Here is a 72,089-nt window from a genome sequence, read left to right as displayed (position 1 = left end):
TAAACACATAAAAACGTAATGCATATAATACATGTAGTGGCAGCAAAATACATGCAGGTGCAAGATAATATAGAAATGCATAACACTCATTTTGCCCATTTTATTCCAAAACACTAACGGTATACCTAACACAGAGCTCAGCATAAAAACAAGAACACATATCAAAACACATAAATGCATGTTAAATACTGACAAAACTGCCAGGTACGTACAAATACATCCATATAAAAGTGCTGAGCGCAATATGTGCCCTAGAAAACTCAATGCAGAACCATATTACTTCACCAAGGCAAATCGTAAATATTGGAAATGCCTGACTAAAGTGGTAAGAGTATAGCAGATTCAAAAAGTGCCAGGTGCGCTTCAGAAAAGTTTCAAGTGCCATATGTTTGACAAGGGGCCAAGTGCCATTCCAAAAAGTGTTCAGTGCCAACTAGCTAAAACCATATTAAATCTTGTTGTAGTGTTCACTCTCACTACATTTCCTTTCTATTCATCTTATAGCCATGGGACTGGCTAGTTTTGATGAAGAGCACAGAGCCTCGTCTTCCTCAGGGCAGAACATTCAATATAAAAGATGGGTTTTGGGAAAATATTAAATTACTGCCAATTACTAACACTCTCTATTAAGTGGTGTATGACTCTGATGAACATGGCAACAGGCTCTGGTCCCATTCAGTGGAACATACCAAGATCATGGAGGAAAGGGTACTTTGGACTAAGAGTAAAGGTGCCATTATGGTGAAAACCTTATGCCTCACCATTCGGGTTAAATCTGATGGGAGTTGTATGCCTAAACATCTGAAGTGGTCAAAGGGTTAGGCTTTGTTTCTGAGTTCCTTGTACTCTGATCACATTTTTAATTTTAGGCAGTGAGTTGCTTTTCATTTTTTTTTTAACTCTGTCATATAAATACATATTTTTAGTGCAATTTTGAACCTGTAAATGTTCTTTCTGAGATCTATAGTTGTCTATAGTTTATTCATTATTCAAAGCAAATAATGTATAGATCGATATTTGCGTTACTAACTTCAGGCACTGTGTATCAGCGTGCCCCTGCTGAAGGTATGAAATCAGGATATCCGTTGATCCCTTAAAGGAAATATTGTGACAAAAGATTGTGAACATTTGCAATTATAAAGTTTACTTTTTCCATTATCAAATTCTTGCAGCTTTTCATGTGCAGTTACGAGAACAGTTCTTCTGCAAATGTTTCACTCTTGAGCTTGTTTTTCCTCCAATCCCATCTAGGTAAAGCAGGTGCCCTCCCAATGGCTCCACCAATTTGAGCTTTGGTTTTAAAAAGGCAATTGCTAAATGTACTGTGTAAAGTATGTATCTAGTCTACACATGTATATATACTATTTGTTGCTTTACAGTGTAAGCACTTGTCATAATAAAAACACTTACATTAACCAATTGTCTATTTATTTCTTTATTACTGTTGTTCTTTTTTAAAGTTGCGTAGATTTCTATTAAGAATATTAGTGAACCTAATACCAGTTACCAGTATAATTAAGGGTTTATGTATTTTGGTTGACACACAACTGGTCGAAACCCCCACCCCTCAATGTATTTAATTTTTTTACCACCAAAAGGTAGATGGCGGGTTGTGGTCAGGCAATATTGGTTTGGGTAAGGGGGTGGAGCTGCAACCTACCCCACATTCTGACATTAAAGGAATGGTTCGGTCAAAAAATTTTATTGTCTCTACGGGTCGGCCATGTGTTTTTAAGCCTAAATCGCTCGATTTTAGAAAAATTTCCTATGGACCTTACCTGAGTTTTTGTCCATTAAACGCACACAAAAACAGGCACCAGGGTGCTGCCATTTTGTGATAATCCTATCACTTGCCCCATCGCCCTAGCTGACCTGCTTTTGCGGCACTAAATCATATCCCCCGCCTCTGAGCCTGTCATCAGCAGACGCGTACCGCCCATTTCACAACGCCAAAGCACGTCTCGTGTCAACAATCGCTGCGCTTCAGCTAATGACGTGTCGCCATGGAAATGGCAAGACGCCTCTTTCCTCAACAAGTATAAACAGACCGTTTCACAACACACAGCAGCAGATTTTCGATTCCATTCCTCTCTCTGTGTTACTTTGAGTATTCTGTGACTCGTTTCTGTGCTCTGGTCAGCTACCTTTGCCGCTTGTAGCCCGTGTGAACACCTGTACCATCGCTATAAATTATTTTAGTTTGTTTACCACACAATGGCTACAATAATGCAATACATGTACGAGCCCGAGTATACCGAGGAGGAACTACTGGAAAGGGAAACACGCGAAAACGACGGGGCTTCGGTCAGCAGTTGGCAGGACGAATCAACGGATGAAGACACTGGACCTAGTCACATGGACGGTGTTTCCACCTGGTGCACATGCAATCGGTGTGAGCTAATGCCAACCGAGGAGGAGAACTGCTGCTGCTGTGAAAACTCAGGATGCGTGGCCTACATTTTGGAAGGCGAGCCACGACCGCAATGCATCACCGAGCTGCCAGACTTCAGGGCAGCCTGCCTTACACGGTCCGTGTTGAGGATAATGATGGTGCTTATGCACGAACTTCGTGCAACTGTTGGTCCTCGTAATCCGAGTAACGAGTAAGTATAATCTGCTTGTGATGCCACTACTATTTCATGGTCGTCTCCTATATCCAAAATTACATCTACATATCATTGTAACGCATGAAAGTCGTTCAATAGTGTGCAGTGTCTAGATAGCATTTGTCCGAGCAGAATGCCATTAGTTACAAGAATTGTCATTGACAACAAACGTTTAATCAACTAATCTTGGTCATTTAAAAACAGTTTGTATCATTATTTTTCAAAGGTGGTACCTGCTGGTAGCCTATCGTTCCTTTACATGGTGGCTTCACGGGAGGCTTGGACACCACGTTCGAAGAATAATACCCGCCTGTGCCGTTCATGCCATAAGAGAAACTTTCCCGAGTGACAGCGGTCAGTACGGGGGATTTTCCCTCGCTGTGCTGCAAGCTGACCTGTACAATGTGTAAAGTTTTGTATTTTTGTGCCATCAGAAAAAGAAACAAAATAAAACATCACATATATTTTAACAACGGTTGTTTTTGATTTTTTAAATGAATCAAGTGTGTCTCCATTCAGCAGTCTTCCTGTGCCTTGTCTGCACGCCCACCGGCCCATCCATCCATCCACCCCCTCCCTTATCAAAGGCGAAGTATAACTATATAAAGTATACAAAAGTGGTTAGTTTAACAAAAACAAAAGTCCATAACAACAAGTCCAGTGGATGCGCGCTGCCATGGGGGGCTGTCAGGGGCGCAAACGGCCAAGGTGCCAAACAGCATGTACACTTCAAAAGGTATCCCACACCAAGGGCCCATCGCTCATATGGCCTCCTCAGACTCCGTGTCTCCAGGCAGGGCTCCCCCTTGAAGCAGGCGCCCCCCTGCAATCCACATAAGTGTGTCTCCATTCAGCAGTCTTCCTGTGCCTTATCTGCATGCCCCAGACCCATCCATCCCACCCCCCCTGTCAAAGGCGGTTCGCGCCAGTGGATGCGTGCTGCCATGGGGGGCTGTCAGGGGCGCGAACGGCCAAGGTGCCAAACAGCATGTACACTTCAAAAGGTATCCCACGCCAAGGGCCCATCGCTCACATGGCCTCCTCAGACCCCGTGTGTCCGGCCAGGACCCCCATCACGCTGGCCGGCCCCAGCAAACCATATAATACCACGACATACACACGTCATTTATTCACAAACATACTCCTGTTTGTAATACTTTATAAAGCACTTGATATGTCTCATGAGAACATATTTGTGCTTTGCAAGTCAACTCCTGAACGTGCTACCTGAGAACCACTGAGATCTATGCTAATCTGCTTGTCGTCGTGCTATCCGTGAACTTCTGTGACCTCTTCGAGCAAACTCGTCAGTGTGCTACCTGTGGCCATCTACCTGTTCTCCTGCAACATAGGCTCCGCTTGCTGAATCCAACTGTTGGTTGGTCAAGGTAAGGCCATGTATCCTGGTCATATTTCGTTGATTTTTAAATTTCTATCTATCTGCGAGTGGAGTACTCAATAGTGCTATGTTCATTGGTCTCATTGATATTGACTTGAGTTTCCATTGTTATGCTATCAATAGATCTATTTATTTTCATCTGTGTCAATTGTCATCGAATTGCATCCTTCGGGGGTCCAGTCTATAATGTAAGCATGTTTCCTTCTCGTGCAAGACACAACATCCAAGGGACAAGTCACATGTTCAGAGTTTAGTCACATCATTTATACATTTCTGCAAATACTAAGCCGCACATGATGAACTGGTATAGTTCCTGCGACCAAAACAAACCTTGCATTGAACATTGTATGGTTCATTTACTTTTGTATCACATTTTTATTCATCAAGATTGTATAATAATGTCGATATTTACTTTTCAGAATTTTCAACAATGCCTGCCTGTCAGATTAGCGGTTGCCCTTCGAAGACCCATGCTAAATCTGAAGGCACTACAATGCATGTATTCCCGAAAACTGTTGATCGAATAAGAGAATGGGTCAGACATTGCGGATATCCACTGGATGAGCTGGAAAGTAGAGTCCAACAAGTCTTAGAGGACAAGAGGGGTGATCGATACCACATCTGCAGCCGGCACTTTTCCTCAAACATGTACACAACATTTTGGGTAACAAAGAAGAATAAACGGCGAATGACACGAAAATTGCTTGCGAACGCTATTCCCACTCTATTCGTCCACATTCCGCCACTGGTGAGTCAAGTGTCTGGATTTAGCTTTAGGCCTTGCGGTAGTGTATAGGTAGCCGAATGGATTAATTGATATTTTAGGTGTTGTGTCCCTTGTAATACTTTCGACATTGATATGAGTGTATAGCTTTTTCAATAATGACATTTATCAATATATTCTTTTTCGATTTCATAACCCACAAACAAAATCTATATATGGGCACAGGGAACTGTGCTATATTGCGCATTTTCAATAGCATTGCTCTCAAGTATTCTGTCTCCTTACATGGCAATTTTTAATATTGGCATTTCATTATGAATCAATAATTTACCTTTACAACTGCTTGACTATCCCTTGAATCTGAAGCAATAACATTCTACATCCGTGACGTGCTCGCAGTTATCAACCACTTCTAGCACGTATCAGGTAATCTTACTTGGCTATTCCGCTACAGACTTGTTTTATGCATGTCAAGTAATATTTTTATTGTATCGTGTAATTATTTTACTGAATGTTTGCTTAGTGCTTTCCAATTGATATACACCTTAGTTATCGTCCACTGGTGTTTGTTTTCAGTTATGATTAGTGTTATCCATAGTAATGCGAGTACTGTCTTTCGGGGAGATGTTGAAGCGTCCACCACATTGACAACATCCCTAGATGTTCTTCAGCAGCACGAGGTATGGATACTGACAGCTCCATCGAACTAGATCATCAGAGCTGGAATACTTGTCGTTTGATTGTTCTACACAATGTTTCATTCGTGGTTAGCCATTGATATGTACCGGTGCGGTCGACCCCAAGTGTGTGTTATGTTTTCAATATTGTAATCCTTACTAATGCAAGTACCATCTTTCAGGCAGTTGATGGAGGGTCAACCCCTGCACTTGATGCGGAGCCTGACATTCAAGTAATTCTAGGGGAAGTGGAAGCGGGACCTTGCGTATACGAATCGGCACAACAGCTTTCGAAAGTGCACACTACATTTACAACATCTCTACATATTCTTCGGCAGCACGAGGTATGGATACTGACAGCTCCATCGAGCGTCATAATATAACGTGATTCCATTTGCTATACTTTCTTCCCTATTAACGCAAGTACTGTGTTTCAGGGAGATGACGGAGCTTCCACTACAATAACAACATCCCATTTAGATGATGCAGATGTAAATAAATCGGAGAAATAAGTCGATGAAATCTGATCATATTTAGATATTCCTTGATTCTTTTAGACAATGCATCATTTGTGGTTATCTCTTTATATGTACCTGTGCCGTCGACCCCAAGTGTGTGTTATGTTTACTATATTGAAAACCATACTAATGCAAGTACTGTGTTTCAGGGAGTTGCTGATGCCTCCTCTCCAATACAACCATTCATGGCAGTCCATGCGGAGCCAGAGGTGTGGATACTGACAGTTCCATCAAACTAGATCATCAGAGCTCGAATACTTGTCGTTTGATTGTTCTACAGAATGTTTAATTTGTGTTTAGCTATTGAGATGTACCTGTGTGTTCGTCCTCACGTGTGTTTTATGTTTTCAATATTGTGATACATAGTAATGAAAGTACTATGTTTCAGGGAGTCGATAGAGCGTCATTCCGTGCTGTCTATGCGGATCCAGAAAATATGGTTGTTGCAGCACAAGAGGAAGGGAAGACATGCAGAAACGAATCGGAGCAACAGCGTACAGATGTTGAAGTTCGAGTCAAGAAAGTTGCAAGGAAAAGAAACAAAAATAAGGTTAGTTACAAACAGTTCATAATTATGTTATGTTAGTTATGTTTTTTTCCTGTCAATTGTACTATACTTTATATTGTGTTTAAAATGAACATCCCTTTTCCAATCTGTCCTCTAGTTACCCGTGGGTGTACGAACTATACATATACAGACAGTGAAGCAAATGAGAGATGTTGCTTGCCAGACCATTTACACTATGGAGGAACTATTAATTCAGATGCGGCGTGTTGAGACTCGAGATGCTCATGTCCAATGGCCAGAACATGAATTGAATGTGTCCGGAGAATCCAGTAAAGTTTTATTGGACCATTGCTACAGTTCGACCACACCACCAAAAGAAGATGATACTGAATGTATTGAAGATAGCTCTGAAGTAGTCGCAGATCAATTCACACAATCTACACCCGCCAAAAAAATGCCACCCAAAAAGCTGTCGACATTGTTGTGTTCTCCCATCAATGCTGAAGTAACAGATGTTGAAATGACAGAGAATGAACCAGCAGCAGCACCCGACGACGCATAAGAACTTGATATCAGCGATATTTCTTTCAAATTTGTTGATATGTCCTCAACGGCACAGTCCGAAACAACTTTCACGCCGGATGACAGTCTAATGAAAGAGGGCAAATACATAGTATTCGACAGTTGTTTGATGGATATTATAAGTAGGCTTAAATGTGGGCATTCAGTTGGAGGGGAAGTATTTGGGGAGCCATTGATTCATGTGACTCGTCAAAAACAAGGCAGTAACGTCAAAATACATGCCAACTGTAGATTGAATCATGCGTTCTCATGGTCTGCACAACCGATGCTGGGGAAGCTGCCAGCAGGCAATCTACTGTGTGCAGCTGCCTCACTTTTTAGTGGGTCCCGTTTTAGAAAGTTAGAGTCTTTCTTTCAGTTTGTGGGACTCCATTTCATTTCTAAAACACAGTACTACAAATACCAACATGATTATCTGTTTCCGGCCATTAGTGATGCTTGGAAAATTGAACAATTGTCTCTAGCAAGTACATTCGAAGGGAAACGATTCAGGCTAGCCGGCGATGGATAGTGCGACAGCCCTGGATTTTCTGCCAAGTACTGCACCTACCACTTTCAGGACATGGATAGTAAGAAAATTGTGAGTTCGGTGGTCGTGCAGGTGTCCCAATGTAAATCCTCAGTGGCCATGGAGAAACTAGGATTTATAAAATCATTGCAATATCTACAATCAAGGGGAATGCACATCGACCTTATAGCCACGGACAGACACGTTTCAATTGCCAAGACAATGAGAGAGCAGTTCCCACATGTTAAACAGCAATTTGACGTATGGCATCTTGCTAAATCAATCAATAAGAAAATCTCGACTGCAGGGAAAAAAAAGGTTTTGAAAGTATTTCAAAGTGGTCCCAGTCTATCAGCAACCATCTTTGGTGGAGCTCCAAAACTTGTGAAGGGTCATTGGAAATCCTACTTGAGAAATGGCAGTCACTGATGCACCACTGTACCAACGTTCACCGCTGGACAGAAAACCAACATTTCCACCAATGTGAACATGGCCCTTTGTCCACAGAGGAGGCACGGAAGAAGAAGTGGTTGATTGCATCTTCACCTATACACAAAGCCATTGAGAAGATTGTTTTTGATTAAACTCTATCAAGAGATTTGAGGGGACTGACAGAATTCTGTCACACAGGAGAATTGGAGGTGTTCCACAATATGTGCCTAAAGTACAGGCCAAAGCGATTGCATTTCGGCATACAGGGCATGAAACATAGGAATCTATTAGCAATCTTGGACCCATAACGAGAATGTGGGCCGTGAACAGTCTAGGAGTACGGGAAATGTAGGGATGCCTCGCTACACTACGACCTTTGGAAAAAGAACTAAGAAATGGGGGGTAAACCAGTATATGAGGAAATGGGGTTCGACTTTGTTAAAGGCCTTATTGTTAGTGTACTAGAGAAGCACAGATATGGAATTTTGAGCGTTTCTGTGCAGAGCACTGATGCATTGCCACCAAACATTGCCACTGTGCCATGTCCACCCAAAGCAGAGCTTGTTGAGAAGTTCAAATCCCGGTTTATATAAATCATTATAATCTGATTGTCTTTTTGAAAATAATGTTATTGTACAGTGTGCATACAAAGTATGCTAACCCTAAACCCTCCATTCACCATCCTGGGTGGCGAACAACATGGGTGTCATCTTTGACTTCTCTCTCTATTCACCTCATATCGCTGACCTTGTGAATATGTGTATGTATATATTTTTGTTGCTGTAACTAAGTTTCGCAATCTCATATAAATGCTGCGCACTGTTAACCGAGGGGAGGCTTGCGTATTGCAAATAATAAAACAAATAAACAATAAATCTCACTTTCAACTGAACTCCTCGGGTACTTTATACTTTCCCTGACCTTCCCCCAAAAAGTCAATGTCTCCATAGTTATGGTTCTCTAGGGCTGCAAAGCTCGTGGACAACCAGGACAAAATTGGGGCCTTAGAACGCGCCAAGCGAGGCGTTGCAGATGGGAGAGAAGCCAGTTCGCATTTGCACATTGAGGCCTAGTACAAAGATGGAGTCGAAAATTCAAGTTCTCACAGATGGCTTTAGACAGGATGTTGCAAAGTAAGAATGTACGCTCATGCAGAGTGAAGGTCAGCGGCTTTGATTTTTTGCTCGTGGGCTGAAGAGGCCCGCGAATCGCGCTGGCAGTATAAGGTTCTATTGTTTTTTGACCTTGAGAGACAGGGACCATGCCAAAAGGACTTCATTTGAAGGAGGGGGGCAATAACGTAAGAGACGATAAGGCTGAAAATTCTGAAACTAGACCGAGTTTCATGTTAGTTCAGTATATGAAAAATCGTTGGCACGAACACAGTGGGATTTACGGACTGCATTACGCAGAGATACAATGGAAATGGCAAATATAATGTAAGTAACTCTTTAGACGCTTTTATACCGGAATGAATGAATGAATGAATGAAGAGCAAGTACAACATTTGTGGGATCGTCTTTCTACCGGGCACATAGGCATGCATGTGCCCATTCGACACGCATGTAGGCAGTCGTTTCTCAGTGGTTCAAGGGTAAAAATAATCATTAGTTTGTGTGTTTCCCTCGATTTATTTTGTTAGTTTTCGCATTGCTTTTAGAGCCGAACATATTCCATTGCACTATCCTCGCAAGCAAATAGTTTCAGCTTGCCCGTAATAAATAAAATGAATAATAGTAATAAAGATCGGCTGGTGAGACTAATTTCAATTGTTATGTTTTCTAAACAGGTACATCCTACCGTACTGCCACTGCCACCTATTCCAGACCCCGGCAGACAGATTTTTCAACCGCCAGCTGCAGCTTCTTGTAAACAACTGCACAATGTTGACCATTTTATGGAACGATCGCCAAGGGGCCATATGCCCTTACGCGGTATTAGCGGCAAGAAGCAACATATCGACCTTTACGGTGGCCTAGTGCCTAGTTGATGGAACAGCCTTGCGGTTCACCGTGCATCCAAAGTGCTTCTTTTAACGAAAACCAACACCCTGTGTACCATAAAGGAACAGCGCGTGACTCACGATAAACTTTTCCGGATTTGCGGATCGAGAGAAAAGAAAAAAAATTCCATTCCGATTTAATATGCCAATTGCTGAATATTCTCTAAACATTTCATGTCAAATAAATGTACTTTACCAAATGTACCGTATTGCTATTTGATTTTAAAGTACAGTTTCATATTCCGAATTGTGGCGTGCTGTGTTGTGAGTTGATCTGTGTTGGTTTCCGGGTTCTGTGTGAAGTCGCGTAGAAGACGACTGGGTGTGTTTGCCTACGCAGCACAGTAACGTCACGGAGAGAGGTGGGGAATATGAATGTTTTGATAATGTCAGGCTCAGGGACGGGGGATATGATTTAGTGCCGCAAAAGCAGTTCAGCCAGCGCGATGGGGCAAGTGATAGGATTATCACAAAATAGCAGCGCCCTGGTGCCTGTTTTCGCGTGCGTTTAATGGATGAAAACTCAGTATGGTCCATAGGAAATTTTTCTAAAATCGAGTGACTTAGGCTTAAAAACACATGGCCGACCCGTAGGGACAATAACATTTTTTGACCAAACCATTCCTTTAAATGAGGTACAAAACATTTGGGAAACAATGCAATTAGTTTAGGTACAATTAGAACACATAGATCCATAATTATGCCAATAGACAAAATATCTATCTTACACTTCGGTCCAATTAAATGGTTATAATAAATCTCGAATATAATAATATCTAAGAACCATGAACTGATAACGCAAGTAATATAATAAAAGAAAGTAAGTTCTACTTTAACAACATAAATTCTACAATGGAATATAACTAACTGAAAATATGAAACTGACAATGTGACGTTTAGCCCCTGTTCCAAGGGCTGTAATGGGGGTAATGGGTGGAAACTCAAGTTAATGACCAGAGCAAAGCGGAAAAGTTAGTGGTGGAAAAGACCATAGCTGCGGTCAAACAACCCAAAGTGAATGCCTCCCCAAACATACCCCACAAACAACCCCCTTACTTACCCTTTGCTTCTGGCGGCACACCTCGCTGTGTGTCGCCGACTGCCTGCACCACCAGTTCCCTTCACTTACGTGCTTGGGAACCGGCGCCGCAGGGTCCTTTGCTTTTTTCTTTTTTTTTAAACTTTATTCCCCTACGCGGGGGACACACTGAAACCCCAATCCGAAAATGGTGAACATGGGGAGCCAGGAACACCCCTGCCATCCCCCCACTCCTCATGTTCAGTATTTTCGGATTCTCACTGGAAATGCCAAAAAAAGACTGTATCCATTCGTACGAATGCTACAGGCCTTTTTCAGTCTTTTGTACCATTCGTACAAATGGATACAGTCTTTTTGGACATTTCCGGGTGTGGAATGCGAATAGAGAACACTAGAAGAGAAGGCAAGGCAAGTAGTATGGTGCTTGGTGCGAGGGTGAGGACAGAGAGTTGTTACTGCATAAAGATAAACTAAAAGGAAAAAAAGAAGTCACACATACTGGCTGTGTCCTGGTTAACTTCCTTAAGAACTGGTGTTGAGTTGTGGCAATGATAAAGAGCCTGCACTTGTACGCACCAAAGATTGTGGCCACCCGATGAAGGAGACGTTGCCCTGGCTGAACAGGTAGAGGGTCAGTTGTGGAGTTTAAGGGTGGCTCATTGGGACTCTCCAGGCCTGTATTGGCAGTGTGTAGGCTGTGCGTGAGCCTATGTGTTAGATCTCTCTGCCCTTCCAGTCTGTTAGTTGGGAAAGAAAGCACGGCGTCGCCAGTTGCTCACCGGCGCATCAACGATCAAAGACTTCAGCGCAAAACTAAAGTGTATCCTAGCAGTCGAGTGCTTCACTTACCCCGGATGCAGCGCGGTGCCTGGAAGGTAGCCTGGCAACGCTGGCGTCCTCTACGCTACAGGAGCACTCGCCCTGCTGTGACGGTATCACGCAAACCAAGTCACGTGATACAGTCTTCATAAGCCCCTCCCTGTACAATCACCGGCGCTTCTGAACTTTCTTCGGTGGCGTTTTGGATTCGATTCCTGTTTCCTGATCATAATTTTTTCTGGTCCTCCCGGTTTTGACTTCGGACTGCTTTGGTTGCTCTTTGGGATTGCCTTTTGATCTTTTGCCTTCCTCCTTTTGAACTCGGACTGTCCCTGATTTTGCCTTGGATTCTGAATTGGTCTGCACTGCCCACTCCCTGCTCGACATTGGCCTGACATTGGATATTGCCTTGGATACTGATTTGGTCTGCTTTGCTCGCTTCCTGCATGACATTGGATTGTTATTGGACTTTGCCATGGATTGCTTCCACGCTGCTACCTCACCTTGAATGATTTTGGCTTCGTTTTGGTTTTTGAACTTCCTTGCTTTCGTCCCTCACAAGTACACGGACTAGAGACTTCCGTGGTGTACGTTGTGGGTTGTTTGCTCCTTAAGCCTTGCGACTGAGGTTTCTACGAACTTCCTCTGCCTAACCGGACCCTTGTTACCACTGGACAGGAGTCCAACACGGTAAGACTATAACAGTAATTAGGGACTCCTAGTTATTCTGTTGATGCTTATTGATAAGTTACTCATTGCCGTATTCTTTGCTTAGACTGCAGGTGTCAGCATTACCAGCCGGTTAACTTCTTACCTGAGTTAGCAGGTTAGTGGTATTCCGTGTATGCTGTTTGTATTGGCCTTATTGTTTATGCAAAGTCTGATACTTGCCTTGTCTTCAGCTGGTGGTGTGTCCTCCTGAATTCCGAGTCTACACTTCTACGGCGCCTGGGTCATCGGTCTCCTGTCTTTCCAGTAATAGACCATTCTGGTTGTTATTTCTAATAGCCAGACAGGTACATTATTTGGAAGACTTCGTCATCTACACGACGAGGCAAGTCGCTCCATATCAAGTGCTCCCTTGGTCTGACACTATGAGACAGAGGAAGCCCCCTAGCAGCATAGCCGTGCATGCACGTGCCAGAGGCTGTGAGCCAAGGACACGCTGTCCTGTGTTGCCACTTTTAACCTGGCAATGTGAGACACAATAAGGAGTTGACATGTCTGTTGCTTAGCTACGTAACATGCTGAAGGACTTCACTGCGGGAACTGCGCTCCATGGTGGGCCCCTCCCACACGCAGTGTAGTGACCAAAAGGGACACTTGCACACATAAAGAAGGGAGCATGCCGTAGCACAATTGGCTGATACTTTGAGAGGATTTTGTTCATTGGCCCTTAAAAGGAAGATGACAGATATTTGTCCCTGTGAACAAGGTGATAACCACCAAGGGCACAAAAATATGGAAGGAACAGAAACGTATTCAATGATTATGGCAAACACATCAGGTGTCATGCATCGCTCCTCCTGGAAGTTGTGGTTCTCTTGGTGTTCCTGCCATTGATTTACCCTTCACGTTTCGCTAGAACGGCCCTCGCCGGTCTAGTCTTTTCCAACATGGTGCCCGCTCAGCTGTTTACCTTCAGTCCGGATCTCCGGTTCACTGAGTTTCAACCCTCCAGGTTTGCTACAGGGTTAGATGCTAGTGTTTTTCTCCTCTCTCTGCTGCCTACTTACTGCCTTCTTGGTTTATTCAGCTGCCATTCTGATTTATCGCCACCTCTGCTGGACACTTTTCTCTCCTGCTTCTTTCACCGCTTGGGAGTGCTTCTTTCAAGCCATTTGCCTCTGACTCTTCTCTTGCTGGGATATTCCGTGCCTCTCCTGTTGGCTCCTTCTTTCGCCTGTGATTCTTCATGCTACTTTCAGAAGACCTGCACTGCATTTACCATCCAAGTTTTTTTTGCCCCTTCTGCCCTTTTTCGCCTTGCTAGGCTAGGCTATGCCTGAAGGGCTCTCGATGGTTTCAACAGATGAGTATAGTGGCTTTCTCCCGGGGTAGAACCTATCTTCACGAGGGTCGGCGATCTACGCGAAAAAGACCACACTTGCTAAACAAAGGAGACAGTCCACCACGACCGCTGCAAGCACCTCAGGTGAGGAGGAGGGATCTGATTGTAAGTTGGGTTATTCCTAGGTTATTAAATGGAAAGAAGGATATGTTGGCAGTATATGGTGCTAATTATTCGAGTAAAAAGAAAGAGGCAATGTTGTTTCATTGTCGAGGTCCAGCTGGACAAGAATTTCTTAAGACTACCTGAATCCATCGAGATGGGCAACACGTCTGTTTGAAATATGCATAACCAAGATGGACTAGCATTACGAGGTAAAGGGGAATAACATTTTTACTTGTTATGACTCTGCCATCAGATAACACAAACATTGTGAGACCGTTGATGAGTTTGTTACAGCACTGATAGGGTTGGCTATAAAGTTCTGTTTTGAACATTGTCAGAAAGAGTACATTTGCGACAAGTTGATGATAAACAGGAGGGCAAGAGGTCCTTTTGTCCAATGTGAACTAGCTTGTTCACAATGAAGCAGCTATTTCCCATTCAAGTAACGGACCCCTAACCCAAGGAGACCTTGAGGTCCACTTGTCAAATGGAAACTAGCCTAGAAGCAGCTATTTCCATTTGGAGAAAGTGACCTCCAACCTGGGGGAAGCAGAAAGGTCCTCGCGTCTAATGGAAACCAGCCTATTCACAATGAAGCAGCTACTGCCCATTCAAGAAACAGGCCTCCAACCTGGGGAAGCAGAAATGTCCTCTTGTCTAATGGGAACTAGCCTATTCAAAATGAAGCAGCTATTTCCCATTAGAGAAACGGTCCTCCAACCTGGTAAAGCAGAATAGTCCTCTCGTCTAATGGGAACTAGCCTGTTCAAAATGAAACAACTATTTCCCATTAGAGAAACTGACCCCTAACCCAAGGAGACCCCTGAGATCCTCTGGTATAATAGGAACTGGCCTATTCACAATGAAACAGCTATTTCCCATTAGAGAAACGGACAACCAACCCGGGGAAGCAGAAAGGCCTTCTCGTCTAATGGGAACTAGCATACTTCCAATTAAGCAGCTCCATTAGAGAAACAGACCTCCAACCTGGGGAAGCAGAATGGTCATCTTGCCTAATGGGAATTAGCCTATTCACCATGAAGCAGCTATTGTTACGCTCACCTGGACCCCACAGGGGTGTAGATTGGACCCGGACAGCTGCGGTGTCCTTCAACGTGATGCGTAGTGCAGAGATGACTGTCTGGACTGGCCCGACTAGTCTTGTCTGCTGGACCCGAAGAAGTATTTTCCTGCAAGCGGAGACAGGGATTAATCACCTGTGGGTTTTAGTGATGGCCTCCCAACTGTTCTCGCTCTCCCCCACTAATCACCTCCGATATCCCCTTAGTAACCTCACCTTATGTTCGTAAAAGATGAGCTCTCCATCCTGCGTGTCTTGCAGGGGCACGTATATACCAGTTACTTCACTGGTTTGAAGGCGTTGGGAGAGTTCCGGTAAATACTGACTCTGAAGTCCCTGGCGGGATTGGTAAGTATCAAGTTCAAAGAGTTCAATGTGCCCGATGTTCACTCTTGTCCCCTTCCTTCCTTAAGTTGCAACTGAGTTTGTGAGAAGAAGGTCTCGTAGCTGCTGAAGGCGTTCAGGTAAGAGTCTGTGTTACCCAACGCTGTCCGGTAACTATTGCATGCGTTAACGTGTTGTTTTTTCTGCCTCTTTACAGATGCGGCATATGAAAATGTGGAGAGTTATGGAATAATACCGCCGGTGGTAAATCAGGTAAGTCTATGGTGGTAAGAGGTTGTATTTGTTGATTCCCTTGGCTCACCTTGTTTTTTCTTGTGCCGGATTACGGCGAAGAAATGATGGAGACAGTGCCGGATCGAAAAATGCTGTGAGAACTGGTGAGTATGGCGCCGTGCTGGAGCTGGCGAAGCGACGCGTGCAGGACTGATGTACTTTCCAGGTCCGGAGATGAAATGGTTCCGGAATTAGGTGAGGAATTTGAAATAAGTTTGTTTTCTAACCTTGTCCTTTTCTTCTTCTTTATTCTAGGAGCTCCGGATTCGAGGCGGGCGTGGCATAAAACTGGATGCTGGCTGCAGGCACACAGGCGTGGCAGAAGACTGGATGCTGGCTTCAGGCACGGTGAGCGTCACGCTGCTGGATGCAGAATAACGCGAAGCATGTGCTGCTGTTTGGGTGTGGTTTAAATAGCCTCCAAAGTAGTTCCAGGTAAGAAGTTCTCTAGAGCCACGCCCGAGTAAAAAATAGTCCCTGTAACAAAATAGTCCCATCCAGGCCTCATGTAGGCTAGGACTCTTTTGCAGCATGGTCTGCATCAGGTAAGTAAAGTCTATGAGCCTGGCGCCTATGACGCCAGGACTGAATTCTATGATGAGCCTGGCGCCTAAGGCGCCAGGACTTAACCCAGACAGCCCCTAGCCGGGGCTGCTGAGGTTTAAAAAATGTCTGGATGCCTGCTCCCGGAGCTGAGGGCCTTGGTCCTGATGTTCGGGGGTAGGCATCATGACAGCTATTTCCATTAAAGAGAAAGACCGCCAACCTGGGGAAGCAGAAATGTTCCCTCCCCTAATGGGAACTAGCCTGGTCACAATGAACCAGCTATTTGCCCATTAGAGAAACAGACTTCCAACTTGCGGGAAGCAGAAAGGTCCTGTTGTCTAATGGGAACTAACCTGTTGACAATGAAACAGCTATTTCCCATTAGAGAAATGGACCTCCAACCTGGGGAAGCAGAAAGGTCCTCTCGTCTAATGGAAACTAACCTATTCACAATGAAACAGCTATTTCCCATTAGAGAAACAAACCTCGAACCTGGGGAAGCAGAAAGGTCCTCTTGTCTAATGGGAGCTAGACTTTTCACAGTGAAGCAGCTATTTCCCATTAGAGAAAGAGACATCCAACCTGGGACAACCACATGGTCTTGTTGTTTAATTGGAACTAGCCTGTTCTGAAAAAAAAGAAATTGGCCACATTTTTGAAAGCACAGAAGCATCCTTTTGTGCAACAAGGAGTTGTCTATATCTGTAAAAGCATATATTATCATTCATAAAATGACCGTATGATCCAATATTTCCCATCAGAGAGACTTAATAAGCTGTGGAAGGGGCAAAAGGACAAAAGTGTGCCTTTCCCTTATGAAAGTTAGTTCTTTAAGGGAAAATAGCTATTTCCCATTCGAAGAAATTTAACTTGGTGCTTTACTCAAATTTAACTTGGTGCTTTACTCTGATCGGATTTGACATTCTCAGTGAGAATAATCGAAAACCCAATATTATGGTGGACCTGATCATGAGGGAAGCAAAATGGGCACTAGCATTCTCAGTGAGAATAATCTAGAACCCATTATTGTGCAGGACCTTACCACTAGGGAGCAAAATGGGCCCTTTCTCTAATGAGCGCTAGCATTCTCAGTGGGAATAATCTAAAACCCATTATTATGCAGGACTTGACCACTGTAAGGAAGGCATGGTATCAAACAGTGAGGACAGACACAAGTGATCTAATTTCAAGGGTGTTTATTGAACTTCAATGGGTTGGTTGAATGCCTGCTTAACATAAATATAAGGATGGGAGCAAGCTACGACCATCAAATGATAATAATGCAGTCCTAGTCGAGTCTCTGTCAAAATAAAAGGGCCTATACTAATAAACCTATCGCCAATCCTTACTTCTAAATACAAACGGGTGTGGAACAATAAAATATGCAACAAAGAAAAGTGTTAAAGAAATAATATGTCAGGACGGTTGAGCAGTTGGCATCCCTTCCTGACGTTTTCAGCACGGGGCAAGGTGGCACACTCGAGCTTCGAACACACTCGGGCTTCTCTGCCACAAGGATACAGTTCAAAGCATAGATATCAAGACCTTCTGCCAAAGTCTCTTTTCCAATAACAGTCTCTTACTGCAGAGGGCCTGTCGTAACAAACAAATATCAAAGTTCCATTCCTATCAGGATCTTCACATGCACAAGTTCTTGCTTCCAGTGTTTATCATAGTTCTCCCTCCTTCAGGCTTGGACCCCTTTTACCACAATGTTTACACTTGGTCTCCCTCGTTCGGGCTCAGACCATGAATCTCCCTTGTTCGGGTTCGGATCCTCTTGTTATCAAAACCAAAGCCTTTCAAATGTGCGATGTGTTTTGGTAAAACTGTTGCAGGACCACTTCGATTCACTTCGCAAAATGTTTGTATCAATCTTTTGGCTTTTGTTTCTCTTGGCGGAATACCTTACAGAGACCTACGATTGAGCATACTCACAGTGCCAGACCACTCTGATAACAGTATCATAGATTTCTTTTTCAAGTTCAAACATTCATCAGCAGTTTAGCTTTACTTGTGTCTTTCATCGCATGCATTTAACAATGTTAATTCCAGGACTCGCTATACATTGTTGCTGCTTGCAACCTTGACTTCAACACAGACCGGTCTTGCATCAGTCTCCTCAACTCATCGGCTGTGCTCATCTTTCTGGTGCTTCTTTGTTCTTGGCGCCAAGGACGAGACCCTAGAGGCTGCTACTCCTCCCCAGCTTGGCCAGAAACGTGGGAGGGCCTTCGGTATCTCCAACCCACAATGCAGGATTCTTCAGTCTGGTTTCCTGACCTTATGCTTTCTGCCTCCAAGGTTTCTTGAAAGTAACAGTTTCATACCAAAAAGGTCAAGGGTATTTCCCTCCTTGCAAACCCTTCTTGGTTTCCTGTTTTTCTCCCCTTGTTTAGCTGCCGACTCGAAACTGCTGTTCCTTCGTGTGCTTTGCCTCACTCTGAGTGTGCTCTCATGCTCTGCCTTTTATCCGTGTGGGGAAGTTTATTGGAAGTCAGGTGTGGGTGATTGTCAGTAATTGCCTGACTTCGCCTGACCATAGTAGCAGGACATGCCAGGTACACTGCTCGGGTGTGAGTCTGTTTTCTCCCAGAGTGGGCTCTCTGTGTGAAAGTGTTGAAGAAGAGAAAGGGGGGGTAAATTTCCCATGTATCCTACCTGGTAGGATGGGGTAAAGGTGTTACAGGGGCAGAGATACCACATCTCACCATCGGGTGTTCCACTCCCCGAAGACCCCTCACCCAGGTGATCCTCCCGCACTGGTCCATCCCCAGGGTCTTGATCCAAAGGTGATGGCCATGCCCTGGCCACCTGAGAGCAAGATCCCTGGGGACTAGCGGGTGAAACACCTGTTTTCTCACATACCCTTCCCCTATGACTTGTAGCTACATCTGTTTCACAGGGAGACCAGGAAAGGAAATCGATGTTCCACTGATCTTAGCCTTTTCAGTGTTCCACAGCGAAACAGTAGGGTTGCAAGACTAAGAACCACTGCATGACTCGAGGGTTAGAATCCTTTTGTTGGCTTATCCATACTAAAGGTGAGTGGTCTGTGACAAGAGTGAACTTCCTTCCTAAAAGATAGTATCTTAAATGGGGGATTGCCCATTTAATGGCAGGGGCTCTAACTCTAATACAGAGTAGTTATTTACATGTGGGAACAGTTTTCGAATAGTAAATGGGATAGGGTGTTCTAATCCATCACAAATTTGTGATAAGACTGATCCGAACACTGTGAGAGAGGCATCCGTTTGTAACACAAACTCCTTTAAAAAATCGACCACCGTTAGGATTGTGTTCTGACGCAAGGTTTGTTTTAAGTTGTTGTAACATATCATCCTCATCAGTCCAATTAATCTTTTGGGATTCAGCGTTAATTAATTTGTCGGTTAAGCTAGCTGTTTTATCTGAGAAATTAGGGATAGACCTACAGTAATAACCAATCAATCCTAGGAACGCCCTGAGATCTCTTTTGGTCTTAGGTGTGGGGGTTTCTAGGACAGCTTTCACTTTTTCTCATTGGGGCTGGACACTGCCATTCCCTACAAAGAAGCCGAGGTATTTCACGGCTGACTGGTCCACCTTTCATTTGGATGGATTGGCAGTTAAGCCGGCTTCTCTGAGGGTTCTCATAAAAGTAAATAGATGGAAAAGATGGTCTTCCCAAGTCTTACTGTAAGTGACTATGTCGTCAATATAAGCCCCATAGAAATTGGAGTAGGGCTGTAATATCCTGTCCATAAACCGCTGGAAAGTGACTGGGGCCCCATGCAGGCCAAAAGGGAGGACTTTAAACTGGAATAGTCACAGGGGTGTCGAAAAAGCAGACTTTTCCTTATCAGGTCCCTTTACGGGGACGTGCCAATATCCCTTGGTTAAGTCTAGGGTCGATGGAAAGATGGCACTCCCGAGTTTATCTATTAACTCATCAATGTGCGCATAGGATAGGTATTGAAGGAGGAGATGGTGTTAACCTGTCTGAAGTCTATGCAAAGCTGTCACGACCATAGCCCCTGGCCTTGGAGCTCGGGGTCTCTGGCCCTCGTCACAGTGTTCCTGCAAGGCCCCAAGGGCCCAATCATGCCCCTCTCGGCTGTCCTGGAGCCAGTCCTGGCGCCTTTGGCGGCAGGCTCATATGGCAGGTGGAGTTTCCATTGGGGAATGGACCAACATGTCTGCCCCCACAAGGTGGAACTGCACCATGCAGTCTAGCATCCAGGGCGTGGTCCACCCTGGAGGCACCTGGGATACCGGCTGGCTATTTAAGCCACGCCCGAGCTGAGGCACGCGCTTCCCGTTGTTCTGCACTTGCAATGTGACATTCACCGAGACCTGCTTGCAGCATCTTTGGCCTGCATCCACAAAGGAAGAAGAAGAACACCATTATTCCTCCTTACCTGTTCTGCAACCAGCTCCTCAATCGCTTCGAAGTCTTCCCTGGAGCTCGTCCTCACCTGCAAGTAACAACCTAGGGAGGAGAAAAAGAAGAAGAGGACAAATAGTAAGCGTTCGTCTTCCAATTCCAACGCCTTTCAGACTCACGCTTACCTACCAAAGCTCTCCTGGAATTCGACAACAGTCCGGAAATCTTCCACTCTACGTTCCGCTTCCATCTGGCCGCATTTCTTCCAGGAGCTTCTCGGCGACCTGCAAGGAAGAATAGCACAGGTTAGCCTGAGTCGAAAGATGCTCATAGCGCCGCGCTTCGCGCATTCTCTTACCTTCTCGAGCACCGCCCTCTCCATCAGCTCAATGTCTTCATCATCCCTTCTGCATCTATGAGAGAAGGAGGAGGTTAACAGGGCAACTACTAATGCGGACACATACTCTTTAAGAACTAAAAGAATTACCTCAAGAGCGGAGTCGCAGCAGGACTGGACTCCCGGGCCCACGCCAGTGAAGTAACTTGGCCGTAAGGTGCCCAGCCACGACACGCCCCTGCACAGACCAGCAGGATGGAGAACGCACCTTATCGAAATAAAAGGTGAGGAAAGCTCTAAGGGTGTTGCTAGGGGGGCACTTGGGAGGCGGGCCCCGAGAGAAGGTGATTGTGGCTAAAACAGAACCCCTGTCTTCCAGAATAGATCCACGGCAGCGTAAGTCCCCGGGGGAGGTGAATCCAACTCAGAAGCGATCCAGCCAAGTCGGGTGGCATCCCTGTAGATACAAGGTGAGCGTTACAAAAACCTCCAAGAATGATTAGGTTTTGTTACCAATACAATAGGTGAGGACCATGGGCTGGAAGAAGGCTCAATAATGTTTGCCTTCAGCATTTATTCTTTACTTCATCTACCACTATTTGTTTACAGGCTTCTGGGAGTCTATAGGGTTTTAAATGGACCACCTTTCCCTTTGGAGTTCTGATAAAATGATAAGTAACATGTACTCTCCCTGGTTTTTTCACAGAATACATCAGGAAATGCCATGACCAGGTTGTTTAAATCTTCTTGCTGCTGTCTAGATAGTTCTTACGGAATAAGCTCTGAATGATCTATCTCCTCCGGTATCAAACAAGACGATATCGAGGTTGATGCCGCGGAAGGATTTTCTTTCCACTCCTTTAAGAGATTTACATGGTAAAGGTGGGTTTTTTGCTTCTGCTCAGGTTGTTTTTTTTTTATAGGTACAGGTCCCTGTTTGCTCCAGTACCTCATATGGCCCATGTCACTTTGAGACAAGTTTATTTTCAGAGGTAGTTAAGAGGACCTTTTGTCCTACTGAAAAGGATCTTAAAGTTATTTTCTTGTCATAGGTGGACTTCTGTTGGGCTTGAGTTTTTTCCATGTGAGTGTAGACTAGATTTCGAACAAGGTTCATATGCTTTCATGATCGAGTAGCCGTTTGTGAAAGGGGAATAGGTGCCTCTTCCCTTTCTTCTCAAGTCTCTCAGAGCATGTCTAAGACATCTCTTGATTCTCTACCGCTAAGTAGTTCAAAAGGAGAGAAACCGGTGGATGCCTGACGGGTCTATCTTACTGCAAATAGATGATGCTATCCCAGTCCTTTCCATCCTGATCTACCAATTTTCTCAAAATCATTTTAAGGGTTTTATTAAATATTTCAACCAATCTGTCCATATCAGGATGGTTACCGACTCTTGATAACCCCAGTTGTGTGTACCAAAAGGGGTCTCCTTTCACATGGTGACTTTCCCCCTGAGAGCGCAGCCCGCAGAGATGTGAAAACAACCTGACGGGCTAGGGGCTCAGATGAAAAGGCAGGAGCAACCACCAGATCTAGAGAGGGGAAAAAGAACAGATGAACCATTGTAACTACCTCAGATAAACAACAGGCTTTCAGTAATAAACACCACCCTCTAACAGTACCCAGTTCCTACCTGGTGTTGCAGGGAAGGAGGCAGAGAACCTACTTGGATGTGTCCTGCCAGGAAGTCTGTAAAGCCAGGGGTTCCAAACGATGATGGTGGGATGAGCTTCATGAAAATAGAATCCAGTAGAAAGGACACCTGACCCGTACAGCACGAGGACGCAATCTAAGGAGAGCAGGAAGAAGCACAGTACTGTTCAATCCTTGGAGGAAAGAAAAAGGTCTGTTTTGCTTGAGGGGCGAATCCGTGGAAAGAAAAATCCAGAAAACAAAAACAAACCCAAGTTCACAACAAAGTTCTGTCCAGGCGAGGGGGAAAGAAGAAACAGAACGGGAACCAAATACTCCAGGAGCAGATGACTAGAGTCCAGGTAGCAGACAATTGGAGGATCAAGCATTAGCAGTCCGCGATGCGAGAGCCGAGGTCACAGGAAGCCAAAAGATCAGTCCGTGATAAGAGAAGCCAAGCGTCAGGACAAGCAGAGGCACAGCAAGGCAATCCAATGAAACAAAGCAGGGGTCAGAAATCCAGAAACAATCAGAGAAGGTAATAAACAGGACAGCTCACCAGCAAAACGCAATGGTTAAGGAGCAACGCACAGCTGACTTGATCTGTTTAAGTACAAATGCGGATGCAACGTAACGCATTTCTGTCGCATCGGCAGAAGAACACACATGACCGGTCATGTGTGCGTGGCACTTGGGCCGTCTGGGTGTTGGAGTCTGCAAGCTTCCTGCAGCTCTTTCTGTCCTAGCCGCCACGGCAGCGAGCAGACAGAACGAAGGGCGATGAAGGCGGGCAAGCCGTGACAGTACATGCCTGTCATGATGCCTACCTCCAAGGAGCCAGGTCCGACCCAGCAACCCCAGAGGCAGGCATCATTTCCCCCAGGGAAGTGCCAGCGGGCCCAAGCTGGGGCCCTTTGGACACAGTCCTGGCACCTTAGGCGCCAGGCTCATGTTGGACCCCTGTCCTGGCGCCTTAGGCGCCAGGCTCATAAAGCTAGACATGTGTTCAAGTGTTTTAAGGTGCACTTACCTGATGCAGACCATGCTGCTACATCCAGGCCCTCTTGAGGCCTGAATGGAACTACTTTACCTGTGGACCTACTTTCCCCTGGGTGTGGTCGGGGAAGGATACATACCTGATCGGTGGAAGGATACATACCTGGAACTTCTTCCAAAGCTATTTAAACCACGCCCGATCAGCAACTCACGCTTCGCGTTGTTCTGCTCCTCGCAGTTGGACGCTCACCGTGTCAGCTCCTGCATCTGGACTTCAGCCACGCCTGTCAGCACCCTGGGTCACCTGCTAAGAGAGAATTGGAGAGAAAGAAGACCTTACCTGCTAAAGCTGCATCACGGAGACTTCACACCGACGATCCTGAAAGGGAAGACATCATTTTAAAAGCATTTCGCTTCGATCGCTGCAGCGCTGCATTTCACTCACCTTTCCTGGGCACCTCCATCTTCAGCAGCGATCATCCGGATCCGCAGCCACTTCCCAGAGCCTAGAGAGAAAAAGACAAGAACACAAGGTGAGAGAAGGAAGGGAATAGGAAAAGCTCAGTTTCCTTCTACGACTTACCTGTTGGGTCATTCCCATTTCATTTCGGGTCCTGCTGCTTCCTGGCATTCCGGACCCCGGCCACTATGGGGAAAAAAGACAAAAACATTGAATGAGCGAATGCAAAGACATTACCCGAACGCTCATCCAGAACTTACCTGTCATTTACTGGAACTGCACGTTTCACTTCGGGTCGGCGCCATATCTCCGGCATTCCGAACCCCGGCCCCTAAGGGGAAAAAAGGCATAAGCGATTAGCGCTTGCTGCAATAAGACAATGAACATTATTATAAGGCTTGAACTTTTGAACTTGCTACAGAACTCTTACAGCGCCTTACCTGAATAGTCAAGCTTATTTGAACTCCCATCAAACCTCAATCCAGTGAAGTAACTGGGTTTCAACGCGCCCCTGCATCAGAAGCAGGATGGAGAACTCATCCTTCCATACCCTAAGGTGAGACTTCACGGGGAATCGAGGAAGGGTATCGTGGAGGGCTGGAAGGGAGTGGGAGGCTTGAGCATTATTCCGTCAGTAGGTAATACTCCCTTTTCACGCACAGGGGAATATTCCTGCAAGCCAGTGAGTCCATCTTCAGAGTCCTGCGCTTCACCATAGAAGAAGCATCAGCACTCGAAGCCAGACCTGCGCCTCCGTGGGAATCAGGTGAGCATGACAGAACGCGAAGCCTACCCATAATTTCCCACCCGGGCGCTATGGAGACTTCCGAGACAGGTCAGCTGGCCCAGATTTTGGGGGAATTACGGGCAGAAGTCCACTCAGCCCGCCAGGAGACTAACGCTCTCAAAAGAGAACTGATCCTATCTAAGGAAAGAACAGATGACCTGGCCAAAAGGTTATTGCAGGCCCAGGCAGGGCACACTCCTTTACCTAATTCCGGAGATACTTCCACATCAATGGGTTTGAATAACCCGGTACAAATCAATCTACCTGGACCCATGCCTTTGGCCCCGCCTGAACGTTTTGCGGGGGAGCCCAAGAAATATGCCGTCTTTATGAACCAATGTCGTTTACACTTTCTATGCAGACCCGGGGCCTTCCCTAACGACCAGACCAAGGTAGCCTTTATACTATCTTACCTCAGTGGCAGTGCTGCCGATTGGTCTATTCCATTGGTAAATCAGGATGATCCCATTCTCCAGAATTTTCAGGGTTTCCAGGCCAGCATGGAAAGATTGTTTGCTCGACACTCTCAAGGACAGGCCCTTGATAACGAACTGCTATCCTTACGACAAGGTAATCAGGATCTTCTGTCCTACGTTGCCACCTTTAATAGACTGGTTGTGGAAACTGGATGGCCAGAAAACAAAAGGATCACATTGTTTCATCGAGGCCTGCGCGGAGAGCTTAAGGATGTTCTAGCTCAGATAGTAGATCCACCCCAGGTCTGCGCAGACTACATAGACTTGGTGGTTCAATTTGATCACAGACTTCAAAATAGAAAAGCAGATCGGTTCAAGTACCGATCAAAACCCACGCTAACTCCAAGAGTACCGACGCATCCGAACCTATGCAAATCGGCGGTGTTAAAGGACCATTAACACAGAAGGAACAAGAGAGAAGGCGGCAAATGCAACTTTGCCTGTATTGCGGGACTTCCGGTCACTTTCTTCGAAATTGTCCGGTTAAACCACCGAAGAAGGTGGTTGGAGCCACTGATAACGATTTATTGACACCTGATTCGGGAAATGACCTAGCCCGACAAGCGTAGGGGTCCGCTTGCCGAGCTTGAAAACAAACTCTTTGACCTCGCATTTTGTCATGCCAATGGTGCTAGTGGACCCAAAACAGCCTCAGCTGTTGCATGCTATAAAAGCATACATCGACAGTGGAGCTATTGGAAATTACATAGACCGTGAATTGGCTTCCAGGATTAAGCTCCCTCTCCGCCCGAAAGTAACCCAAGATGTCATTACTACAGTAGATGGAACCGAAATTGCCTCAGGGCCTGTAACGCATTCCACTGTTGAAATGACACTGGTGGCTCAGGATGGACATCGGGAAGCAATCGTGTTTGATGTGATCAAGGCCCCACAATTTCAAGTAATTCTTGGAATTCCTTGGTTAGAAACACATAATCCCAGAATCGACTGGCGAGCAAAGAAGATAAGTTTTCCTGATTGTGAACCAACTTGTTACCCAAGAAATCCAGTTATGGGTCTAGCCTCAGCAACTTCCACCCCTGTACAGCTAGCGTCTGAATACCAAGAATTCCAAGACGTTTTTCAGAAGGAACAGGCTAACACGTTACCTCCCCATCGGTCTTACGATTGCCAAATCGATCTGGTACCCAATGCTCAACTACCTTGTAGTAGGATTTATGCTCTTACGGAACCTGAGAACCTACATTTGCGTCAGTATTTAGATCAGTACCTAGCCAATGGTTTTATTCGCCCGTCCAAGTCTCCTGTGTCCTCAGCTCTGTTCTTCGTGCCGAAAAAAGAGGGGGACCTTAGAACATGTATAGACTATCGCGCCCTAAATCAAATAACGATTAAGAATCGTTATCCTCTGCCCCTGATCCCTGAGCTTATCGACCATGTGAAAGACGCTTGTGTGTACACCAAGTTAGATCTCCGAGGAGCTTATCACCTGGTGCGTATAAAAGAAGGCGACGAGTGGAAGACTGCATTCCGCACCAAATTTGGGCTCTTCGAATATCAGGTGATGCCCTTCGGTTTGTGCAATGCACCTACCACCTTTCAGTACTTTATGAATGATGTTCTTCGGGAACTTATCGACGTCTGTGTCATTGTTTATATTGACGACATCCTGGTGTACTCCTCTTCAGAATCCGATCACAGAAAACATGTTAGGGCAGTTCTTGAGAAATTGCGCCAGCACAGACTATTTGCAAAGCTCGAAAAATGCGTTTTTCATACCACAGAAGTGGAGTTTCTCGGATTTATCCTGACACCTCAAGGAGTCCGAATGGACTCACGAAAGATGGACGCCATCCTCAAATGGCCATCTCCTAGCTCGGTGAAGGGAGTTCAGAGCATGCTCGGCTTCGCCAATTTTTATCGAAGATTCATCCCGGAATTTTCCCGAACAGTCCAACCCATCACAGCTCTCCTAAAGAAAAACAAACGCTTTGAATGGACTCTTGAGGCCGAACAAGCCTTTCAGGACCTGAAAACCAAATTCACCTCTGCACCTATATTGAAGCACCCGCACCCAGATCTCCCTTACATTGTGGAAACCGACGCATCCAGTTCGGCCATGGGAGCTGTCCTGTCGCAAAGAGACCCAGAAACTAACCAACTACACCCTGTGGCCTTTTGGTCCAGGAAATTTTCTCCTCCTGAAATCAACTACGCAATTACCGACAAAGAGTTACTGGCTATTAAATCTGCTTTCAAGGCTTGGTGTCACTACCTTCTCAGGGCAAGACACACCATCACCGTAATTACGGACCACAGAAATTTACAGTATTTAAAGACGGCCAAGGCTCAATCTTCAGGACAACTCCGATGGGCTCTATTCTTTGCGGAATTTGATTTTGTAATTACCTATCGCCCTGGCTGCAAGAATGGTAAAGCGGACGCCTTATCCCGGATTGGCATGGAAGAACCCAATTCGAGTTTAGAACCTGTGCCAATCATACCAGAACAAAGAATCTTAGGCCTAACTTCATTGCAAACTATTGAGGACATCCAAACGCAAGTAAAACAACTTCTAGACTCTTCAGCCTTACTGGAATGGAGTCAAAAGGGTCCTCATTACACTGTTAAGGATGACTTACCCTACTTCCACGAGCGGTTGTTTCTGCCTAGTAAAGAATTGCAAGAACTTGTTATTGCCCATCATCATGAATCATTAATGGAAGGACACCCTGGTATCGCTAAAACAGAGGAAAAAAATCAAACGCCACTTCTGGTGGCCTTCTTGGAGAAAAGACATAAAGTCTTTTGTTTTGTCTTGCGGAATTTGCGCCCAAAACAAGGGTCAAAAGAAAGGCCAGCCGGCCTACTTCAACCCTTGGATATTCCACCGGCACCATGGCACACCTTGTCAATGGACTTTATAACTGACCTGCCTCCTTGTTCTGGTTACAACACTATCCTTGTAATTGTGGATCTATTCTCCAAAATGGCCCACTTTATCCCTTTAAAAGGTTTGCCTTCAGCTTCCACCTTGGCCAAGGAATTTCTGGAGAATATAGTTCGCATACATGGTTTCCCTTCCATATTAGTCTCGGATCGTGGAAGTCAATTTATCTCCCATTTTTGGAAGAAGTGTTGCCAACTAGCACAAATAGATGTGCGGCTATCCACCAGCCACCACCCCCAGACCGACGGACAAACCGAGAGAACCAATCAGACTCTCGAGCAATATCTTCGGTGCGTGTTACACCAATCCAAGTTAAATTGGAAAGACATCCTTTGGATCGCAGAATATGCATACAACAATTCAGTGCATTCTGGAACCGGACAAACTCCTTTTTGTACTTTGTATGGTCACCATCCTCGGACCTCTGATCTAGATCCACCTCTGACCCTGGAAATGCCTGCAGTAAATCATCTGCATTCCACAATAACCCAAGCCTACAAAGAAGCTGCAACTCATTTACAGCAAGCCAAGAAAAAGTATAAAGAAAACGCTGATTTGCACCGAAGTAAAACTCCTCCTTACCAAGTAGGAGATCAGGTATGGCTAGCAATGAAACATTTACCCCTCAAGGGCCCGCGAACTTTCAATCCCAGATTCATAGGACCTTATCCCATCAAGGCTATAATCAATCCCGTGGCCTTTAAACTGGATTTACCGTCTAACATGCGTCTTCATCCAGTTTTTCATGCATCACTTTTGAAGCCAGTACAACCAGGGACCCGACTGTCCAAGCCTCCAGACCCAGTCCAAATTGAAGGGGAATTAGAATTCGAAGTTAAAGACATTTTAGACTCCAGGGTGTTAAAGTCCAAACTCTTCTATCTTGTTGACTGGAAGGGATATGGACCTCAGGAGAGATCGTGGGAGCCTAGTAACCATGTTCACGCACCTCGATTAATACAAACGTTCCACCGGAGATTTCCGAACAAGCCAAAACCCCCGGAGGGAACAACCTTGGGAGGGGCCTTGGGGGGGGGGTGGGGGGGGGGTGGGGAGGGGGGGGTGGGGGGGGGGTGCTGTCATGATGCCTACCTCCAAGGAGCCAGGTCCGACCCAGCAACCCAGAGGCAGGCATCATTTCCCCCAGGGAAGTGCCAGCGGGCCCAAGCTGGGGCCCTTTGGACACAGTCCTGGCGCCTTAGGCGCCAGGCTCATGTTGGACCCCTGTCCTGGCGCCTTAGGTGCCAGGCTCATAAAGCTAGACATGTGTTCAAGTGTTTTAAGGTGCACTTACCTGATGCAGACCATGCTGCTACATCCAGGCCCTCTTGAGGCCTGAATGGAACTACTTTACCTGTGGACCTACTTTCCCCTGGGTGTGGTCGGGGAAGGATACATACCTGATCGGTGGAAGGATACATACCTGGAACTTCTTCCAAAGCTATTTAAACCACGCCCGATCAGCAACTCACGCTTCGCGTTGTTCTGCTCCTCGCAGCTGGACCCTCACCGTGTCAGCTCCTGCATCTGGACTTCAGCCACGCCTGTCAGCATCCTGGGTCACCTGCTAAGAGAGAATTGGAGAGAAAGAAGACCTTACCTGCTAAAGCTGCATCACGGAGACTTCACACCGACGATCCTGAAAGGGAAGACATCATTTTAAAAGCATTTCGCTTCGATCGCTGCAGCGCTGCATTTCACTCACCTTTCCTGAGCACCTCCATCTTCAGCAGGGATCATCCAGATCCGCAGCCACTTCCCAGAGCCTACAGAGAAAAAGACAAGAACACAAGGTGAGAGAAGGAAGGGAATAGGAAAAGCTCAGTTTCCTTGTAAGACTTACCTGTTGGGTCATTCCCATTTCATTTCGGGTCCTGCCGCTTCCTGGCATTCCGGACCCCGGCCACTATGGGGAAAAAAGACAAAGGGCCTCATTACGACCCAGGCGGTAAGGGGTTTACGCCAGCGTAAACAGCGCCGACCCTTACCGCCTGAGTACGAGGTCCCTTAGCGCCATGGCGGATTTAACACCTGCTTTTAGCAGGTGTTAAAATCCATGGCGCTAAGGGACCATGGAGTTAATTACGCCACCGTAATTTGCGGTGGCGTAATTAACGCCTTCCCCACTCCCATTATGCCCTATGGGGCAAAAATGGGAATGGGGAAGGGTAAATGGGGATTGGGGACTTACCGCCCCGCCAAGGTCGGAATGGGGCGGTAAGTCCGCCAACCACCATGGCGGAATTGCAACCTTAGCGCCATGGACCATGGTGCTAATAGCACCATGGTCCTCCGCCAAGGTCGTAATGAGGGCCAAAGACATTGAATGAGCGAATGCAAAGACATTACCCGAACGCTCATCCAGAACTTACCTGTCATTTACTGGAACTGCACGTTTCACTTCGGGTCGGCGCCATATCTCCGGCATTCCGAACCCCGGCCCCTAAGGGGAAAAAAGACATAAGCGATTAGTGCTTGCTGCAATAAGACAATGAACATTATTATAAGGCTTGAACTTTTGAACTTGCTACAGAACTCTTACAGCGCCTTACCTGAATAGTCAAGCTTATTTGAACTCCCATCAAACCTCAATCCAGTGAAGTAACTGGGTTTCAACGCGCCCCTGCATCAGAAGCAGGATGGAGAACTCATCCTTCCAGACCCTAAGGTGAGACTTCACGGGGAATCGAGGAAGGGTATCGTGGAGGGCTGGAAGGGAGTGGGAGGCTTGAGCATTATTCCGTCAGTAGGTAATGCTCCCTTTTCACGCACAGGGGAATATTCCTGCGAGCCAGTGAGTCCATCTTCAGAGTCCTGCGCTTCACCATAGAAGCAGCATCAGCACTCGAAGCCAGACCTGCGCCTCCGTGGGAATCAGGTGAGCTTGACAATGCCTCAAAGGTAACCGTCCCTGGGAGACACACATACAAGAGTTGCGGAAAGCGCGCAGAAGCTGAGGAACGTGGAAATGATCAGCAGGCTCCTAGGTCCTGTCCTCTAGGACATAACCCTTCCAGTCAAATAATTGCGGATCCCCCTTCTGACACGAGTATCCAATATTGCTTGCACTTCATACTCATCTTCCCCGCGTATTTTGATGGGAGTGGGCTTAGATCATAATCTAGTACCTGTCACGAAAGTTTTCAACAGGCCCACATGGAATACAGGATTTATGTGCCAAACCGGAGGGAGGTTAAGGCGGAATGCAACAGGGTTGATACATTTGTTAATAAGGTAAGGACCAATATATTGCAGGAGGAGTTTGCGTTTACCTGAAATACGTAGATATTTTGTGGACAACAAATCTTTATACACGGACTGGTATGTCAGTGCAGGATGCCGATGTTTGTCAGCCTGTTATTTGGTGGATTCATGATCCTTCTGCAGAGGTTGTTTGCTGGCCGAGCAAACACTAGACAACAAACCAATCACGGTATTGGTGGCAGGTCCTGTTAACAGACTTGGCAACACGTGATATACGGGGATGCTGTCCATATAAAGCAAAGAAAGGGGCACATCCCACTGGTGAGTGTTGAGAATTGTTGTATACTAACTCAAAGGCTCCTAATATAGTAAGCCAGTCCGTTTGATACTGCAAACATAAACAACGCAGGTATTGTTCCATGGTGGCATTGGTCTGCTCGGTTTGGCCATCAGTCTGAGGGTGGTAAGAGGAGGTAAATCGGGCGTCAACACCCAAAGACCTAATCAAGGCCAACCAAACACATGAAGTGAACTTTGAACCTCGGTCTGTGATGAGAACAGGTGGCAGACCAAAAAATCAGACAATATTTCCAAAGAACAAGGTGACCAATTCAGAGGCCAAAGGTAAGCCCCGACAAGCGATGAAAAGTGCCACTTTTGTGAAGACATCAACTACTGCCAAAATGGTCAACATTCCGTGTACCATGGGCATTTCTACCACAAAATAAATGGAGACCATGAACCAAGGCTTGTGCGGTATTGGCATAGCTTGTAGCAAGCCCACTTGTTTGCCAGGGATGGTTTTGCATTGCGGGCATACCAGCCATTTTAGTATGTAGTCCATGACGTCTCTCTTCATACGAGGCCACCAGCACCATCTTTGCAACAATTCCAGCGTTTTTTGACAACCTGGATCGGCGGCCAGCTTAGCATCGTGAGACCATTTGATTGTGGACAAACATATGTCTTCATCTGGTAAGTATAAGCGTTCCTGTATATAAGGCAGCCCATTGACGACCTGTGCTTTTAGGGATACGATGTTGATAGGATGCCTTTTAACCCAACTATGGACCATATTCAGTAAGGAAAGTGAAATTGAACAAACACAGATCACAGAGTCACTGGGTAACAACGGAGGTTCAATACATGTGGCATCAGGGTCCCCCATTATCCTGGATAAGACATCGACTTTACCGTGCAGGGAAACAGGTCAGTAAGTCACGATGAAATTAAACATGGCAAAGAACAAATGCCAGCGTATCTGGTGTGCATTTGTGCACTTGGCATGTGATAAGGCCTGTAGATTACGGTGATCAGAGTATATCACAACTACTGGCTATTTCACACCCAGTAAGTGGTGTCTCCATTCCTTGAAGGCGGCTCTAATCGCCAAGAGCTCTCTTTCCATAATGGTGTAGTTCCTTTCACATGTCAACAGAGTCCGGGAGTAATAAGCCAGGGGATGCAATTGGTGTGTAGTAGGACATTTCTGTGACAAAATAGCACTGATCGCTACGCCTGAAGCGTCAGCTACTACTATATATATGGCAGTGAGGAGTCTGGATGTTGTCAGACTGGGGCCGACGTGAAAGCATCCTTCAGGGACTGGAATGCCGCTTGTGCCTGTGTGTCCCATACAAACGGCACAGAAGTCCTGGTTAGATGATTCAGTGGACTGACCATTTCAGAAAATGAGGCAATAAACCGCCTGTAAAAATTGGCGAAACCCAAAAGCAATTGTACTGCTTTTACTGTAGTGGGTGTCGGCCAGTCGAGCACTGCTCGCACTTTGGCATGACTCATCTGAACCCCTTGTGAGGACAGTACGAACTCCACGGAACTCAACAGAACAGGCATGAAACATACACTTGTCAGCCTTGGCAAACAAAGTATTTTCTCTCAGTCTCTGTAAAACAATGCGCACATGGTTGACGTGCTGTTCGTGTTTCCGAGAAGATTAAGATATCAGCCACGTATACTACTACAAAGCAATCAATATATTTCGGAAGATGTCACTGATAAAATACTAGAAAGAAGCCAGGGAATTACATAAGCCGAAAGGCATGATGAGATACTCAAACAGACCATATTTGGTCTTAAAAACGGTCTTCCACCCATTGCCATGCCTTCTACGGACCAGATTGTATGCTCCCCGTAGATCAAGCTTGGGGAAGACAACCGATGAACGCAACTGGTCCAACAGTTCTGAAATGAGTGGTAACGGAAATTGTTTTCTTACCGTAATAGTATTCAACGATCGGTAGTCCACACATGGACGCAGCTCCCCCCTTTCTTGGACACAAAGATAGTAGATGCGGCCGGTGATCAAGATGGACGTACATGACCCAAACTTAAGGCCTGCTCTACATACTCCTTAAGGAAGTCCTCTTCACTATGAGTAAGGGAATAGATGCAGCTATGGGGTATGGTGGGGTATAAAAGCACCGGGTACCAGCTCTATAGGACAGTCATATTCCTGATGTGGTGATAGTGTTTCTGACAAATCTTTATCAAAGACATCGGAGAAATCCTGGTATTCTGCAGGTATGCAGGACATCGTCTCTTGATTGGTGGCACTAACTGTGGATACGCTAGACAGGAGCGCCAAATAGGGAGAATATATAGCATTGACATCAGGGGAAAGGCAACGACCCTTGCAGAACGCGTAAGAGAATTGCATAGCCTAATAAGTCCAATCAATAGCCAGATTGTGTGTCTGTAACCATGGAAGGCCCAGTATAACTCCAAACCGAGGGGCAGATGAGAGATTGTACGCACTGTTTCCGGGACTATCTGAGTCTGTATGGGAATGCCATTACCCTTAGCAAGTTGGTAATCTATGTAATTGCCTGTTGCCCCAGAGTCGATCATCAACGGAACGGTGAACTCCTGAGTCCCAGAAAAAGAAAAATACATAGGCAAGTATGATATGATATGATATATTTATAATGCGCTTAATACCCAGAGGTGCTCCGTGTCCTCTTGCTTCCAAGGCAAGCATGTTGCCCCTGAGCTATCCTCCCGAGACAAAGTGTATATGCATGGTAGATGCAGCAGTCTCAGAGCCAGAAAAAGACAGACTCATCCTGTAGGCCCAGTCTAGCAACGAGTCCTGGCATTTCCCGCCCGCTTGTCAGGTCGCTTTGGACAAACACGGATGAAATGACCAGTCTGTCCGCAATAGAGGTAGAGATTGTTGGCCATTCGCCTCTCTCTTTCCTCCTTGCTTAATGGACCACGCTGTCATGCCTGTGCCACGGACGGCGGTAAGGGTTTACCGGTACAGGTATTTTACCGGTACTGGTAAAACCTTACCGCCTTACTACAAGGTCCCTTTGTGGGTTGGGGAATTTAACACCTGCTTTTTGCAGGCGTTAAAAACCAACCCGCAAAGGGACCAGGGAGCTAATTACGGTACCGCAATTTGCGGTGCTGTAATTAGCACCTTCCCCATTCCCATTATGCCCTATAGGGCAAAAATGGGAATGGGGAAGGGCAATGGGGGAAGGGGGAATTACCGCCCCACCAACCTTGGAATAGGGCGGTAATTCCCCTTTCCACCAAGGCGGTGCCGGTATTTTACCGGCATGGACCAAGGTGCTAATAGCACCTTGGTCCACTGCCATCCGTGTAATGAGGCCCTTTGTCTTTTTTGGATTCAATCCCAAAGGTTCTGAACAATGGTAAAGTTTCCTCCTTTATAAACACTCACCTTGCAGTCTTAAACAGTTTTTGGATCTTCATGATGTGCCTTTTTAGTATAAGACTCTCTCAGGGTGTGACAGGCCTTGGACTTGTTCTTCTTGTTGATCAGTCTTCAGGGGGCCTGGAGAGGTGCATGGAGAGGGGCATACAGTCATGCCTGTGCAACTGGCGCACACATTGGCAACCATTATGGACTATTTGGAACTCATTGATCTTCATAATACTCTTTGAACAACCCCTATTCACACTTTGGTCCTTAATTTCCATTTGCACGACTTTGGTACTTTCTTATTTAATTCAGCTAACTACATGTACCATAATGCACCTTGCTACAGTTATCAATTCCTGGCTATTCCCATTCATCAGTATTGGAACCACAATCCCCAGAAGCCCCAGCGATCAGTGCTGCTTCCACCTTCTCAGGACCAGAGAGGGAGGAGGCAGATTACCTTCAGGTGTGCTGCTCTAGGTGCTGCCAATTAGCCTGCATAAGCACAGGGCAGGGCTGTATTTAAGCAGCTGCCTGCAGGAGCTCAGTCTCTTGCATTAAGAGTTCTCCCAGCACCTTTTTGCCTTGAGCCACGAATTGTATGCTGTTCCTGTTGCCATATCTGATCCAGTGCCCTTTGCCGGCTCATCTGGGCTCCCTGCCTTGCAGCCTGCTACACTCCTCTGCCCGCAGCCCTGGTCCTCTGGGCTTCCTGCCTCGCTGCCCTGCTCCTCTGGGCTCTCTGCCTTGCAGCCTGCTACACTCCTCTGCCAGCAGCCCTGGTCCTCTGGGCTTCCTGCCTCGCTGCTCTGCTCCTCTGGGCTCCCTGCCTTGCAGCCTGCTACACTCCTCTGCCTGCAGCCCTGGTCCTCTGGGCTCCCTGCCTTGCTGCCGTGCTCCTCTGGGCTCCCTGCCTTTCAGCCTGCTACACTCCTCTGCCTGCAGCCCTGGTCCTCTGGGCTCCCTGCCTCGCTGTCCTGCTCCTCTGGGCTCGCTCCTTGCTGACGTGCTCCTCTGAGCTCTCTGTCTGCAGCCTACTACAGCTCTCTGTCCTGCTCCTCTGGACTCCCTGCCTTGCAGCCTACTACAGTCCTCTGCAGTCCTCAACAGTTTGCCTGCACCCTGTGCCATCCGTTACTCCAGCTCTCTTCCTTGTTTGCAACCCTGTTCTTGATCCCTGTCCTTCTCTTCCTTGAGTCTTCTGTCCTCCCCTTAGGATATCCATTTCAGTTATACTGTTTCTGTACAGACACCCACATCTGTTGTTCCCAGCCATGAGCATACAGAGTGGGCTCCTGTAATAGCAATCTGTGCAGAAGGCTGGAGTTTCCAAAGGTCCGCGGAACACTCTTTCCCATTTCTGCATACATCCCAAGAGGGAATCCAGTTTGTTTGTACCTTTGTATTCCCTACCCCTTTTTTGTTCACAGCTACTGTTACCTATTCTTCTTTCTTGTTGAGCTTCCTGCTGTGTGTGCTTATCTGTCACTTTCCATCAGCACAGCCACCCAAAACCTACCTGGGTGCCCGGTGCCACTCTTGAAAGAGTACCATCCTTGACAGAATGCAGGAGTCAAAAAATTCTTGTCCCATAGGCAGGAAAGGCACACACAGACCAAAGATTTGTATTTGTATTTGGTTTATTTATAAAGCGCAACCAGGCCCAGGGGCATACAGGCGCGTACGTATTTTGATCATGTTACATTAGAGTGCAGTTACATTAGCAACCAGTAGGCAACAGTTACAGTAGTTGCGGTTACAAATAAATACATACATTGGTATTACAGGTACAAGCATACATGTTGCAATTAAGGCGGTGGGCCGAAGGTGAGACAGCTAGTCATATTATTTACAATATGTACAGTGGGTAGGCAGTAAATCTAAGCTCTAGGATGTTAAGCTGTCAATGTGTCCAGGTCATGAAGCCAACGTTTGGTGTTGCGTTTAAATAAGTTGAAGGAGGTTACAGACCTGATTGGAACAGGTAGTGTGTTCCATAGCTTTGAGGCTTGCACAGGGAATCTAACTCCTCCCGAGTTATGGAGTTTGAATCTTGGTATAGACATAGTGTTAACTTGAGCTGTTCTAAGTGGTCTTGTAGATGTGTGTGGGGTAAGTTGGTTAGAGATGTAGGATGGTGCGAGGTTAGCCCTGGCTTTGTGGGTCAGAGCAAGAGCTTTGAGGGATATTCTGTGCTCTATAGGGAGCCAATGCAGATTACGTCTAGTCTCAGAGATATGCGACTTCTTACGGATGTTGAGGGCTGCCCTAATGGTGTTATTTTGAGTTACTTGTAGTTTGTGAATATTTCTGCAGCTAGTGCCTAAGTAGAGGGCATTACAATAATCTACTTTGGACAAGACTAACGTTCTAGCAAGAGTAATGCAGTTGGGAGTGGAGATAAACGGCCTACATGCGGTAATAAGTTTACATGTATAGGCGGCTGAAGACACTACTGCATTGGTTTGTTTGGTGAAGGATAATATGGCATCGAGGTAGATACCAAGGGTTTTAGTATTATTAGAGACAGGGATGGGGTTACCATCAATAGTGAACGATTTGAAAGCAGTATTTAGTTTTTTTAGTTTAGCGTGAGTACCAAGGATAATCAACTCAGTTTTTTCGTCATTGAGACAAAGTCCATGGTGTGCCATCCACGCTTGTATTACTGCGTATATTTCATTGAGGGTTTTGCTATCAGTTTCATAGTTGCCAGAGATAGGAATGAGTATCTGGGTGTCATCCGCATAATTAGTATACGTGACACCCAGATAGGATATCGAAAAGGGGCTTCGTAAATACATTATAGAGCGTTGGGGACACGCAAGAGCCTTGCGTGACACCACACGGGACTGGTGAGGGTTCAGCCGAGTCAGTAGGAGAAAAGACCCTCATGGTTCTGTTAGCCAAGAAGGAGCTGGATCCAGGCAGTGGCTGCGTTGGAAAAGTGAGCTGCAGATTTCAGGTGGTGGCAAAGCATTTGGTGGTTGACCAAGTCAAAAGCTGCTGACAGATCAAGCAATAAGAGCAGTGCTAGTTTGCCATTGTCTTTTAAAATTTGAATCTGAGTAGTGAGATCTATTAGGGCAGTTTCAATGCCATGTCTAGGTCGGAAGCCGGATTGCCTTAGTCCCAGAAGATTGTTTGTTTCTAGATAAGCCTGTATTTGCAGGTAGGCTGCTCTATCTAGTATCTTTAGTAAGAAGGGTACAGTTGTTATCGGCCTATAGTTAGACGGGTTGGCTGGGTCAAGAGTGGGTTTTTTGATTAGTCTGATGACCCAGGTGTCTTTTAAGTTATCAGGCACTACTACCGTTTTGAAGGAGGCATTGATAAGGTTAGTAATGAATGGTGCCAGTTCATGAGCTGCTGCTTTGATAATCGGAGCAGGACAAGCGTCGCCTTGGCAATTTGATTGTTTAAGTTTCCTAATGATGTTTTCTACTTCCCAAATTGAGAGGGGTGAGAAACTAAATGGTTTACAGGTTGGCTCAAAGGTAGGTGACTTGTTAGGAAGTTGTTTGTGATCAGGGTCAGCGCATAACAGGTCTTTTTTCGCATTGATTTTAGATTCTAAACGGGCCATTTTATCTAGAAGTGCCTTCTGGATGTTGCTGCACCATAGTGCATCTGTGACACATTTATCAATAGGGGCAATTGGGGATTCTAATTCTTTTAGAATTTTAAAAAGTTCTTTTGTGTTAGATTCCGCTTGTTCGATCCTTTTGTTATAGGTGTCTTTTTTGGCAACTATAATAGCTTGTTTATAGCTAGAAGTTGCTAGAATTAGTTCATTTTTATTATTTACTGAAGGGCACTTTTTCCAATGTGCTTCTGCAGTTCTCTTAGTTTTACGTAGTTTTCTAAGATGCTGCATGAACCATATATTCAGGTGACGTTGTGGTTTAGGTTTCCGCAATTTTAGGGGGCGATGGTATTCAAGGCTTTCAGTATTGCCTGATTGTAAATGTCTACTAAGACTGTGGGGTCGGAGATGGCCACGTTGTCAAGAAGGGGAAGTAATAACGGTAGGAGTTTATCTGGTGTAATGTCTTTCTTATTTCTAGTGCGGGTGCCTGGAGCGATGATAGGAGCAGGGTGTTGTGTGTTGGCTTTGATGGAAAAGGTTATTTTATGATGATCCGACCAAATACATGGATCATTGGATAGAAGATCGATCGAGCAGTTAAGGTTGGTGAGCCAGTCCAATGTTCCTCCTTAGATATGTGTGGGCTCATGAATAATATGGGTATGACCCAAGTCTGATAGGGCGTTAGCTGGATCACGGGCATTATTATTCGTGGGGTCATTAAAACCAAGGTTGAAGTCCCCTAGTAGGATAATTTGTGAATTAGGTTTAGTGTCGGTGGATACAAGGGATACAATATCCTCTATGAATGAGGAAATGGGTCCTGGTGGTCGGTAGATAAGGTGCACTGTTGCTGTGTGGTTAGTTGATAGTGGCAGTTTGATGGACAGGGATTCGGCAGAGGGAATTTGAGCATCCTGAATGACTCTTATGTCGTAGGTGTTTCTGAAGATGAGGGCAAGTCCGCCTCCCTTCACTTGTTTTGGTGTTTCTATCGCACCTTATGATAGCATAGTCATTTGGTATAGCAAGGGCCAGCGATGGTCCAGAGGCTGCATTAAGCCAGGTTTCCGTAACTGTGAGGAGATCAAGCTTTTCATGAGTTATGAAGTCAGCGATGTCCAGTGCGTGGGCGGATAGGGACCTAGCATTCACCAAGGCTGCTTTGATGAATGTGTCTTTTGCAGGAGTTTTTTGCAATGGTAGATGGTATGCTTTCCTTTCGGTTCAAGAAACCTCTGCAAAAATCCAAAGTTTTCCTAAGGACAGCAAACAAAAACCCTAGTTTAAAAGACAGGCTAGCCCTAGTAAACAAAGGTTTGCAAGCACAGTACTACACTCACTGGCTCTCTGACCCTTCTGTGTTGAACTACTATGACATTTGTAACTATGATCCACAGTCCCTATCTGTAGAAGAACTACAGCAAGATAATGAGTTCTTGCAGATTTTGTTAGCCCAACCAGTGGATAACACTCATGCGCATTCTGGCATTTCTTCTGACACTGCATTCGACATTCAGCCTGTACACAAACCTTGTATTCCTTTAATCCAGGCTGCCCTGTCTCAGGACCAATGTCTTAACACTGCTACAGCCAAAGATATTGCACTCATTGTGGCAAACTCTCAACTAGAGTATGTTGTTGCCAAAGTGACATGCTCAAGATCAGCCTGGCAAGCTACACAACCTCCCCAGACTGCTGATAATACTCATTTAACAGGACATGGCATTCAGTATCCTGAGGTTAGTGTAGCTGGTCCTGGGTACAAAAGACCAATACTGACCATTGGTTGTCTTAATGCTCCCCCAGTAACTACTAACCACGATAACACCAAGGTCAGTCTTCACATTGCAACACCTGGCTTTTCTGCTACACCAGATTCTGAAGTTGTAGAACTGGCAAATGGAACGTACCAGTTACAAGAACAGCTCTTGCGCCTTAAAAGACAAACCGAAGACCTCTATGATGAATTTGTGTATTTGTATTATAAGAATCTAGCAAAGGGACACAATTTACCAGACCATCTGACACTATGCCAAACACCAGACATTCTGTCTTTAGAGATTGACATGATAAGGCCTGGAATGGAAACACAGAAAAGGATACAGACTTATACAGAGCAGATGGAAGATCTGAACTTGGCATATGCAAACCATCTAAAGCTTGACACAGCTCATTCACCCCCAACCAAACACTATGCCCCAGGGCCCCCTTACCCCCAACCAAACACTATGTCCTATGGCCCCCTCACACCCAACCAAACACAATGCCCCATGGCCCCCTCACCCCCAACCAAACACTATGCCCCATGGCCCCCTTAACCCCCAACCAAACACTATGCCCCATGCCCCTCTCACCCCCAACCAAACAGTATGCCCCAGGGACCCTTACCCCCAACCAAACACTATGCCCTATGGCCCCCTCACACCCAACCAAACACTATGCCCCATGTCCCTCACCCCCAACCAAACACTATGCCTCAGGGCCCCCTCACCCCCAACCAAACACTATGCCCCATGGCCCCCTCACCCCCAACCAAACATCATGCCCCATGTCCCTCACCCCCAACCAAACACTATGCCCCATGGCACCCTCACCCCCAACCAAACACTATGCCCCATGGCACCCTCACCCCCAACCAAACACTATGGCAGTTGGAAAAAAAACACCTTTTTGGAGGTGTACCGTTTTATTTGTATTTAAAACTTACATTTTGTACTATACATTTCCTCAAATCATACAGGATGAAACAGTGAACCAGACATAGTTGATCAGTGAGAAACATTGCAGCGTTTCTCAGCTGTCAGTTTCTGGATCTCGAGCTCCAGTGAGGTTGTTCCTACTCTCAGGATAGCATGGAGATGTTGGTCAGTTAGTCTTGTCCTTAGGCTGGATTTATGTAGTTTCATTTGTGAAAAAAACTTGCTCACAAATGTAAGTACTGCCAAACATAGATACCATCTTTAATGCTTCCCGTGACAGATTGGGGAATTGAGCAGTGTCCAGAGACTGATAGAAGACTAATAAAGGCATCTCTCTGTACTTATTTTTGAGGGCACTACAGCACTGAAGTTCAATCAGTTCCAGTTGCAGTTCAGGTTGCACACTGTCAGCATCAGCTGAGAAAGGGTCTGCAAAAAGTTTAAAAGAGGCTCGCTGGGATTTGAATTGTGAGAAACGATTCTCAAAAACATTTTGCAGTTCCTTCAGGACCTTCACATGCCGATACCACCCTACATACTTGTTATGGGGGAAAACCTCTGCACATGCGGGGTAGTGTGCCAGCATCCCTTTCTCCAGTTGGGCTGTCAGAAGCCTTAACTTTATTTCAAAGGCACAAACTGCCTCAAACAGATCCGATATGAGATTTTGGCTTCCTTGCAACTTTAGATTTAAATCATTGAAATGGCTTGTCAGGTCAGTCAGAAAAGCAAAGTCAGCTACCCAGTCAATATCTAGCATGACAGAAGTGTCCATTCCCTTTTCATCAAGGAATGCTTTTATTTCGTGCCGTAAAGCAAAGAATCGCTTCAGCACATTGCCACGACTAAGCCATCGAACATCGGTGTGATATAGGACATCACCATAATCCGCCTTTACCTCTTCTAGAAACGCTTGAAACAATCGGTGATTTAAAGAGCGTGCACGGACAAAATTAACCGTTTTCACAACAAAGTCCATCACTTGAGTGAATTTCAAATGTTTTGCACATAATGCCTCCTGGTGGATGATGCAGTGATCATTTTTTTAATGGACAGCCTTCTCGCCTAAGTGCCTTTTCAAGCAGCCAATAAACCCATTTTGCTCCCCAACCATGGCTGGCGCCCCATCAGTCGTCACGCCTACCAATGCATCCCATGGCAAATTTAAATCATCAATGACTTTTTGAAAGGCATTCAAAATGTCAGCACCAGTAGTTCTGCCATGCAAAGATACCAGGGAAGCCAGTTCCTGAAATACTTTGCATTGATTATCGACCCCCGGAATGAAAATTAAGAGTAGGGCTGTGTCACTTGCATCTGTGCTCTCATCAAGGGCAACTGAAAAGAACTTGACATCCTTACACCTCATTTTCAGTTGGCTGTAACAATTGTCAGCCATATCTACAATACGCCGCTGGATACTCATAGGTGAAAGGGGAACATTTGTAAAAGCATCTTTTTTTTCTTTGCACACTGCCTCGCAAATCTCCATCAGGCAGTCTTTAACGAAATCCCCATCTGTGAAAGGACGTGCTGACCTTGCAATAAGCTGTGCAACCTTATAACTCGCAAAGGTGGCACATTCAGATTCTTTTTTTTCTGGGCAAAAACACCCTGTTGCTTAGCCAGCTGTGTTTTTAGCTCCCCAGCTTTCTTAATTCTCGATTCCCCCTGAAAATCCTTATATTGTGAATGTTTTGATTCACAATGGCGGCGGATATTATATTCCTTGGGGACTGCTATGCGTTCGAGACAAATGAGACACGAGTACACATCAGGTTTGGACTCGATGAAAAAAAACTTCTCAGTCCACTCATCCTTAAATTGACGGTGCTCCTGGTCAATCTTTCTTTTTTTTACTGCACTAAACATTGGCAGGGACATCTTTGGATAAAGATACGAAATCCACTGTTATGCTCCCACTACGACGGTCCAAGTCTAGAGTATATACAAATTATTAGGCCGATTCATGGAATCCCTCACAAAAGTGTCGCACGCGGCTGGCGCACAGCGTGCCCGTGCGAAGGTCTGTGCCAGCCGCGCGCGATAAAATCAATTTCTGCGCACAGCGTATTCATGGATTCTCGCCTCCAAAAGCAGACGTGGCGCAGAGTGGCGCAGCGACCCTGCAGCAGCGCCAGTTACGCCCCCAAGAACGCCCTCGCGCAAGGAAAAGCCATCAAGATCGCAAAACCATCGCAAAGGGCTGCGCCAACCCTGTACCAGTTTACCGGACTGGCAAACAGCAAACGCAAAGCGGGGAACGTGTATTACGGGTTTCGGGAACACGTGTGCGCGAGAAGTCTCACACGCACATCACAGGTGCGTGAGAAGTTTCACACGCGAACGGGCTGGGTGCGTGTATTTCAGGGGTGCGCGAGAAGTTTCACACGCGATTGGCCTGGGTGCGTGTATTCCAGAGGTGCGTGAGAAGTTCCACACGCGATCGGGCTTGGGGGAGTGTGTGCGTGTATTTCAGGGGTGCGCGAGAAGTTCCACACGCGATTGGCCTGGGCGCGTGTATTCCAGAGGTGCGCGAGAAGTTCCACATGCGATCGGGCCTGGGGGAGCGTGTGCGTGTATTTCAGGGGTGCGCAAGAAGTTCCACACGCGATTGGCCTGGTCGCGTGTATTTCAGAGGTGCGCGAGAAGTTCCACACGCGATTGGCCTGGGCGCGTGTATTTCAGGGGTGCGCGAGAAGTTCCACACGCGATTGGCCTGGGTGCGTGTATTCCAGAGGTGCGCGAGAAGTTCCACACGCGATCGGGCCTGGGGGAGTGTGTGCGTGTATTTCAGGGGTGCGCGAGAAGTTCCACACGCGATTGGCCTGGGCGCGTGTATTCAAGAGGTGCGCGAGAAGTTCCACACGCGATCAGGCCTGGGGGAGCGTGTGCGTGTATTTCAGGGGTGCGCAAGAAGTTCCACACGCGATTGGCCTAGTCGCGTGTATTTCAGAGGTGCGCGAGAAGTTCCACACGCGATTGGCCTGGGCGCGTGTATTTCAGAGGTGCGCGAGAAGTTCCACATGCGATTGGCCTGGGCGCGTGTATTCCAGAGGTGCGCGAGAAGTTTCACACGTGATTGGCCTGTGCGCGTGTATTTCAGGGGTGCGCGAGAAGTTCCACACGCGATCGGGCCTGGGGGAGCGTGTGCGTGTATTTCAGAGGTGCGCGAGAAGTTCCACACGCGATTGGCCTGGGCGCGTGTATTTCAGGGGTGCGCGAGAATTTCCACACGCGATCGGGCCTGGGGGAGCGTGTGCATGTATTTCAGGGGTGCGCGAGAAGTTCCACACGCGATTGGCCTGGGCGCGTGTATTTCAGAGGTGCGCGAGAAGTTCCACACGCAATTTCAGCAGGGTACGTGTATTTCAGGGGTGCCGGGGAGTCCTACATGTGATTTGGCAGTGTGGGTCCTCCCAGGTGTCCCCTGTACACCCTCCACGGCCCCTGCAGGCAGCCCACACCACAGGGGACTACCCTGCATCCCTGGTCATGTCCCGCAGGCAGCCCACCCAACATGGGCATGCCCCCCAGCAAAGGCACATGTCTCCTTGCACTACTGATCACTACTGATCACCAACTCATGTCCCCTTGAACCCCCACCCCCAGCATTGCGGGGCACCTGCCAGCAGGCCCCCACTCATGTCCCACTCATGTCCCCCTGCACCCCCAGCCCCCAGCATTGCGGGGCACCTGCCAGCAGGCCCCCACTCATGTTCCACTCATGTCCCCCTGCACCCCCAGCCCCCAGCATTGCGGGGCACTTGCCAGCAGGCCCCCACTCATGTCCCACTCATGTCCCCCTGCACCCCCACCCCCCAGCATTGCGGGGCACCTGCCAGCAGGCCCCCACTCATGTCCCACTCATGTCCCCCTGCACCCCCACCCCCCTGCATTGCGGGGCACCTGCCAGCAGGCCCCCACTCATGTCCCACTCATGTCCCACTCATGTCCCCCTGCACTCCCACCCCCCAGCATTGCGGGGCACCTGCCAGCAGGCCCCCACACATGTCCCCCAGCCAACATGTCATCACAATCTAGATCCCTGGCCCTTATGGTCAGCCTCCAAATGCAAAACACCCACTCGAGTATTGCATCCACCCACTCAGAAATGGCAATGACATGATAGAACCCCAATAGCAAGTTTGGAAATGAACACATGGCCCTCACATACACCCAATGGTTTGTCAGTGAATCTCAAAACCGATATCATGATATGCATGATACCAATGAGATGATACTACACATTGAAGTTTGATGAAAAAAATGTATTAAAAACAGCATAAATGGAATTAAAAATAAACAAATGACAATGGGAATCAAAAACCAAAAGCAGCATGTCCGTAAAATAATGAAAAACGACAAATCATAATCCAAAGGAAAGGTGTCCAAAGTCACAGTTCAAGAAAGTAAATCCAAGGTAAAAACAAAACCGAAAACCATTGCTCCATGGGTAAATCCAAAAAAAAATCCAACAGTCAACTGAAGAAATGAAACCTACATAAAAATACTACCTAATAAAATAAAACAATATACAAAAATATAGTAATGTGGCCCATTGTCCAAAAGGTCCAAAATAAATAAAAAAGCAAAGGAAACCTAACACTAACTACATAACTATTTACAAGGGCAGCGGGCTAGTCCGACGGCTCACTGGTTGTTGTCATGGGCCAGGGCATCATCGAACTCCTGTTCAATGGCTTGGAGGCGGGCATGTTCCCTGGCCCCGAGGTCCCGCAGGGATAATGCATTGTCCAGCTCCAACTCCCTGCGAAGACCCTCGAGGCACTCAGCCCGCCTCAGCACCCTCCGCATGGAGTTCTCCGCCCTGACCATTGTGAGCCGTTCCTCCTCTGCCCGCTGCCGCTCCGCACCTATCTGCTGGCCCAACCGCTCCCACACGGAAGCCACTCCCATTCCAGGTTTCTCCTGCCCTCCGGCCGATGCCTGAACCCCTGATGTTGATGGCCCTGAGGCATGATGCCTCCCACGTCGAGCCTGCCGCTGCCTCTGACGCAACTGCCTGTGCCAGCACGACGGCATACAGGCTGATGGAAACCACCGACGCCGTCGTGCACGTGCCCTGCCTGATGATGCCGTCACATCCTCCATCTGCTGGGGTCCAGTTGCTGGTGTGTCCACCCCTGCTGGACCTCCGACTCCCGATTGTGGCAGGGATGGGATCCCCACCGACGTGGCTGCATTGGTCGGGGCAGGTCCACAGGGGGCCCGGTGGCATCTGGGCCGGAAGACGGCATGGAGTACGACTGGCGAATAGCCTCCACAGAGGAGGAGAGGGTCGCCAGAGTGCCCGACACATGTACGAGACCCCCGACCATGACCGCTCCCAACTGGGCCACGTTGGCACGGTGCTCTTCGTGATGACGTGTGTGCTCCCCCCGGGAAGCACGCACCTCATCACGAATGACAGCCGTGCGCAACGCGACACCAATCAGGACCTTCTCCATACGGCCAGGGGTCCCCTCGTCCGCAGGTGGAGGGGAGTCAGATGACATGGACATCCCCCTACCTGCGGACGGGCCTGGGATGGGGCATTCCTGCTGGTGCATGGTGGTGCAGTCACAGTGTCAGGGACAGTGACATGCACAGGCACCTCCACGGCGACCTGTGCTGCCTCCTGCCCCTGCCACTGGACTGCACCACTTGCACCAGCAGGGATGCCCCCACCAGGCCCCATGTGCGGCTAAGTAGCGGCCTCCTCCTCCTCTGTGGAAACAACCAACCTGGATGGCTCCACACCGTCTTCCGCCGTTACAAGCCCCTGTGGGGGCTCACCCACCCCTTCTGCTGCAGCCGTGGGGGCATCCCCGCTGCTTAGCTCCACAGCGCCGTCTCCGCCCTCTTCTTCACTTTGCGCTGTGTAGAGGGAGACATAGAACACAAGCATCAGGGTACTGTACAATGGTCCCCTAGACAGGAAGCAATAGCAGATGAGTGGCACTGTCAAAGATCACTTCCATCATGTCCCTCCACAACACATGGGTCAGTGCAGGCAAAACACATGCAGTAACAGGCATGGCGCATGCTATGGGCATAAGCAAACATGTCCAAGGGACTCTTGAAGCATACAATGTTGTTTTTGGACTCACATGCATCATGGGTCATGCCTATCACATGCACACACTTCAACGTACTTTCATCCTTCTGGACTCGTACACCCCAGACACAGTGGATGCAAGGATAACTAGGCTGCATCAGTGAGTCTGAACATTGTCACAGACATGTGTCATGCATCCATGGCATCCACAGGTCACAGACACGCAGGTCAGAAACACAGACATGGACACCATACATGTACATGGCATCAGCACCCATCCCTCACCCACACCCATGTCCAGGAACAGAGACTGGCATGCTCTCATGTGTCCATTCCGCATAGGGCTCCCCATGTTACATTTAAACACATACACCAACCGTGTGCTTCACACATTACTGGTCTCACATGCATGACCATGATGTCCCTGCACACACACACGTGTACATGGCCTATGTCACACATACAGGCAAGTATCAGACAACCAGCACGCTGCAACATGCCCTGTCTCACATAGCAATGCTTGGCCACTTACCGCTCGACTCCAGATGGGTCTGCCTCTCAGGATCTGGGCATGGAGCGCTGGGCGTACGCATTCCAGGACCCTCAGCTGGATGGTACTCATGCTGCCCCGGCCCCCCTCCACGAGGCGCCGGGCCTTTATGAGGGTCCTGGACCTGAAGTCCTCCCAGCGCTTCTTGACTTGCTTGATGTTGCGGTTTGCCACCCCCTCCGCGTTGATGGCAACCACAAAGTCGTCCCAGATCCTGTCCCGTCCTTCCTTGTCGGCGCGTGGTGATCCGAAGAGGGCATCATAATGCCCCAGGACAAACTCCACCAGGACACCAACTTCCTTCTGACTGAAGCTGGTGGCCCTCTGCCCCTCTGGCTGGGGGTCGCCAGTGGTCTCGTATGGTGTTTGCCCCGACATGGCGACCCCCGAGGCAGGCGTGGGTGGGCAACTGGGTCCTGGGGCTGGGCTGTGGAGCGATGGTATCCCAGTCGGGAGTGTTCTGTTCCAGCAGGGGTGGACACTGCAACTGGACCCCTGCAGATGGCTGATGTGCAGGCACCAAATGGCAGGGCACGGTGGCAGCAGGCAGGCAGCAGCAGATGGCTCGTGGGAGGCTGCTCGGGGCTCTGGGGGGCAGTAATTCGGCCTTTTGGGCAGGAGCGTGTGCTTACGCGTGGCCAGCTTGATACGGAGTGATTTGGCACGTGAAAATTCTGCACGTCAGCGTGTGAATCGAGGAAAGGCCCTTAGCGCGTAAGCGCATCAGCACGCATACGCGATTCCATTGGACCAAAGGCCCTTAGCGCGTATGCGTGTCTGTGACGTATCGCGCACGGGCGTTGATTTTCGTGGGGTTCGGTGCGTGTGTTTTGCAGGCGTTGGGGTTCACACGCTATTACTTCACAGCGGGTGGGTGTTGGCTACGCGTTCTTCTACACGCAAGGCAGACGGTGAGTGGTACCCTGCTCCCCCAGGCCCGATCGCGTGTAAAAACACCTGCGAGCCCCTGAAATGCACGTACCCCGCTCCCCCAGGCCCGATCGCGTGTAAAAACACCCGCGAGCCCCTGAAATACAAGTACCCCGCTCCCCCAGGCCTGATCGCGTGTAAAAACACCCGTGAGCCCCTGAAATACACGGACACGCTCCCCCAGGCCCGATCGCATGTGGAACTTCTCGCGCACCCCTGAAATACACGCGCACAGGCCAATCGCGTGTGAAACTTCTCGCGCACCTCTGGAATACACGCGCCCAGGCCAATCGCGTGTGGAACTTCTCACGCACCTCTGAAATACACGCGCCCAGGCCAATCGCGTGTGAAACGTCTCGCGCACCCCTGAAATACACGCGCCCAGGCCAATCGCGTGTGGAACTTCTCGCGCACCCCTGAAATACACGCGCCCAGGCCAATCGCTTGTGGAACTTCTCGCGCACCTCTGAAAGACACGCGCCCAGGCCAATCGCGTGTGGAACTTCTCGCGCACCTCTGAAATACACGCGCCCAGGCCAATCGCATGTGGAACTTCTCGCGCACCCCTGGAATACACGCGCCCAGGCCAATCGCGTGTGGAACTTCTTGCGCACCCCTGAAATACACGCGCCCAGGCCAATCGCGTGTGAGAAACTTCTCGCGCAACTCTGGAACACACGCACACGCTCCCCCAGGCCCGATCGCGTGTGAAACTTCTCGCGCACCTCTGAAAGACACGCGCCCAGGCCAATCGCGTGTGGAACTTCTCGCGCACCTCTGAAATACACGCGCCCAGGCCAATCCCGTGTGGAACTTCTTGCGCACCTCAGAAATACACGCGCCCAGGCCAATCGCATGTGAAACTTCTTGCGTACCCCTTAAATACACGCGCCCAGGCCAATCGCGTGTGGAACTTCTCGCGCACCTCTGAAAGACACGCGCCCAGGCCAATCGCGTGTGGAACTTCTTGCGCACCCCTGAAATACACGCACACGCTCCCCCAGGCCCGATCGCGTGTGAAAGTTCTTGCGCACCTCTGAGATACACGCACACGCTCCCGCAGGCCCGATCGCGTGTGGGCCTTCTCCGGTGCACATTTTTTTCCTGCGCAGGGACGCTACCGCCTGCTTTCGTGTGGCGGACATGTATGGGCCTGTGCGCGTCTCTTTGGCCGTGCGCTGTTTTTCCCTATTCGATTCCATGAATACGTGTTGCAGGCGAGCGTGTGGGCATTCTGCGCACTTGCCTCCTGTACTTCCCCCGTGACGGCCACATTTTCATGAGTTGTTCCCCATTCTGTGTGTGACGCCCAGTGTTACGCCTACTTTTGTTATGTGCGCCGCGCTATGTGCGAATTCGCTGTGGCCTTATCGCACAGCGTTCGATGACCTGTGCGCCAGCGTGCGCCAGCGTGCGCCGCGCACTTTTTCAGCGCACATCCCACATTTTGCACGTGCACAGACTTCCATGAATTGATGTGCGATGTTTTCTGTGTGATAATCGCACTTGCACTGCGATTTTCGCTATTTCACTGCGAATCGCACGTTTTCGCGGCACACATTGATTCCATGAATCGGCCTGTATATACTTTTTGGAGAATCCTAGAAGCGACAAAAGAACAAGATCAGATAAAGAACATAGCCTTGCCAGCATACCTTTTCATGCACTTATTGATGGATACTTTCAGGAATAGCGGGCTGCATAGCATATCAACCTGCTATGTTTGAGATTAAGGTGGAAATTGAGGACATGCTTTTTAAAAAAATAAATAACATTTCAAAGCACAAGCTGTTGCCAAATTATGAGCTTTTGAAAGGAATTGTCACAGGATGACCAATTACTTTAGTGAACATACAAAGAAACTGATCTCAGTTTCTTCCTGGGCGGGGCAAAACTGACAGGAGCTCCACCATATTGCGACAGAGAAATAGTTTCTGCTTGTGCTTCTATCCCCCTGAACAATGCTTGATGGGGTTGTAGAAAGGTAACAATTACCCACACTCAATGGGTCTCAAACGCTTGATCGAGGTTTAGTTGCAAAATTACAGGAGCAGACATCATCCAGGACCATACTAGAAAAGGCTGCAGCCGATTTTGAAAGCTTTTTTTTTTTTTATTTTTTTATTTTAATTTTATTGGTTTAAAACAAACCTTTAAAATATTGCACAAACATCTACACAAAACAAGAGTTTTACCGACTTCGTCATCTTTTATCAATGCCCCCGACTGGATCGATTTCATTCTCCCCATACCTTCGGACGGAGATTGTCACCCAGATTTCCCCTTGAAGATGGTTTTTAAGAGTTCTCGACCCTTTTCTCAGGCTCGTTATTGACCTGCGTTCTCTTTTAATTTCGCTTCGACAGTAGCCAGAAAGGAAGTCAAGGGCAAGATTAGTTTCATGTCCAGTCCATTCCACATTTTCCGCCACCACTCCTCTGCGCACGCAGAACGATTTGCATCTGACCATTGGCCCAGTTGTATTGATCTAGCGTCTCTTAGAGCTGAGCAGAAGAGGACTAAGTGTTTTAAGGACTCTATCTCCTTATTACAAAAGCAACAAGTAGAGGTTAATCCCGCATTACACGCCCAATAACTGGTTCGCTCTTTGGTTCTTAATGCATTCAACCGGAACAGTAAAAATAATCTTCTTGCATTTGCGTTTGGAAAGCGGGACAAGTATTTTTGCAAGATGTTGTACCCTCTTGCTTCCGTAGGAGAGTCTGTCATCGCGTTAGCCATCGATCGCTCACGACATGTATTTATCCAGTCAGCACGCCATAGTCGCACTTTTGCGGCCGCAGGATTACTATGGAGAATTTGCAAGCTGATGTTGTTGATCACCAGAAGATCTTCACAGCGTTTTATCCATTGAGAAAGGATATCTGGACTTCCTGATGCCGCCTTGTGAAATATCTGGAATTGAAATATTCCCGCTTCTACACACGTTTTTCGAAATAGTGCAAGTTGATTCCAGCATATTCTCGCATGCAAGGAGATTAATGCTAATTTGTACCGTATACAGGCAGTTGCGATTCCAGGTGGTAGATTTAGGGTCTTTGACCAGAACATATGTTCTAGTGAGCTCCAATGTGTTGATGGGCAACCAAAGGCATTTTCTGCACCATATACCAGAATTGGTACTACTTTTTGTTCATAAAAGTTGCGTAATGGTATCATTGAAAATTGCCCATATTTTTTGTGTATTACCAGACCTTGACAGGCCAACTGGCCACATTTCCTTTTTGAATCGGCCACCCAAGGCTCCTCACAGATACTGGAATTATGTGTCATGCCAAGGTATTTTACACTTTTTGATATCTGCAATTTCTCATGATTTAGAGACCATACATACTTTGAGCCTTTTGAGTAGTGACTTGTTTTCAAGTTCTCGAACACCAATATTTCTGTTTTAGATGTATTGATCTTCAAATTATTCTGGCAAACATAGTTCTGTACAGCATCAAGTTTGCGTTGGAGCCCGATAGATGTTAAATCCAGGATTACTAAATCATCTGCGTACAGCAGCCAGTTTATCTTCGATCCATTGAGATTAGGTGGAAAGGATCTCACTGTTTGAATCGCTTCACCGATATCGGAGATGAATAGACTGAAAATCGCGGCTGCTAGTGGGCAACCCTGCTTCACTCCTTTCAGTGTCTTGATTTGGGTGGACAACGTTCCTGAAGGATCCAGCCGAATGGCAATTGAGGTGTTTGTGTGGAGTTCTTTAATTGCCGCTAGTAGGCCAACCGGCCAACCCCACAACTCTAGTTTTTCCCACAACAGTTCACGATCGATCATATCGAAGGCCATAGAGAAGTCGACGAAGGCAAGATACACTCTCGTGTTCGTTCTTAGGGCTTCCATTTTAAGCAGATTTAGAATCAGCAGGTTTAGCGAGCATCCAACAAATTTCACAAAGCCCGCTTGTCGTTCATCTATTTTTTTCGCTGTTTTGGCCCAGTTAGTCAGTTGCACTTGCAAAAGAGATGCAAAAATCTTACCCAACACATCAAGCAAGGCCACCGGGCGATAGTTTTTTGGTGATGCTCTATTCCCCTTCTTGAAGATCGACACAATAATGCCAGTCTTCCAAGAGGTTGGGACTTGCTTTTGTTGGTTGATTCTCGTAAATAGATAAAAACATATGTCAGTCCATAGGTCAGGGAATTGTTTGATCATACAGTTAGATAACCCGTCAGGACCGGGCGCACGAGAGTTTTTAGCTCTCACAATTATCTCTCGGATTTCATCCTTGGTAAAGTGTAGGTTCCATGAGGTTATGTTGGAGATTGGCACAATTGGAGCAACGTCTTTGGAGTATAGGTCTGTAAAGTGCTTGACCCACTCCTTTTTTAATACTGGGCACGCTTGCAGAGCCATTTGCGGTTGATGGTGCGCCAGAACTCGCCACTGTTCTTATTCCTGAGAATCTTCATCATTGCTTCGGCGTCGTTTTGCTGTAGTACAACTCGATGACTTTTAAGCCAGTTTTTATAGGCTTGTTTAACCGCTTTGTTTTTTGCAGTTATTTCAGACTTGGGGCCCTGATTGTTTTTTCGAATCTCTGCTCTCATGGATCTTTTCCGTTGCATTATCATAAGCTCAAAGCTATGTTTTTTTCGCAAATGACTGGTTTTTGAGACCAAGATTCCTGCTTTTGAACTGAGACAGAATTGGCGCATATTCAACCTCTTTCGTCGTTGCCTTAAACTGGCGGCTTATCTTCACCACGTCCTGTTCTTTCAGTTTTAAGCGAAGGCGATTGGTTTCCACCAATACTTTGGAGTTCCACTTATTGTATTGCGGGCCTTTCGTGTCACGGAATCTAAGTTCCAGCATATCGTGATCACTGTTGGGCATTGAGCGGATTTTCATAGTTTTTATTTTTCTGTGCAACGTATCGGATACAAACATGTAATCGATAGTGGAACTTTGCCCATCGCGCTGCCATGTGGACTTAGCTGGAATGTCACCCTGCGTGTGACCGTTTAACATCGCGAGCCCTCTCACTTCCATCTCTTCTCTCCATATCTCTGCCAAACGGTTTTTAGAGGAATTCTGAGGTTTGAAGAAATCGATATTTAGATCACCACAAACTATCACTGCGCTTCCACTGCTTGATTCCAGCAACTTATCAAGGATTGCAGTAATTTGGTCGACGAATGGCAGTGAACCAGTCCGTTGATGGTTCCAGTATACATTAATGATATAGATCACATCACAAGCATTGGCAGCAGCAGTTTTACGTATCTCGCAGACTTGAATGAATGCTGTGTAATTGACTGAGTTGTGCAGTCGGTAGCCCGATGATCTTTTGATCATTGTTAACAGGCCTGCAACTGGACGGCCCTTCTCGGCTTTAATCGCTGGATTTAGCGCACACTCGTACTCTGGAGCTATTGGTAGTTCGCGCATCCAGGTTTCCTGTAAACAAATAAATTGTAGGTCTTGTGCCCAATTGTTGTTTAAAAGATGTAAAAAAAACGCATGTGTTCCATGAGGCAAAGGAACATTCCTGCTCGGTAATAATATTTGGGCGTTAGCTGATCGAATGAGCACTCAAGGCCACAGCCATCCATTTCCAGTCTTCCGCCCGTTCGGGTTCCCTTTGATTATTTGTTTGTGGTGGCACGTAATTTCCTGGGCATCTCCCATTTTCAATGGTAATTTTAATTCTCTCAATTGGGACAATTCGACTCTGCCATAAAGCCTTGGGACGGAAGAGATGGAAACTGGGCCGTGCAAGAGAGATCGATCTGATCAGGATGGACCTGCCGATTTAATACTCCTTGAACTGGTTTTCTCGCCTCTTCGTGAGCTTTAGACGTACATTTCATAGGAAGCTGGATATCGTCAAGCTCAGTTGTCGTCGCATCTTTAACATTTTCTCGTTGTTCCGGGTTTCTCGCTTTATACGTGTCGAAACCCATTCATAGAAGCTCTTCATTCGCCTCCAAGATTACATTTGCAATTAAGTTGGAATTTACATGTAGAATCACCTTATCGGTGCGACGTTCCTCAGGAAATTCGATTATTTTCAAGTCTTTCGACTCCAAAGAGCGAAGTCGGGGTACATAGTGAAGCAGTTTTAACACATTGGTTCTGTTCAAAATTAGTTTGTCCTCGCCCTCCAGACGCTCAAGCACTAATTTGATCAGCACTGAGGGTTCTGTTTGTCTAGGAGCATGCGGCGCTGTCTTATTTTTCATATTTAGTGTCGCCGGGGAGGCCTTATGAAAGACCAGTTTCTGGGATTTCTCTGTAATGGCGTCAAAAACGGGGGACACCTCTGAGCAGAATTCTTTTTTTTTTGGCAAGTGGCCCAGTTAGATCAGATTTTTAAGACTTAAGTAGGCCTTGAAGCCTTTGTCTTTCCCTTTTCGCATGCAAGGTCAGGAAAACTGGACTCCTCTGCTCACTGATTATGTCAGGCTCCTCATTAACCTGTGGCATAATCTCGCAAATTCTATTTTTGGCTACTCGAATGGGGCAAGTTGAAGGAGTTTCACATTGCTGTGCTTCCAACTTAGGACAGCTTTGGTTTTCTGGTGCTGGATTCTGAGAGTTATTACTTATGTTTTTACCAGCTAAAGAAGTAACCACTTCTTGAACGGCGCATATGTCATCAGCAGTTTTATTCACCTCATCATCAGGATCGATGTTATCTTCATAAACTGACATGTTCAAGAGTTCTGTTTGTATGACTAAGTCCTCAACGTTCGACGGATTCTGCGACACCTTGGACTTTAAGTCATCCAGTTCGTGATGAGCATTTTGAGTCTCCTTAATAGTGTCCGCTAATTTCAAGCTGGTAGTAATGGCCTTGTCAACTATTTGGAACATGTTTAAGTTCCGCAGAAATTTGCGAGCTCCTTTTAGTTGCGATTTTTTTTGGCAGGCATGTTTTTTTGCTTTTTCAATTGTACGTTACAAGACTTTCTGCCAGCATGTATAGGCGAATGCACTTCGTTGTCTACGCTTCCGAAGATGGAAAACAAGCCTACGGGCTTTGGAGTTGCCACTTTTGCGAGTTGCAGCTCGGGGGCCAACTCTGTAGTTTTCTGTACTATAGAAGTGCCGGAGGCCATTTGCACGTCCCCTAAAGCTGGATTGAATGCATTTTTTGTTTGCAGAAATGCTGTGTTAAAGGAAATATCAAGAGAAGATGTTTGGCCAACGTTTTTATCCCGAGGTTCACTCACAGACATTTGTTTTTGCGCCTCCGTTTCCAGCGTATATGGTCTGTCCTTCAGTGATTCATGTGAGATGTTAATCACCTCGCTTGATACGGCATCAACTGCTTTATCATCCTGGAGGACTTGCTTCAATTGGTGGATTGGTTCTGAACATAGAGGCGACATCTTAGCCAACGGTGAGGAACTTGCAAATGTATTCACATTAGTGGGCAGGGCTTTACTTCCCGGCTCTTCTGGATTTTCGTCGCCCAGCCGGTCTTCGCTTTTTTTGATAACATGTGATCTATGAAACAAGGACAAGGCTTCCTTTGCAACCTCAGCGAATAATTTTTTGTCAATCATGTCATTCTTTTTTGCCTCTTTTACTGCTGTGATACCAGCCAGAATTTGATGCGATACATCTTCTTGTTTATGTCTCTCCATCTCTTGCATTGATTCAAGATGGATCAGTTTTGAATTCAACAAGGCTAGTAACGTAGTGACGTACTTGACATTGTTGCTCAAGGATTCGTATAACTTAGTAAAGGGTGCCATCGAGATTGCCATTGCCGATGTAAGCGCCATCATGAGATCGCTAGAGGGCACATGAACACAAGGAGCGGTTCGATCTTCTGCTATCTTCCTCTCTGTCTCAGGAACAAAACGCCTCCCTCCGGCCCATTTCCTCCTTATCTTTGGGAAGGGACGGTCTCCCATTGAGGAATCTGACATTTCCGAATCATCAGACGACTCTTCACAAGTTAAACTTTCCCTTACACCGAACTGGGTTTTCCTGTTATTAGATTGACCGCTCGTGTGTGGGATCGGTATTCTTTTCTGGTAATCGACAACGTTACCAACTTGAGATTGAACAAGGCTCTCAGGCGATTCAGCAGTGCATGCTTTGCTTCTTTTGTAGTTGCTCGATCCCCATATATCACGATTTAATTCGGTGACATTCATACAAGTACTTTTCTGAGGGGCTTTTGGAGATATTTCGGCTGTTAGGGTAGATACAGATGGCCGTTTACACGATCTAGATTTATTTAAGTTAATCAGATTCTGTAACACGGCCGAGACGACCTCTAGTGAGTTTCTTTTATCATTGCCCAACGGGGCAGCTTCTTTAACGTGGGGTGTAAGCGGGCTCGAATTCTGATGCCAAACGGTCGTCCCACTGGGCTCCTTAAAAGGGCTGTCGTTCAAAGCTTTATTAATGGCAGACCTAGCATTGTCTGTTCCACTGGACAGCCCCGTATGGAACTCGGGGCGAGTAGACGCTGCTGCGTCAATCACCGTGGCAGCCAGATCTCCCAGGCGCAATACCAGCCCCGGGACGACCACATTACCCTCCCCACACGTGACCTTGGCTGCCGCTGAAGGCCACGCCCCCCCGGCCGGCCCACCTGCGTCATCAACGAGCGCCGCGGCAGGAGAGTCAGACGCAGCACTGGACCACCAGGCCGCTGCGGCCCCCTCTGTAACCGGGACGCCTCCAGCCGCACCGGCAACAGCCGACGCGCACATCGCTGGTGGCATGGCGCCACTGCTAGTCGGCTCATCCAGGTTAGATGTGCTCGTATTACTCGACAAATCAAGGTTATTCTTTGCCCCCTTCGCTTCGTTCGAGGATGTTATAACTATGCACCCCTCTTCCTCCGCCTGATGCACATGGGAAAATGGGGCGGATAGGGGGGGTGAATTGAGTTCAGCCAACACTGGAGGAGCCAGGGACGATGGCGAGATCTGCTTAATGGGTGCAACCTCGTCCGTGGATTGCACGGGTTCAAACACCTCTTCCAACTGTGTGGCAGCATTATCATCAGTTAAGTCAGTATTACCAGATTGCGACCCACAAGAAAAGTATTCACTCACTTTTTTGTTGCTTCTGATGATGTTTGCTTGGGTCATGGTAGTCATTGCTGTTTGTTTTACTTGTGCTCTGGTCCTTCGTAGCACCTTAGACGTATATAGATTTGATGGATCCATTCCTCGGGTAACAGTTAACCAGTGCGATATCGCCCTACGCCGCTCGCCAAACAGCAAACAGTAAGATCCACATCCCTTCGGTCCTCAGGGCTTAGCGCCACAAGGGTGAAAGAGGCGGCCTTATATACCTTGTGACCAAAGTCAGGTGACCAGGTCAGCTGCTGTTAAAGGTATAGGCACACGCACATCAACACCTTCTTCTCCTTCTCCTTCCACTCGCCACAGCAAACAGTAAGATCCACAGCCCTTCGGTCCTCAGGGCTTAGCGCCACAAGGGTGAAAGAGGCGGCCTTATATACCTTGTGACCAAAGTCAGGTGACCAGGTCAGCTGCTGTTAAAGGTATAGGCACACGCACCTCAACACCTTCTTCTCCTTCTCCTTCCACTCGCCACAGCAAACAGTAAGATCCACAGCCCTTCGGTCCTCAGGGCTTTAGGAATGTACAAATAAACCACACCCACTGCTGACCCTTGACACTCTGGCCCAACATCTCTAATGATATGCTATGATAGTTTATTTTTGGTAGAGCCGGAGAATTACACAAGGTGAGGGAGAGGGGAGGAAAAAGGAGGGAGAGGAACAAAACAAGCTTTTATCGTACTAGGCCTGACGACATTTCAGATAGTGCTGGAGAGGGAGAGGGGATAGTAAGTGGGGGTGGGGGGCAAACATTTGTTACTATCATACTATGTCCAGGGATAATTCTGGACCTAGGAGTATGATCTTTAAGGGACTGCAGCGAATGCCAAAGAGCATCACTAAATGGGAACATATCTACGTGGTGATGCCGATTTGGGTTTGGCCCGGGATTTACACACTGGGTGCAGTTGCTATACATCAGGCCAGTGGCCAGGGTTCGCACTGGCAAACACATTTCACCTGGCTGGGTGATCCTACGGGGCACCAGGCAAGGCTGCCCGTTGTCTCTGATGTTATTCACCTTGGCCCACCTCACCCCCCAACTCAGCACACACACACTCTCAAACAAGCACCCATACAGACCCGAAACCCCCACCTCCCCAACTCCAAACCCCAACCCCCCAACTCAGCACACACACTCACAAGCATGCACCCATACAGACCCAAACCCCCCACCCCCGACTCAGCACACACACACAAACATGCACCCATACAGACCCGAAACCCCCACCCCCCCAAATCAGCACACTCTCAAACAAGCACCCATACAGACCCGAACCCCCCACCTCCCCAACTCCAAACCCCCCACCCCCCAAATCAGCACACACACAAACCAGCACCCATACAGACCCGAAAGCCCCACCCCCCAACTCCAAACCCCCACCCCCCAAATCAGCACACACACAAACCAGCACCCATACAGACCCGAACCCCCACCCCCAACTCAACACACACACAAACATGCACCCATACAGACCCGAACCCCCCACCCAACTCCAAACCCTCCACCCCCCAAATCAGCACACACAAACCAGCACCAATACAGACCCGAACCCCCACCCCCCAACTCAGCACACACACAAACATGCACCAATAAAGACCCGAACCCCCCACCACCCCCGAACTCCAAGCCCCCCACCCCCCAACTCAGCACACACACTCTCAAGCATGCACCCATACAGACCCGAACCCCCCACCCCCTGACTCAGCACACACACAAACATGCACCCATACAGACCCGAACCCCCCACCCCCTCAAATCAGCACACTCTCAAACAAGCGCCCATACAGACCCGAACCCCCCACCTCCCCAACTCCGAACCTCCCACCTCCCCAACTCCAAACTCCCCACCCCCCAAATCAGCACACACACAAACCAGCACCCATACAGACCCGAACCCCCAACCCCCAACTCAGCACACACACAAACATGCACCCATACAGACCCGAACCCCCACCCCCCAAATCAGCACACACAAACCAGCACCCATTCAGACCCAAACCCCCACCCCCAACTCAGCACACACAAACATTCACCCATAAAGACCCGAACCCCCCAGCCCCCCCAACTACAAACCCCCCACCCCCCAACTCAGCACACACACTCTCAAGCATGCACCCATACAGACCCGAATCCCCCACCCCCCAACTCAGCACACACACAAACATGCACTCATACAGACCCAAACCCCCCACCCCCCGAACTCCAAACCCCCACCCCCCAAATCAGCACACACACAAGCACCCAACCAGACCCAAACCCCCACCCCCAACTCAGCACACTCTCAAACATGCAAACATACAGACCCAAACCCCCACCCCCCAACTCAGCACACACACAAACATGCACCCATACAGACCCGAACCCCCCAACCCCCCAACTCCAAACCCCCACCCCCCAAATCAGCACACACGCACAAGCACCCAACCAGACCCGAACCCCCACCCTCCAACTCAGCACACTCTCAAACATGCAAACATACAGACCCAAACCCCCACCCCCCAACTCAGCACACACACTCTCAAGCATGCACCCATACAGACCCGAACCCCCACCCCCAAATCAGCACACACACAGACCCAAACCCCCCACCCCCAACTCAGCACACACACACAAACATGCACCCATACAGACCCGAACCCCCCACCCCCCAACTCAGCCCACAAAAAACATTCAAATCAAAACATTCATACACATCCGACAACCCCCCCACCCCCGCATCTCAACATACACACAAAAAACATTCAAATCCAAACATTCATACACATCTGACACCCCCCCACCCCCGCATCTCAACATACACACAAAAAATATTAAAATCCAAACATTCATACACATCCGACACACATCCGACACCCCCCCGACACCCCCCCACCCCTGCATCTCAACGTACACACAAAATACATTAAAATCCAAACATTCATACACATCTGACAACCCCCCACCCCCGCATCTCAACATACACACAAAATACATTCAAATCCAAACATTCATACACATCCGACACCCCCCCACCCCCGCATCTCAACATACACACAAAAAACATTAAAATCCAAACATTCATACACATCCGACACACATCCGACACCCCCCCCACCCCCGCATCTCAACATACACACAAAATACATTCAAATCCAAACATCCGACACACATCCGACACCCCCCCACCCCTGCATCTCAACATACACACAAAAAACATTAAAATCCAAACATCCGACACACATCCGACACCCCCCACCCCCGTATCTCAACATACACACAAAAAACATGAAAATCCAAACATTCATACACATCCGACACACATCCGACCCCCCCTCGCAACATACACACACAAACATAAAGCAAAACAGACCCGACACAAACACAAACAGACCACTTACCGGAGACGTGCTGGAAGGCAGGCAGGTAAGCGGCAGGTAAGCTGGAACGCTGGAATCGTACTACGGCTGGCGTGGTCCAAGGCTGAAATGCCTTCCAGCATCAAGCCTTATGGACCACGCCAGCCGTAGTGCTGGCCCTCAATTGGTGCAGCACACACGCATTACGTGGCTCGTAGGAGCGACGTGGTGCGTGTGTGTGTGCTGAGCCAATGAGGGCCAGTGTTTTGTCCGGCCCGGAAGACAACAAAGACTTTCCTAATGGAGGGCGGCCGCGGGCCGCCCACCATTAGTAAAGTCTTTGTGCCTTGCGGGCCGGACAAAAGAGCATGGCGGGCCGCAACTGGCCTGCGGGCCGTATGTTGTGCACCCATGGCTTAGAGGATACCGTTCCTTTCAAGAACCAGTCCAGGTATCTGAATACTGTTGAAGATCCATTTGTGAACAAAGAGACACCCCTGTTTACACTTTGCAATGAAATTCCTGTCTTGCCTGATTTGTCTTCAAATATAAAGATCACGCCGACTACCAATACATCTGAAGATTTGGAAGACCTTCCTAGAGCAACCAATTCAGCTGTATCTCTGGCTCCACATTTCAGCACTGTACCATTGCCAGCCCTAAGGAAGACCACTACTTTCAAAGCAATATATACCATGGAGCCTGCAGCAGATCCTCACAGTACCTCAGTTCATGAACGCACTGTTGTGTTTTGTGCCCCTAAGACTTTGGGCCTCATTACACGGACGGCGGTAAGGGTTTACCGGTACCGGTATTTTACCGGTACTGGTAAAACCTTACCGCCTTACTACGAGGTCCCTTTGTGGGTTGGGGAATTTAACACCTGCTTTTTGCAGGCGTTAAAAACCAACCCGCAAAGGGACCAGGGAGCTAATTACGGTACCGCAATTTGCGGTGCCGTAATTAGCACCTTCCCCATTCCCATTATGCCCTATGGGGCAAAAATGGGAACGGGGAAGGGCAATGGGGGAAGGGGGAATTACCGCCCCACCAACCTTGGAATAGGGCGGTAATTCCCCTTTCCACCAAGGCGGTGCCGGTATTTTACCGGCATGGACCAAGTTGCTAATAGCACCTTGGTCCACCGCCATCCGTGTAATGAGGCCCTTTGTCTTTTCTGGATTCAATCCCAAAGGTTCTGAACAATGGTAAAGTTTCCTCCTTTATAAACACTCACCTTGCAGTCTTAAACAGTTTTTGGATCTTCATGATGTGCCTTTTTAGTATAAGACTCTCTCAGGGTGTGACAGGCCTTGGACTTGTTCTTCTTGTTGGTCAGTCTTCAGGGGGCCTGGAGAGGTGCATGGAGAGGGGCATACAGTCATGCCTGTGCCACTGGCGCACACATTGGCAACCATTATGGACTATTTGGAACTCATTTATCTTCATAATACTCTTTGAACAACCCCTATTCACACTTTGGTCCTTAATTTCCATTTGCACGACTTTGGTACTTTCTTATTTATTTCAGCTAACTACATGTACCATAATTCACCTTGCTACAGTTATCAATTCCTGGCTATTCCCATTCATCAGTATTGGAACCACAATTCCCAGAAGCCCTAGCGATCAGTGCTGCTTCCACCTTCTCAGGACCAGAGAGGGAGGAGGCAGATTACCTTCAGGTGTGCTGCTCCAGGTGCTGCCAATTGGCCTGCCTAAGTACAGGGCAGGGCTGTATTTAAGCAGCTGCCTGCAGGAGCTCAGTCTCTTGCATTGAGTTCTCCCAGCACCTTTTTGCCTTGAGCCACGAATTGTATGCTGTTCCTGTTGCCGTATTATCCTGCTTCTGATCCAGTGCCCTTTGCTGGTTCATTTGGGCTCCCTGCCTTGCAGCCTTCTACACTCCCCTGCCTGCAGCCCTGGACCTCTGGGTTCCCTGCCTCACTGCCCTGCTCCTCTGGGTTCTCTGCCTTGCAGCCTGCTACACTCCTATGCCTGCAGCCCTGCTCCGCTGGGCTTGCTCCTTGCTGCCCTGCTCCTCTGGGCTCTGTCTGCAGCCTACTACAGCTCTCTGTCCTGCTCCTCTGGGCTCGCTGCCCTGCTCCTCTGGGCTCGCTCCTTGCTGCCCTGCTCCTCTGGGCTCTCTGTCCGCAGCCTACTACAGCTCTCTGTCCTGCTCCTCTGGACTCCCTGCCTTGCAGCCTACTACAGTCCTCTGCAGTCCTCAACAGTTTGCCTGCACCCTGTGCCATCCGTTACTCCAGCTCTCTTCCTTGTTTGCAACCCCTGTTCTTGATCCCTGTCCTTCTCTTCCGTTAGTCTTCTGTCCTCCCCTTAGGTTATCCATTTCAGTTATACTGTTTCTGTACAGACACACACAGCTGTTGTTCCCAGCCATGAGCATACAGAGTGGGTTCCTGTAATAGCAATCTGTGCAGAAGGCTGGAGTTTCCAAAGGTCCGTGGAACACTCTTTCCCATTTCTGCATACACCCCAAGAGGGAATCCAGTTTGTTTGTACCTTTGTATTCCCTGCCCCTTTTTTGTTCACAGCTACTGTTACCTATTCTTCTTTCTTGTTGAGCTTCCTGCTGTGTGTGCTTATCTGTCACCTTCCATCAGCACAGCCACCCAAAACCTACCTGGGTGCCCGGAGCCACTCTTGACAGAGTGCCATTCTTGACACACGCATAGCCCCAATCTGCATCGGTTCTGTCTCACTAGGAGGAACAATGTGGACAGTGTTGGTTCTACCTGGATGCTTATAAGGGGTCCTCTGTTCACCATGCCTTTATATGAGTCGGGCATCTACCAGCAATACTAGATCCAGGAGTTCAGAAAAAGCTGACGGTAGTGATAGAACCACGGATAATGCATCCTTTAATTAGTCATAAAGGCCCCGGTAGAACACTGCCGCCTTCTTTTGTTCTGGCCATGTTGTTTCTGCCGCCAATTAGTTAAAACGAGCCACATACGACAACAGGGATTGCTTTACCTGTGTCAGAGCCATACATTCCAGATCCATTGCCTCTGCTTTATATCTGGCATCAAACACTAGATTCATGGTTCCCAAAAGAGTTTCAAAGTCATAAAACGTGTGATCATTAGCTTCTAGGGGTGGGTTTGCCCAAGCAGCGGCCGTTCCCCCCCAAATGCGAGAGCACAAACGCTGCCTTAATTGTAGAATTAGGGAAAGCAAGTGGGGGACAAGGAAAATGCAATCTACATTGGTTTATGCAGGTTCTGTATGTTTTTGGATTGCCTGTAAATAGTTCAGGGGGGCCAATGGGAAAGGGCCTGGCAGCAGCACCTGTGCTGCCCATGAATTTGGTGGAGCCGGGAGGGGGCGGGGGGCACTGCAGCAGCCCCATCCCTGAACTCCTCATCTGAAGGCAAAGGGTGCACCAAACTCTGCATCACATCCAATGCGTTGGTGTAAAGACGCATGGGCAGTTGCCATATCTGTGCGGAGGGTAGTAAAGGCCTGCATTAAAGCAGCCATGTTATCTGCTCCTGGATCCATCACAGTATGGTATAATAGGCTCCTTAATCTGTCAGGATGGTTATCAACTTTTGATAACCCCTAGTTGTGCATACCAACCAGGATCTCCTTTCACAGGGTGGCAGAATCCGTGGTAGTTGAACCCAAAGTGTAGCCGTCGAGGTCCTTCTACCAATGTACCCCTCTGGACAAAACAAACTAAGTGCAGAGGACTCAATTAGTCGAAAGATGGAAACACCACACGAAAAGCACGGCACTGTAAGGGAATAACAAGGTAAGGTCACTTGACTTATTGGTTCCAATGCACAAAGAATCAAAACACGAGGTGGAACACTAACCAGCAGAAAAAAATGTTCTTTTCTTTTTCCTAGGCAGGGACTGGGTGCAATAGTATGCTTGTTAAGGCGGTTTGTGACAGGATCTAAGGACACAGAGCAAGAAATGATAAGACAGAGGAACAGCACTGAAAATACCAAGATATAGGGGGTCATTATGAGTTGGGCGGTAGGGGATACCGGGCACCGGTAAGGAGACCGGTGCCGGTAATCCCTTACTACCCAATTCCGAGGTCCCTTAGCGGGAGCCTCAAAGAACGTGTGGTTTGACCACACGTCCTTTACGGGTCCCGCAAAGGGACCAGGGCGCTAATAACGGTACCGCAATTTGCGGTACCGTTATTAGCACCGTCCCCATTCCCATTGAGCCCTATGGGGGCTCAAATGGGAATGGGGAATGGTTGATTAAATGGGGACTTACCGGGTCCTCCAGGGTTGGAATGACCCGGTTAATCCCCATTGAACCAGACCAGACCCGGACCAGGTTTGGGAGGCAGCTATGGTGCTAAAAGCACCATAATTACTGCCCAACTCGGAATGACCCCCACAGTATAGAGCAAACAGGAAAGAGACTTACCAAGATGGACAGGAGGCAGGAGTGTAAACCAATGGGGCACCTGTGTATTCTGTTTCAATCCCTAAACATGACGGCACGAGGATGCCTAAACGGCAAACAGGAAGTCTCTTGTCCCAATTCCTATCCCGACGGAACAAGGACGCCTAACGTCCTAAGCACCAGCAGTGGAAGTCTTAAGTCTCTGTGCGCTGGTTTAGGAATACACTGGTGCTGAGCTAGGTTCCCGTGTTCTCCTGGGAAAATGCGAGTCCGGACTGAGTGGCGTTGGTATCCGAGTGCCAGGGAGCAATCCGGACGTTCCTTATGATGCGGTGCGTGTTGTTTCCAATTGAGTTGTAGTGCGAATTAATTGCAAAGTTAGAAAGCAATGAGCGGAGGATTCGCCAGGTAGCGGTCCGGGTTCGTCGTTGTGCTGGCAGGAATCAAGTTTATAAACATTGAGCAAAAGAATATCCAAGTAATGTTCCGGTTCGTTGTTGTGAGAGCAAGTTCAGGGCTGGAATCGGCAGGCGTGCAGGAGTCGAGTAAACGTTCCAATTTTCGGTTCCGGGAATTCAGAAAGGCAAGGGAGGAATGGGGTGAAGGTATAGGACAAGAACAGGACAAGAACAAAGTTCAACAGGAGCAAGAGACGCGATTTTAGCAAAATCAGAAGCAGCGTTCACGGCTACCCGGAAGTATTAAATAGGTTGCCATGGAATACTTAACTCCGCCCCCTCCAGTGTAACGCTTTGTAGCGGGTGTAAAGTGGACACCATAGTTGCCACGGCAACCTGCAGCCACGTGACCTAGGAGGATGGAAAGGACGGGAATGGAGAACAAGTCGAGGTGTCCATATTGCTGGATCCTGCAAGGTACGTGTGATCTGCCTTGTTAACTAGTTAACAGCTTACTCTTCCTGCATGTTGTAAATGTAGGAGGCCGTATGCGAGCCATCCGGGAGCTAATCCTGACACAGAGTGAAGTTCCCACCGAGAGCACAGCCCGCAGTGATGTGAAAACAACATGACGGGCTATGGGCTCAGGTGAAAAGGCAGGAGCAACCAGCAGAGCTAGAGAGAGGAAAAAGAACAGATGCACCGGTGTAAATACCTCAGATAAACAACAGGCTTTCAGTAATAAACACCACCCTCTATCAGTACCCAGTTCCTACCTGGTGTTGCAGGGAAGGAGGCAGAGAACCTCCTTGGTTGTGTCCTGCCAGGAAGTCTGTAAAGCCAAGGGTTCCAAACGATGATGCCGGGATGAGCTTGATGAAAATAGAATCCAGGAAAAAGGACACCTGACCCAGTGGTGTAACACAAAAGTTACCCCATGCGTGCCATGCTGAGGGCCCCCCCAACTTGGGAACAAATCACGGGTCACACCACACTCTGGGCCGGCCTAGATTACCACGCTTGCGCAATACGTACTAACGTGCTGTTGCAGGGGTATGCCTCACATTGCACTAAGAGAAATATATAAATATGTGTTTTAATGCAATATACAGCACACTTTCAGTGTTTGCAATTGTTTTGTAGGGTAACACCAATCCAAAAATCCAATACATGCAAGTCGCCAACAGTGCACAGGAACATTACTGCTTTTCTATTAAAAATGCCATGCCACAATGAAAACATGCCCAACTGGATGCACAGTGTAGACCAGTGTATGCACGTAATAACATATTACAGTAAAGCAATCCAGGCCACATTTAGACATACCTAGACTGGTTGCACCAAAATGCCAGTCGACCTAATAAAACTTATCATGGTTATTTTGTCACAGATGCCCAGAAACATATACAATGCTGCAGAAAGAAATGGCTATACTGGCAGCACCCAAATGGCAGTCTAGCCAGGTAATTACACTTAGCAGGACTGGTTTATCAGAAATGCTGAGTTAAAAAAAAGTCAAGTCAAACTAACAAATGACTAGACTGGCTGCACCAAAATGCCTCTCTAGCCACTAATACCACATGTCATGCCTGCTTAGCCTGGACATGGACGACCATAATGATTTATCGCACAATCCAGCCCCCACACATCCCCTCTCCCTCTCCCTCGCATGCCCTACCCCAACCTCGAAAATCAGCTCCTTGGCCCAGAATTACCTCCATCTCCCTCTTCCTTGTCCCAGTGCTTATATATGAGGATCCTTGCCTCATAGGTAAGAACTAGCATTGAAGCTGCACTAGAATAGTTAGATACCCCCTCACAAATAAGTCTGCTCCTCCCCCACCGCCTGTGAAGTTAGCGCCTCTACCAACATTTGAAGGGTTTGCCCTCCCCGAAATGTAGGTATTGTTGCGCCCCTGAACACAAGCAAATACACCATTCACCATATACACACACACACACACACACACACGCAAACCCAGCCACCCATACATTTAAGTGTGCACCCTTTTACCATACAGGCACATACATAGATAGAGGAACACCAGAACCTAACCCACCAATTGGACAACCACCCATAGAGGACATCCAGCTGTCACATCGCAAGAGGATAAGAGTCAAAACCAACCAAACCACAAAAGGCACTACAGGCAGGCTACCATCTCTGTAAGCTCAATACCCTAACCATCCTACTCCCAAGGACCACAAAATGCCCCAACACAGTGTTGGACATCACCAAAGAGAATCAGAACAAGGAACAAACTGAACGGATCCACACCCTCACCCTCCTCCAGTAGAAACCGTCACAAATACAGAACGCTCCAACAAACACTACAGCCAACAGAACAAACATCATGGGAAGAGAACACCTCAACCGCAGCACCTCGACACTCCAACGCCACTGACAGATCCATACATGCTGAGAACCAACTGGGACCCGGCAATAAAAGAAGAGAGCATCCCAGAAGAGAAAGGTCCGAAACCAAAGCCCTCACTCCGTACATCACAAAAACACAAGGGCTCTGCCAGCAACCCCATCAAAACATAGAAGACGAGGAAGCAGTAGAATTCATCAACCCAACCATCAATCTAACAGACCGTCTCAACAACGAAGCAGACTTCACGGATTGCCAACCAATCTACGACGATAACACAGAAGCACTCCAACTAAACAACCGCAAGACAAAACAAGGATCAAAAAACAAACCTAACCAAGTCAAAAAGATCCATTGCAACCTAATCAATGCTAGATCAATGTCCAAGCATGCCACAGAGATTTACGACCTCCAGTGCAACGGAGTGTCTTGAAAGGGACCAGCCCTTATTAGCATAAATCACCCAATTCCACCCAAATTACAGGTCCACTCGTGCCAAGCAATGAACTCATGCTAGAGAAATGACACCTTCAGTATATATTTAGCATTTGTTAGGGATATAGCATAATATAACATAACAATACATTTAGCAATGGAACTTGGGAAACAATAATAATAGTTAGAGAAATCGCAAAATACTTAGAGAAAAACAGTCTTACACCCCTTGAGATGGTTAATCAGCGCTAGGAGACCCTGGTTGTCTCAAGCGAGCTGCTGCCAGCCCCTTCAGACAACAGCGCTGCAAGGTGCCGCACGAGACCTCAGCATGTTCCGGGCACTCACTCTTGCTCGAAGCAAGTGCACGGATCAATCTCCCACCTGGGTCATTTGGGCATGCATTTTTGTAATCTCATGCTGTCAGTCACCGTGACGCACTATCCTCGCACATACTGAGTGCAAAAACAAGTTTGCTTATAGAAAAAACCCAGCTCAGTAAATTTCCAACGTGCTCCCTTCTCTGCCCCTCCCTACTTGCAACCCATCTGCGAAAGGTCAGGAATGTTTGTTATCAGTGAGTATGCGGCAGTACCAGGCTTTCTCAGGGAAAGAGGATTTGTTTACAACACACAGCAGAGCCACGGTTACAAAGACAGAATATTCTAGGAGAAGCTGAAATCAATTAACCCTTAGTGAGCAAGCTTTACCAGGCCTGTACTCTGCTAGCTAGCGCCTATTGTGCTTCAAAGAATGGTTATCTAAGCGCTATATAGTGCCATAATGCTCCAAACACTCAAATACAGGTCTCTATTAGCTACCAAACTGGGGCCTCGGCCCTGCCTTTCTATGCACAATGCATAATGTAACCTTCCACCCCTGCTAGGCCTGCACATTCCTTGTAGCTTGCTAAAGCTTAATGTGGGCGCTATCAACACATTACTTGCAGCATTTAGCACATACTTTGAATAAGCTATTGGTTTTTAGCTGTTAATGCAGCCATCTAAGGACCTAATATGTAAATATGGCACTTTGTATCTCACGACAAGGAGGTATCGACATCTTATTCATAACCGAAACATGGCTGGACAACAATTACAAAATTACACTCCATCACTGCCTCCCTGACAACTTCAAGTGCTCACAAGCTGTCAGAGTGCACACAATAATGGAGGAGAGTACTCAACACTCTCCCCCAAACCACAGAAGCCGAATGAATCGACCCTCCACCCGTGGTTGGCACAGGCGTCTGATTTGAGTACACAGGACACCACGTGGCAGCCAATGGGAGGAAGAGGAGTTAGGGAGAGGTTGTGGATAGGTGTGGGGGAGTTCAGGAAAACTGGGTAGAGGTTTAGGGAACACCTAAATTGGATAGGAAGAGGGGAAGCACCAGGGAAAACCCCTACTTGATTCTAACCTGCATACATAGTAATCTGACTCTTGTTGTAACCTGCACAATTCTGACCCAGCCCTAAACAGATCTCAACACACCTTGATACGTGTGCACATGTAGCAGACATACACATAGCGAAAAGTAGAATGAACACATAACAATGGAGTTCTTTCCATGGATGAAAAAACAGAACATATGGCCCATTGGGCGCGTAGAAGCAACATAAAACACATATCACAAGATTATGACCCCCTCATGACTGGTGAACATTGTGGGGGTTCTTAAACTGTTCCACGCCCTGTCCGGTTGCAGACACCTTTGTAACACACTTTTCTCCCTCTCCGTGCCTGTTGATGAAATCACCTTACTATTCTCACACACTGTAACCCTTTAACAGTATAATGTTCGTTTGCTTGTAGCTTTTTGCTAAATCAAATGGAGCCCAAAGCATGGTCCTGTATGTAATTACAGTAAACAAGTTTTGTCAGCGTTCATATGGGCAAAGAAAACACAGAGCGCACTTATCTGAGCTCCGAGACGCCCCGCGGGACCTCTCGGAAGAAACATAGATTGCCGTACACTGCCTGTCGGTGACAGCATGCCCCTCCTCGCACCCAGCGTATCACATGGGGAACAAACTTTAGCAGCCGTTAGCAACCGTCCATTCTGGCAGGATTCCTTCCGCGTCCCGTTCTCATCTCTCCACTCGCATCGCACCCAAAAACGAAAATAAGCCACACCTGCGTGTGCGCCGTTGCCTATTTTATGCTGCCTCTAATCAATGGCAGCTGGCAAATCGCGCGCAAAGAACTACAGCCTTTCCCACAGCATGATGGGATTTGTAGTCTTGTTCCCTCTGCCGGCACTCCGACTATACCGGGAAACTTTTAATGCCCTTACTCCTAACACAAGCAAACAGGAAAAACAAAACAGGAGGACTGACGATAGCATACAAAGAACACCTGAAAATTGAAACTGAAGAACCACTAAGCATCGAAAACTGTAAATCCCTAATCCTTCGCCTAACAGTAAACCCAAAATCAAACCTCAAATTCATCCTGGTATACAGACCACTGACATACAATTCAACCTTCGTGGACGCCTTCATTGAAGCCATCACCAACCTAACCATAGAGCAGGAACACCTGATAATCCTTGGAGACTTCCACATATGGTTTGACAAAGAAACCGCTATCATACAAAAATCACTAGCCAAACAACTGAAGACAATGAAACTACATCAACTAGTCAAAGGAGCAACTCACGCGGTGGGACATAGACTAGATGCAAGCTTTGCCAACAAAATCCTCATCACCACGGTACCACCAATAAATATCCTCTGGAGCTACCACCTCATCATTCCCTTCGTGATCACGCTAGCCACATCAACAGCCAAACAACCTGACAAACTGCCGACTATCATGAAAAGAAACTGGAGGACCATCAAAAGTAGCACCTTAGTAGAACTATGTTACTCACCGCTCCGTAAATAGGTCAGGAAGTTAGATAGATGACCTTGGAGACGATATGTACACAGGAATCGATATTCAGCCTCCAATTCCGGCTCCCCTGAGTACAAGACTCAGGCTTCCTCAAGAGAGGAGCTCTTCTTTACAACGTACCTCTCTGCTGTTTCTATTGGAACAGGCAGAGATATCAGTTGAATAAAAGAGTGGGGAGAACACACACCGCCAATACCAAAGCTGCAAAGGAATACAAAGATATT

This window comes from Ambystoma mexicanum, chromosome 2p (assembly GCF_040938575.1).
Source record: "Ambystoma mexicanum isolate Mex_15411 chromosome 2p, UKY_AmexF1_1, whole genome shotgun sequence".
NCBI classification, from domain to species: domain Eukaryota; kingdom Metazoa; phylum Chordata; class Amphibia; order Caudata; family Ambystomatidae; genus Ambystoma; species Ambystoma mexicanum.
This window is presented reverse-complemented; position numbering follows the sequence as displayed.